Below are 72,089 nucleotides of genomic sequence, written 5' to 3' on the forward strand. Positions count from 1 at the left end.
TTAATGGTGTTCAATTCTATCACGAAGTTATTCTTTGACATGGGATTTTCTGCCAATCTATGTAACATGCTGTGGTAGGCTGCTAATTTATGTTGTGTAGGATGGTGTGATGAATTGTGTATGGTTATGTTTAGTATGGATAGGTTTATGAAATACGGAGAACTTATGTTATAATATGTTATATATGGTTGCTGATTAAAATTTTTGCAATAAATTATCAACACCTAGATCTCCTAACTAACTTTAATTAATTTAAATAGAAACAGGAAACTACCTTATCTACTGTGTTGTTTATTTGGCTATTAATATTCCAATTAGTGTACCACCAGATCAGTAAAGAGTGTAAGATTGTAAGATTAAGGTAAGAATAGCTTAAACAAAAGTTCTTTAAATGATTATCAAAATAAAATAAGTATTAACAAAATGACTGACATATTAATATATATGTTTTGCCTTTAATATAATTTAGTCTGATTAGTATCTAACATCCAAGAACTCATTTAGTAATTTTGAAGATAACAAAAAATTAAACAAAAATAAAATAATATATAGAAAAGCTTAACGGTTATTAATTTGATATTGCTTTACAAAGTTTTTTTTATCATATTTATCTATTTATCTATTTTTTTAAATCTAGAAAAAACATTTTTACTTTTGTGAGCAATTTTGTACAATTTTTCACTATTTTTGTATAATATCATTCCTTTGCTATATGCCTTTTATAATATTTTCACTTTAGATTACTAGATGACCCTCTTTATTTTTGTATTATGCCGTTGATTGGCAGCTCCCCTAAACGTTTGCAAATTTTGCTTGATTTAATTTTTTAATAATTTATTATTGTTAAATAGGAATATTTAATACTGATAAATTATTATATTAGTCTTGGATATTTTATATTTGTTTATATGCTTCATGAAATCGCTTACTTTTTTGCTTATGTTTTCATCTTCTACACTGCATTTCTTCAAAATGTTTTTCAACACTTTTGAAATTCAACCTCAGTTTGATTGTGTATTTGTTTCCTGATTTCTATTCAAGATTTCGTTGTTCTTATTTACTATTCGTCTTACAGTTCATTTTAAATTAAAATCATATACAATTAAGAAAAAAAGATAACAATATTTTATCTTCAGTATCTGACGAAAATTGTATCTGTCCAAAGATTTAGCATACTTAATGCAATGCACATACAACTGAAATTTAACATATTCCCAAAAGCTTAATTATAGTTTTAGATTTATTAATATATTCCTGAAGTTAAATAAAGAGAGGTCATACACTTTTGAAAGGATTAAATTTCCAGACACAAAAAACGCGACCCTTAAATGACGATAAGAATCATTAATGCAAATCAAAAGACAATTTTTTAAATATAATATATTACAGATATTCCATTTTTCTGTTCTTTTTAACATCTCATGAATAAACTGATCTTACGGAGTTTACTGATTCTCATTGCCGGTAAAAGATTTATATACAGGGTTTGTCAAAAGTAGCAGGATAAAAACGAACATCGCGAAAAAATGAAAAACATAATGTTCAACATTTTTCAAAAATCTATCGAATGCCACCAAACACGATCGACCCACTTCTATTCCTGGAAGTGGGGTGGCTGGCAACTTTGAAATCTTAAATAGGAACCTATATTTTTTATTGTAAACTTGGATTCCTTACACAAAAATAAGTAACGTTTATTCGATACATTTTTTCAAATAATCAACTATTTTCAATGGGAAATAAGCCACAAAAATGTATAATATACGTCTAAATTGCCAATATAAATGAATCAGATTAAATAAATTATTAGAAGAATTTTTTTACTTAGCAACAATATTTTTGTTTATTTTAGTAGTATGTTGTATTTTGACAACGAAACCCGATTTTGGCTTCGAAACGTTGTAAAATTGTGGCTTATTTCCCACTGAAAATAGTTGATTATAAAAATGCCACAAGGAAATAGCTTCAGAACAATATTTTTTCAAATAATTAATTATCATCATCAACAGCTGTCTATCATTCATACCTGTTTGCTGTTTTTTCAATCATTCGTGGCCAGCTTGATGTCATCGGTCCATCTTGTTTGAGATCTGCCTCTACTTCTTTTGATTGCCCTTGTCGCCATTCGAGAATTCGCTGGGTCCAGCGGTTGTCTTCCATTCTTCCTATGTATGTGTTCTGCCAGCTCCATTTTAACATGGCAATCTTCTGGATCACATCTGTTACTTTTGATCGTCTTCTTATCTCTTTATTGGATTTGCTATCACTGAGCTTAATATTGAGCATTCTCCGTTTCATAGCTATCTTAGGCACTTGAAGTTTGTGGAATACGCTGTTGTTAACCCTTTCAGTCACACACCTAGAAAGAGCTAACTAAAACAATACGTAACAAAAAAAACTGCCCCTCCATATGTTTTTTTTTGTTACGACTTGTACCTCACAAGGTACATGTTGCCTTTAAGGATGTTACAAAAATAAAACAAAATCAACTAATTAGTATTTAATTTATTCTAATACTAGAAGTAAATTTATTATTATCATCTAACAAAATACAAAAAAAGAATAGTTGTTTAGAAAATTACTTAAGAGCCTATCTATTATGAAAATCGGCAAAACAATTCCTGCCATTTACATTATTTTCTTTAACTTCTTGGTCGTTGTTTGGCTCTTGCTCCAAATCATCCTCTAGATCTTGAGAATTAGCTTCTTCTTTATCTGAACGAGCACTTTCATTCAAAAATTTAACTATTTCACCATTAGTTTCATGTTTTTTTATTTATTAGTTTATTCTTTTTTTTTAAATAATTTATTCTTTATTTAAAACTTTAAGAACTATGTGTGCCCGGTACTATAAAACTATTTGACATATCCTTATGGTACTTGGCAGAAAGTGTAGGCACTGTACGCCCTACTAAATTATGTTAAATTATCGTTTCTGGCTGCTACCAGAGGCGAACGACAAGGGAAAGTGAACAGTTGACCCTTCCCAAATTCTACGCCACTGATGAGACTGCTATTTTAGCATAATGTTTAGATTCTCCAATACTTTCTATGCAAATAATATACTCTTTATTCGTAACGATAAAGTCATTAGTTTTCGAGATATTTGAAGTTAAAAATGAAAAGGCACACTTATTCTTTATTAATGTGTTATGCTCCTTCGTTTTTAGCTTTAAATATCTCGAAAACTAATGGCTTTATCGTTACGAATGAAGAGTATATTTTTGGGAATTTGGGAAGGGTCAATCATACACGCTCCTCCGTCGTACGCCTCTGGTAATAGCCAGAAACATTTGTTTAACACAATTTAGTAAATTGTACAATACCAGCACCACTTACCAAATTTCGTATTGTTGTTCCATGGCTGTCAGGAAATATTCAAAAATAAATAAAATAAAAGTTTAACTTTGACACCCTGTACTTCTGTTATTATCAAATTTTGTACTAAGGTAAGTTAGCTTAAATCGACCTATTTTAAGCTCAGGTATCTAAGGTTAAGCTATGGCCCATTCTTTACCAAACACCCTGTCTTGAAGTACGCATTTTCAGATTTTAAATCCGATTATTTTGAGAGATATCCACTCTAAGTTTTGATAAGATATATCAACGTAAAACACCCTGTTTTAAATAAACTATACATGTACTAATGCAATTTTTTTTAGCAGACTGTTACCATGACGCGAAGGGTAATTGGATGTTACGGAGTAAGATCTGGGGAGACCCGCATTGTGCGAGAGAAAACGTCAGGAAGCCTCTTTCCAACCAAGTTCGACAACTACATTGTGTACAACGTAGGAAAGACTCCTGTAACAGCAGAGGGAATTTTCTCAACTAAATTAAGGTGGCATAAAGCTGTCACGAGCTATGTTCTACAACCAGGTGAATCACGTGTACTTGAAATGTCGGGAGTTTTGTTTTTTGGAATTGGAATTCGCCTTATTAACGAGTGAGTATTTCAATATTGTAATAATATGATTACGACAGCATAAAATGGTTAACAAATAGTATATTTAACAATATATACGACACATGCATAATTCCCTAAAAATGGCTAGAATCAACTTTTATAAATCTTTCAAAAAACCCAATGCGAGAAAGTACGAAGACTATAGAATTATAAGCCTTATGAGCCATTTACTTAAAACACTTCTAAAGGTCATTCACAAAAGAATATATACAAAGTGCGAGGAACAACCAACAAGAACACAATTCGGATTTCGTGATGCTCTGGGAACACGGGAGGCCCTTTTTGCTGTACAAGTGCTATTTCAGAGATGCAGGGATGTAAACTGTGATATATACGTATGCTTTATAGATTACCAGAAAGCATTTGACAGAGTAAAACATGACAAATTAATCACTCTAATGCAAGAAATTGGAATTAACAGCAAAGATCTGAGAATGATCAGAAACATTTATTACAATCAAACGGCCAAAATAAAAATAGAAGACCAGTTAACTGATAAAATTTCAATAGAACGAGGAGTACGACAGGGCTGTATTTTATCTCCACTACTATTCAATATTTACTCTGAATGGGTATTTAAGGAAGCTTTAGACGGTTATGCGAAAGGAGTATTAATAAATGGTGAATGGTTGAATAACATTAGATATGCAGATGGCACCATAGTTTTTGCCGATAATCTGAATGATTTACAGATATTAACAAATCGTATAACAGAAGTCAGCAACCGGTACGGACCAGCTCTTAACATAAAGAAGACCAAATTTATGACAATTAGTAAAAAACCAATACTAAACGCTCAACTTACAATCAACCAACAAAATATCGTTGAGCAATATACATATCTGGGCACGAATTTAAATAGCCAATGGGACCACAACAGAAATTAAACAGCGAATAATAAAACCGAAAGCAGCATACGTTAGAATGAGACCCATTTTCAACAGTCGGGACATATCATTAAAAACAAAATATCGTCTGTTGAAATGCTACATATTCACAGTTCTGCTCTACGGAATGGAAGCGTTGACACTAACTGCTGCATCTATAAATCGGCTTAAAGCTTTCGAAATGTGGTGTTATAGGCGCATCTTACGTGTATCCTGAGTTGACCGAATTACTAATGTGGAAGTACTGCATAAAATGGGAAAAGAGTGTGAAATTCTCATAACCATCAAAACAAAAAATTAGAATATCTAGGACATGTTATGAGAAATCAAGAACGTTACGGCCTTCTCCAACTGATTGTCCAAGGGAAGGTAAATGGTAAAAGAGGACCGGGAAGAAGACGCATTTCCTGGCTTCAAAATTTAGGAAAGTGGTATAACACGACTACCACTGAACTGTTTCGCGCTGCGGTAAACAAAGTCAAGATAGCCATGATGATCGCCAACATCCGGAACAGATAGGCACTTTAAGAAGAAAAATAATATGATTTTAAATATAAATTAAAAAAAAAAATAATACAATAAAAACCTGTCAATAACGGCCACTAAAGCTATTGACCGTCATAAAAAGGGGGCCGCTATTGCCAGGTTTTATTCCATAAATACGTAAAAAATAATTGGAACTTTTTTAGTTTATTTTATTTTATCTAATTAGCCTTTTTCAGTCCATCTTTGAACATAGGCAGAGCCGGATTTAAGGCAGTGGGGGCCCCTGGGCAAAATTGGTGTGGGGCCCCTGGGCAGAATTGGTGTGGGCCCTACCTCCTACCATTAAACAAATTGTTGTTATGACTATGGTATGGTTAAAGTCCGGGTATTTTTCGAGATTTTTTAACTGAAAATTCCTTGATAATGTCGGGCATGTCTAGTTGCTTTAAGGCATTGTGTTCAATGCTCATTATAAAGAGATGGTTCAAACGCTCCTGGCCTATCATAGACCGAAGTCGATTTTTAATTAACTTAAAGTTTTAGGGCCGGTTGTTCGAACGCTAATCAACAATAATCATTATCAAATATTTAATTACTGTCACCAAAACTGTCAATGTCAACTTTGTTTGGGTTGCTGAAAACATAATTAATTACAATTATGAGATTTATTATTAATTATGTTAATAATTATTGTTATATTAATTGATTATAGACTCCACAGACTTTTTAATAACCCAAACAAAGTTGACATTGACAGTAATTAATTATTTGATAATGATCATTGTTGATTAGCGTTCGAACAACCGGCCCTTAGAATGATCTCTCTCCACTGCAGGTAGTTACCATCAGAACTAATTATAAACGAAGTGTACAACGTTTGGAACCGCATGGTTAGTTACCATCAGAACTAAATACAAACGAAGTGTACAACGTTTGGAACCGCATCATTCACATTTTTCTCTTTTAACCGTCGGTACATTTGAAGTTCTTTACTTACATTTGATGAGCCGATTTCCTCTTTAAATAAATTGAAAAATTCTACAAATTGTACTAGTTCGACACCTAGTTTTTTATCTAAATCATTGCTATAATTGTCGTAAATTTTAGTGAGTGAGCTTCAATTTCATTGGGAGTTAAATTTTCCAAATAATGTAAAAATCTAAAATTGGAATGAATGGATTTATATGCCGAAAGCCTATGACTTGAAGAAGAAATGAAGTGTTCTATAATAGCTATAAAATTTTGAGTCCTAAATCTCTGATGTTGTCATTTCAGTCTCTGAAATATTCCTTAAAAGAATATAAATTTTTTAAATGATTTAAGTGCCGCCACTCCTGAATTAAGGTCAATATTTGGATCTTGGAGAATACGACTTTTTCTGTTTGTCCTCTCTAAGATTTCATTCCAAAATATTGCAAATATCCCTGTTTTCAATAAACACACTCGATTATACAAACCATTTGTATCGCTACGAGTTTCAAATTGTTGCCCATCGTCTTTTGTAATTTTGGATAATACTCCTTTAATCTGATTATAACCTTTAACTAGTTCTATTGAGGCATATCTTCTAGACGACCATCTAGTAGTATTTACTCTTTTTTAGGAACAATAATATTTCTGCCATGGTCGGCGTTGCTCTCGCTTAAAGACGTTTTTAAACATTCGATTAACAAGTTGTATCTATATGTAGAGGAAGTGAAAAATATATAGGGTTCATGCAGTCCTTCCAAGAAATCAAAGAATTCTATGGCAGCAGGACAACACTTAAAAACTAAATTTAGATAATGGGCGACACATATGGAATCTACAACGCCAAGATATTGTGTTATCTAAATTTTAGCTGAACATAATTGTATTTTCCACTCATAACTGACGCATTGTCGTAGGACTGTCCCCTGCAGCTTTTCAAATCGATATCATCTTCTTGCAAGAATGTCTTAAATATATCTTCTGCTTTATGACCGTAATTTGCCAAAAATACATTTTTAATAGGAGAGAAACCTTCCATATAACGAAATATTACAGTTAATTGATTGACAAAAATTGTTCTATCTGAATAATGTGCTGATTTTTTTAAGTTTGGGGCTTTGTGGGGGCCCCCAAAATGTGGGCGCCCCGGGCAGCTGCCCAGCCTGCCCCCCCCTTAATTCCGGCCCTGGACATAGGCCTCCCCAATCTTTTTCCATTCTTCTCTGTCTCTGTCTGAGCCCATGTGCTTCTTCAAGGTCTCTAATCTATAAGAATTTTGTCCTATCGGTCTTCTTTTTGTCTGATATTGTGTCCTGCAAATATCCATTTCAATTTTGCAACTTCTTGTCTAACATTCCTAACTTTTGTTTTCTCTCTTATCCACTCGTTTCCCTTTTTATCCATTAGTCTATGTGCAACATTTGTCTTTCCATTTGCGTTTTTATGATTTTGTCCATGTTTGCACGTCCACGTTTGGGAACTATAAGTGAGAACACGGAGTACGCATTGATTGTATAAATTGGACTTAAGATGTTGTGGATATCTTTTGTATTTAATAAGAATATTTATTAATAATATTTATCATAAGGATGTAGCTTAGTTTTCCAAATGCCGCCCATGCCAACCTAACTCATCTTTTGGTCTCTGCTGTTTGTTTTCCTTGTTAAGTTTTATAATATTTATTTTTTCTACGAGCGTGCAAAAATGTCTACTTTCGCGCACGCATTTTAGTTTAGAAAGTTTTACTTTTCCGCACGCTTGTTACTTTTCCGCACGCGGTTTACTTTTCTGCACGCGGTTTTTACTTTTCCGCACGCGTATCCACCGTCATGGAAACCAAGATCGTCGTCATGCTAACTAATTATATTGAAAATTTGGTTTTGACAACATTGTCAAAGAATTAAGTCAACTTTTTAACAATTTTATTATTATAAAATACAAAATATGTAATTTTAATTATATTTATTAATTATTTACAATGTTTATATTGAACGTACAACTGAATCCTACGCTTTTTTCTTCAAATATGCTGTTAACTTAAAATAATCGCCTATATTGACATTTTTTTCAATTTTTAATACTGACTTGAGCATGGAATAGCGGGACCACAAAGTATTTGGTTTGCAGATTTTGGATAGACTAATAAAATAAGCCAAAAACACTTCTTCTTTTAAGCTATTTACACTTTTTTCTTTACACCAACTCATAAAAATATATTCAAATGGGAAATAAGCAACAATTTTACCTAAAAATGATTTTATTAACTGTGTGTCTGATTTGCCGATATAAATGAGTCAGATTAAATAAATTATTAGAAGAATTTTTTACTAAGCAACAACATTTTTGTTTATTTAGTATTCATTTGTATTTTGACAACGACACCCGACTTGGGCGTCGAAACGTTAATAAAATCATTTTTAGGTAAAATTGTGGCTTATTTCCCATTTGAATATACTTGATTATAAAAATGCCACAAGAAAATAGCTTCAGAACAACATCATAAAAATATTGTATTCTTTCTTGTACCTGTTTGATGATTTTTCCGGTAACAAATTAAAATAATTGACAACGTCGAGGATAGATGATGGAGGTAGTTCTTCGTCACTTGATGCCATCTAAATCACTGAATTATTTTTTAATTCGTAAGTGAAGATAAATTCTAAAGTGTGTGACGTGCTTCTTGACAATAATTGCTTTATTTGACATCGTTGCTATGCCTTTAAAATATTAAAACCTGTACATAACAGGTATTTAGGCACCGCATTGAATTTAATTCGGTGTTATTAGATCGTCGTCATGCTAACCAATTATATAGAAAGTTTGGTTTTGACAACCTTGTCAAAGATTTAATTTGTGTATGTATCTTTATATTAATTCAATTAATTGATTAAGATTTGGTCATTTTTAAGTGCTCGTAGAAAAAATATTGTTCCTAACTCTTGCAGAAAGTCACTTCTCCGCACTTAACTGCTTGCCGAACTCCGCTTCGCTTCGTTCGGCAAACTGCAATCGTGTGCGGAAAAGTATGACTTTCTGCACTTGTTAGGAAAATAACTATATCATTATTATTATTTATTACTAAGTTATTAAAGTTTTACCAAACTTTATTTTATTAGTAAAAGCAGATATCTATAAATAAGCAGAAACTACTAAAACTACTTTCATATTTTACTCCCATTCATTTAGTTAATTCTTTTAGAGTTTCCTGGAGATATTTGCTATGAATATACTGTTATGCTCTGTATTTTTTCTCTGTTATGAGATTGATCAGCATATTCTTATTTTGACTAATTAATTAATTATTTTAATTACTACTTATAGAAAACAAAACCAAAATTAAATAAAACTTTCCAATAAATTTATTCTCAGGTCTAATTTATTTTAATGTATTACCTTTGGTTTGTGGCTGCTATAGTTTATTTTTTAACCAGGAGGAGTAAACTAAAAAGACAAATTCACACCCATGAAAGTCACTAGAATAATAACCAAATACATCTTCTTTTTTGGTTGATCTAGTCGGCCCTCAAGAGTAATCCATAAATATTATATTAAATTAATACGTCGCTAAAGAGTTCCAAAAACAACTGCTTTTTATATAAAAGTAGACTAACAATCTAAAAATTAAAGGAATAACACAGAAAACACAAAAATCGCAGATATAACTTAATTAACCTATGAAATGTCACTAGTGTCAAAATTTGATAAATGTCATTAGTGTCAAAATTTTATAACAGTGGAGTAAACTTGCCTGCGGTTGGACCAATTACAAACAAGCAATACAGCGCGGTAAATTTGAATCACTCCTCTTGGTTAAAAAACAAACTATAGTATCTCTAGATGCTTACTTCATCCAGGACAAAACAGGGAAAATAAATATACTCAATGTCATATAAATTCTATAAATATTATTTATTTATCCAATATACCATAAATATAAGATTTAAATGTATGCTAAAACTCCATTTTGTTGCAACTATTTCTTATCTAATAAATTAATCTTTAATTCTGCTATCTCCTTTTTTTACAAAATTTTCATTTAAATAATTCGTTAGACTGTTCTTACTATTATATAAAAAAAACCAAAATTTACTTTTCATCATTTGAATAGATTACTTATTTCTTCTTTTAATTTATGAATGACTAAATTATGCTATAGAACGGTGCAATCAATAATAAACAAATATGGTATGTGAAATAAAACAACTCTCTCCGTTTCACAAATAATCTGACTAACCTTTTTTCTCTTCTTTACTTCTTCTCATGGATTTTGTAGTCCTCGATTCTCCCACACGTGCTCCTCGGATGCTGCGAACGATCCTTCTCGTCCAAACTGCTTCACAAACAAACAACAGCACTCGCTCGAAATCTCTCCTCAGTTTTCTCTCTGCTCGATATCTTGTGCAAATTGATACCAATCGGCTATTCGTTCCAGACAGAAACAGGAATCTCTTCGCACACCAGGAGATTTAACTTTACAACTCGATCAACGATTTCGTTTCAACACGATTCTGCTTACACAGCCGCCAACTTCACCACTTTACACCGACTTATTACTTTTCAAAAAAACTGGACTGCTCTCTCCAGATAATAATAATAATAATAATAGCTTTATTGCCCAACAGTTTCCCATTTACAGGACAATGATAAAAATATTACATAATTTATAACACCTATGGGTAAGATTTAAGCAGTAGTACCAAAAAAAAATAACATTAATAATACAAGTTAGACTAAAATTAATATAAATTCAAACCGAAAAAGAAAATAAATTAATAAAAAAAATAAAATAAAGTAAAATAAAAAATTAGTGCTTATTTCAGACACTCAATAGCTACTTTTATAAAGTTCCTTTGAGAACATGAAAAATGTCACAATGCTTACCAATAACATTAAAATTTCTACACATTACATTAATAGGAGCCTTACATAGAATATTTGTACGAGCTCTTGTACACCTAAATAATAAATTTTTTCTTAAATTTGACCTTGTAATATTAAAATTAATGTTTTGTAATATTGAAATACAATCAATTGCATTATTAACAAGTTTGTACAAAAAAATGAAAGATGCAACTTTTCTTCTTAATTCTAAACTACACATACTAAAACGATCACACAAGTAATTATTATCTATACCTCTAGCCGGATAAAGACCATTTACTTTAAACATTAAAAATTTTAGAAATTTTCTCTGAACGCTTTCAATTGCAATGTTATGACAATCATAGAAAGGACTCCATACAATACTGGCATATTCAAGTTTAGAGCGGAAATAAGTATAATATAGCAATGTTAATGACTTTATATTATTAAATGACTTACAATTGCGAATTAAAAACCCATAAGCCTTCAACGCTTCAGAAACTTTAACACACATATGTTCCACAAAAGTGAGTTTTGTGTCAAAAATTACATCCAAATCCTTAACCGTGTTCTGCCTTTCTAATATTCTATCGTGACAACTATAGTTAAATACAAATAAACTTGATTTCCTAGAAAAAGTGACTACTTTACATTTTTTTGTGTTAAGTTGTAATTTGTTGCTGTTGCACCAATTTTCCAATATTTCTATATTCTGCTGAAGTTGGTTACAATCATCCAGCTCCCTAATAGTAGAAAATATTTTCAAATCGTCAGCAAAGCCCAATCTTTCGCATGAAATATTTTCAAGAAGGTCATTAATAAATAGTAGAAAGAGCAATGGACCGAGATTGGAACCTTGAGGCACACCAGACGCAGCAAGATATTTTTCTGAGACATAACCATTATATGCTACAAACTGCATCCTTCCCTGAAGATACGATTTTAACAATAAAAGAGCACTGTCAGTAAAACCAAATGTTGAAAGCTTGCTAAGTAATACTTCATGATCAATTCTGTCAAAAGCCTTCGAAAAATCGGTATATATAACATCAACTTGGCCATTATCGTCAATAACTTCAGAAAGATATTGGGTAAAATAAACCAAGTTGGTTACAGTTCAGATGTTCATTACACAGTGAAACTTTTTTTCTCCTCAAAACCAGACTCAAACACTCTATTCTCCCTCTCGCCAATCACAAAACATCCTCTCTACACATTACATCCGTACTTTCATTTCTTAAGAACAAATTAATTTTGTATACAACTTTTCCATTTTGTCAAATTCCAGGAGATACCAAAATTACTTTTGTGTTTCTACATGCTATAAAAAAAACCGATATCCGAAAACTCAACAATTGTGTTTACCGTCTTTCCTTCTAAGAAACATTTATAAATGTCCTGTTGGTCGCTTCAAAGCGAATACATACTAATCCGACCGTATTATTTGTATAAGTCCGTTTATAGAGTTATTAATATAGACTAAGAGCCGCTATAGGTGAAAATTCTTAATCATTTTAGGCACGACGGGACCCTATAACTTAAGGCCGGCCATTGGTAATGTTATAAGTATAGCCGATCCCATCACCTTTATAAAGTACACCACTCATAATCTAGAGCATATATGTATACCGAAAAATGCTTAACCTACTAACAATATATGTCGCTAGTTCCAGCCATATTTTTGTTATCCTACGTGTTGTGTATTGTTTATAAAAAAATGTGAAAGTTTTGCTTTTTTCTCAATAAATATAAGAGCGTTTATATCTAAATTACTTAAGTATTTAAATGAATTTCATGATAAAATTCCGTTTAGCACTACAGTAGAAGTAATGGAAGGATATAACGTTAAAAAAATGTGAATTAATAAAGTACTTTTTGCGTGGTGTACTTTTAAAATCAATTTCTGAAATTAATAGAAATTGGCATGTGAAACGTAAATATTCGACATATAATACGAATACAGTATAGGAATCTGTAAGAATCTAAGCTCTGTTAATGTAGCCATTATGTATAAGATGGCGCTACGAAAAATATTATATACATGTGCAAAATTCAGGAGCGGTATGGCCCGTTTGAAACTTTCCTTTGGAAATTTCGGTACTGTATAGAGAGTAATACCGTTTTGAGGGATGCGGGTGGTTCATTATTGCGTACTTGGAATAATATCAGGGCCCCGTAACCGGGCGTGCAACGCGTGCGGTGCACGCGTGCGTAACCCCAATGGGGCGCCAAACCGAAGGATTGGTAAATAAGAAATATTTATTTTAAATGAGATAATCATTTTTTATATACAATTTTATTTATTTCATGAACAGCTAGAGAAATCTCAAAAATCAAATATTGTGTTATTACTGAAAAAATTATTATTATTCCCGTCCTGAAATGTTGAACGTACTCCGTCTAAAATATATTACATTTTATTGTCCCTTCCTAATTTTTTTCTTTGAAGTATGTAGATAGATTGAATTACGCTTGCCATATGAAAATCAAACATCAAATCACACTCCTTGACGACTAGAAACATAAATTAGTACCCATAACGCAACTTAGCAGTTTTACTCCTATAAAGTGAATCTTTTACTCTAATGATAATTACCCTTAAGTAAACACATACTCTATGAATTATGATTATGTATTTAACTTGGGTATTACCTTTTCCCGTAAAATTAATAATGTATTAATAATAATTAAAATTAATAATTAATAAAATTAATATGAAACCATATGGTTGCTAGTTATGCAGACACCCTATATAAAATTTGTTTGAAAACTTTGATATAACAAAATATTATTGTTTATTTACTTGAATGTATATTTTTAATTTAATACACAGGGTGCTTCATTCATGTTGCAAAAAAATTTAAGGGGAAAGACGCAAAATGTCGCCTCTCAAAATTTTCCTGTGTTTTAAATGTGTTCATTTTTTTCGAATACTGAGAAAACTAATAAGTATTTTTAAAAAAAATAAACGCAGAATGAAAGAAAACGTTATTGCCGAGGGCCGACAGTCCCTTAGAATAAATAAAAAGTTTCTTTTGAATTAAATATTTGCAATTCACTAAATTTTCTCTGTTTTCACTAAGTTTTCAGGAGAAGTTTTTTCAGGAGAAGAATAGGAGAAGTTTTAATTGTAGAACAGTTTAAAAATTTGGAACGTCAGATTACGAAAACGCTCCATGTATTTTTTCGAACAGAACTTCCAATTGATTTGTTACTGTTTCATTAAACTCTCATGCAAAAATCATATTGCTATTTATCAAAAATATAATTCCTGCCATTTGACATGTTCTTCGTGTTAAACTTATTAAAATGCCCAGTTGGTGATAATACCAGTCTGATTTTTGCATAAGAGTTTAATGAAATCGTAACAAATCAGTTGGAAGTTCTGTCAGACAAAATACATGGAACGTTTTCGTAGTCTGATGTTCCAAATTTTTAACCTGTTCCACAATTAAAGCTTCGCCTGTTTCAGTGTTCCCGTACATCAAAGTTTGTCCGACTAGACACAGTTAAGTTAAAAATTTTCAGCTTGTTATTAATCAACTTCTTTTTTGTACGCGAGATCCAAGCCTATAATTCAAATTTAACTTATAAATAAGTGATTTTTACTCAGGTCAGCCGTTATGATGAAACATTTTATTTTAGGGAATATAGTATGGTATAGTTAGACCCATACCCAGACATCCAAAGTGAAAGTTATCCTCCAACACCAAATTGTTCTATATGGTCCACATAATGTTCAGAAAAAAGTCACACCATTTTGAGCGTCGGGTTTGGGGGGGAGAGGGGGGAGAAATCGGTAAATTCGTAGTTTTTTACGTTTTTCGTCAATATTTCTAAAACTATGCGATTTAGCATGAACAACCTTCTATACAAAATTGTTCTACATTAAATTTGAAACAAAAAAGGTCCTATGCATAACCCTTCTAAAATGAACGGTTCCAAAGTTACGGAGGTAGTATGTTATAATTGGTCCAAAAAAGGCCTAACCCAGACATCCGAAGTAAAAGTTTTCCTGCAACACCAAATTGTTCTATATGGTCCACATATGAGTGATCGCGTCTAACCTTAATTTATACCGTTTTTTTTTAGTTGTTATATGCATGTTTATCCGATTTTTTTGCCGGTACGGCGAGCTCTATTTCAAAAATCTTCTAGTTTCCTCCAAATAATATTTTTTCTAGATTTTTTGTGATATTCTAAATAAAATAAGTTTCTTGACATTTTTCTCCAAAGTTAATGGTTTTAAAGTTATAAGCGATTTAAATCCGAAAAATGCCAAAACGCATTTTTGGATTTTAAATCGCTTATAACTTTAAAACTGTTAACTTTCGAGAAAAATGTCAAGAAACTTATTTTATTTAAAATGTCCCAAAAAATCTAGAAAAAATATTTTTTGGAGGAAAACTGGAGATTTTTGAAATAGAGCGCGCCGCACCGACAAAAAAATCGGATGGACATGTATATTTAACAATTAAAACACGACGGTTTAAATTAGGGTTAGACACAATCACTCTTTAGAATCTTCAAGCTGAATGTTTAAACTTCAATTTAAGAATCTGGCAACCTCAAAAGTTCTAATTTAAATATGAGTTTTTAGGCCTCGTAAATGAGTATTTTCGCACTTTTCAGATTTTAAATCGCCTATAACTCGAAAACTATCAATTTTTGAAAAAAATTACAAGATACCTTTCTTGTTTAGAATGACCCACTAAACTTAAAAATATATGTTCCGGGGCAAAAAAACGTGATCTTTTCTATTTGTTTATAAAAATTGTTTAAACAGTTTCTGCCCAAAAATTCCGCCCGGCACCCTTCAGATTTGTTTAGAGGGGACATGTTTGAATAGGAATCCACAAAGAAACCGAATCAGAAATTTTCCCAGACGGGAGCGGTCTCACCACATGGACTAAAATAGATTTCTCCAATACTTTTGGTTTAGATTTTACCACGAGATACGAGCACAGTATTTATCCAAGTAAAATTTTCAGCGAGACCCCGTCCTTAAACCGCCTACTAAAAAATTAAAAGTTCGCACCTGATATATAAAACGATTTCGAGTCATCTTAGCGAGGCCGCACCTGCATACTCTCTGTACTTAACTAAACTATCGACTCACTAAAAATTCTGCCGTTTGCGGCCTCGCTTAGATATCTATTGCGTTATTTCTCCGATAGAGGCAGCATCTCTCGGGAAAGAATCTTTTCTCTCTGTTGCGCCGGCATTTGGGGACCTCTCTTTCATACAACGGCCGGCCTTAAATAGTAGAACCTAAAAGAAAACGTTTGAGCACTGTGCCGTCACTTTTCAGTGGCACATGCGTCTACAGTGGCGCATCAAACTTTCCACTTATGGACGGGATACATAAATTAAAAAATCCCCTTCCTCATTACCAGAATTAAATTTTTTTCATTTTTTTAAGTTTTATGTGATTAAGACATAAGATTCATCGTAATTTTAACCCACCACCCCCTTCTCCCTGCCCCCACCATAAAAAAATTTATTTTTCGATTTTATTTTTTTTTGGTGGGATGCAATCAATTTTAAAATTTCAAAAAATTTACACGCATAGTTAAGGCTTTTATAAAACACGTCTATTTTTTATAGACCCGTAGGTTGAATGTACATAACCTCAAAAAAATTTTAAAATTTTTTTTTTTTGAAAAAAAGTATATAACTTTTTTTTGGGGATAGCTGCAGATCTAATTCTTTCTTAGTCTTGTGTATTTTATCAAACACTATATTTCTAAAAGATAAAAAGGGTTCAAGGCAGGTTTTGTTTATATTCGATTCAGAGTTGGACTACCATCTCCATATAGTAACTATTTCAGCATCCTTATGCATCATCAGTGAAGATTATGCAGTCACAACTCTGAAGGGAATACATTCCTCGTAATACTATATTTCTAATTTTTTTCAGATTTTTCTGTAACGTTAGTCACCTTCAAAAATCCCAAAAACTGTTTTTTAAGGGGGTTTTGGGGGGTTTGAACGTGTTTTTCTGATTTTTAAATATTCTAAACAACTCAGTTACTTCAAGTTATATATAACCTATAAAAATAAAATTGATTTGATATATTATGAAGTCTATAAAATAGGGAAAATCCCCCAAAACCCCTCAAAAAACAGTTTTTCGGATTTTTGAAGGTGGGGAGGCTTACGGAAAAATCTGAAAAAAATTAAAAATATAGTGTTTCATAAAACACACAAGACTAAGAAAAAATTAGACCTGCAGCTATTCCTCAAAAAAAGTTATACGCTTTTTTGAAAAAAAAAATTTCTTTAAATTTTTTGAGGTTATGTACACTCTACCTATGGGTCTATAAAAAATAGGCATGTTTTATAAAAGCCTCAACTATGCGTGTGAATTTTTTGAAATTTTAAAATTGATTGCATCCCACCAAAAAAAATAAAAACGAAAAATGAAGTTTTTGACGGTGGGGGCAGGGGGAAGGGGGTGGTGGGTTAAAATCACGATAAATCCTATATGTTAATCACATAGAACTTAAAAAAGTAAAAAAAATTAATTCTGTTAGTAAGTTCTGTTAACTTTTAATTTATTTATCCCGTCCATAAGTGGAAAGTTTGATGCGCCACTGTCGACGCATGTGCCACTGAAAAGTGACGGCACAGTGTTCAAACGTTTTCTTTTAGGTTCTACTATTTAAGTTATAGGGTCTCATCGTGCCTAAAATGATTAAGAAATTTCACCTATAGCGGCTCTTAGTCTAATACTGATCGATTATTACTTTCAAAACACTGCTTGTGACTAACTAATACTATTTACAATTTTTGGCCATATACAGGGCGATGAAATCTATGATCTCGTGTTCTTTGACATAAATTAATTTTCTAAATTTTTTCCATAAAAATTATGTAACAATACATTGAACATAGCAAGAGACAGGACACAGCCCTGCCTGATACCCAACTCTCTCAGTCTTGTACTATTCTAAAGAGCAGTTCAACTCTACGTATACCCGTTCATTCGATACAAGCGGTATATTATTCGACGCGTTTAAGTAAGACGAGAATAAATATACACTTCCGGATTTTATGTAACTTCCGGTTAAAAAGTTATGACCGGAAGTATCACATTATAGTCGCCGCAAATCGACGCACATTGAAAAGTGGAGATCAAATATTTAGTTCCGGTTTTGATGTCACTTCCGGTTAAAACGTTATGACCTGAAGTGTTATCAAAATAACTCAAAATTGGTGAAATTTAGGTGAAAGGTATATTACCTAAAGAATGGCTTCTATCAACATTCGTGACTATACTGAAAAAGAGAAACGCCAGACAATGTTGCGAATACCGTACCATCAGTCTAATGTGCCACATACTCAAAGTATTTCTAAAGATTATTCATCGTAGAATATACAAAAAGTTAGACAAAAGACATTGGACAAACTCAGCCCGGATTTAGAAATGCTCAAGGAAACAGAGAAGCATTATTTACAGTAAATGTGCTAATACAGAGATGTTTAGATGTAAACCAGGACATCAATGTCTGCTTCCTAGACAGGGCCTATTTTGCCACTAGGCCCGTGAGGCACCTGCCTCGGGCCCGCATTTTAATGGGGCCGGAAAGATCACAAGAAATTTTTTATTTTTATTGCAATAACAAAATAATAATTCAAAATTCTTTCATTTTATGAACAGGAAATGATAAATGATGACTCCACTGTTGATTTTCAAGCGACTTCACCTGTCACAAGTACATTTCCGTCATCTCCTATAGAAAACGACAATGTCAATAACTCTTTTCCTAGCGATATAGGGTATTGACCAAAACATTTAGGTAAATCTGGAATTTCAACAATATCTTATAAATATAAATAATCGACCGAATCAATATATTGATAAAATTAGTGAATGTATTACACAACTGTATAATGTTGTTCTGAAGCTATTTTCTTGTGGCATTTTTACAATTTTAACTATTTATAATGGGAAATAAGCCACAATATTATCAAAAAATGATTTCTATTAACGTTTCGACGCCCAAATCGGGTGCCGTTGTCAAAATACAAAATATTATTATAAAATACCTTGTGAATGCGAACAGTTTTATATAGGTGAAACATCAAGACCATTAAACGTTAGAATAAGTGAACATCAATCTTATATTAAAAATAGAGAATTTGATAGATCTCAAATATGTCAACACGCATGGGATAATGAACATAGAGTTCAGTGGAGAGATTCAAGTATAGTCCTGAAAGAAACAGATAATAAAAAGAGAAAAATCAAAGAAGCGGCTCTAATTATGCTAAACGAAACCAATTGTGTCGCAAATTCCTCGGTGGAATGCAGTAGGATGTGGATACCCATACTGAAAGAGGAAGTCAATAGAAAGAAAATACCACAATTAGTAAGTCAATAGTCTAGTTGGTACATATTTTATATTTTAGTATTACTTATATATCCATGTATTATTGATATTATTTATAATTTAAACAAAATTATAGTAAAGTCAGAATTTGGTATTAATTTTGAGAGTAAATTAAATGTAAGACCAAATACTTACGATGTCGGGATAGTATCACGAGGTTTTTCCTGGTTTTCCCTCGTGATTTACTATGAGATCTCTAACGCGAGAATTTTAATGTCACCGTTGCATATGGTTGTCTTTTTAAAGACAGATCACATGCTATTATTTTTTTTGTGACGGATATTCTTGAGTTAGGGTTGATTTCATGTAATCGAATGAACTATCTTTCAGTAAAGTCGTCCCAGGAACGCAACTCATAAATATTGGCAATATCATTTTAAAGTCTTCTACTTTAAAATGTATCATATGTATCTGAATTGCCGATATAAATGAGTCAAATTAAATAAATTATTAGAAGAATTTTTTTACTAAGCAACAACATTTTTGTTTATGTTAGTAGTATTTTGTATTTTGACAACGGCACCCGATTTGGGCGTCGAAACGTTAATAAAAATAATTTTTTAATAATATTGTGGCTTATTTCCCATTATAAATAGTTAAAATTGTAAAAATGCCACAAGAAAATAGCTTCAGAACAACATTTTATTTATTGTCAATAAAAATTTAAATTTTTGGTGCAACTAGATTTCTATTAAATAATAATTGAAGACATAAGTGGATAAAGGTCATATGTCAAAAAATAATGTTTTTGAGTAATAAGCATTTTAGTGTCTTTCGTTCCAAGTTAATTATTTGTTTTATAAATTTGCATTGCTATACTTTTTTAAACAGGTATCTGAAGGTACTTTTTTACGCTTTAAATTAAATTTAAAAAAAGTTACCTTAAGCCAAATATTTCAAATTTTGTGGACATATTACCTTTATCCAAATAGTAAGTAGTAGAAAATTCTCCATATTTTCACATTTGACGTGGATAAAGGTATGATGTCCAAACGTAATTTTGGACATAATACCTTTATCCACCACAATTCGAAAACTATTGTGTGATATATTGCTTTTATACCTTCCTGTTATTTTTATTTTGCTAAAAATAGGTAATTTTAAAATTTTAACAGGTTAAACAGCATATGAGAAGAACAAAAAGCTAATAAAACAATTTTCTCAAAAAATGTGACATATGACCTTTATCCACTTATCTCTTCAATTATTTTATTTAAAAAAGTTATTATTATTAAATCATATTTAGGGGCCCGAAAATTGTGTAGTGCCTCGGGCCTGATTTGAAGTAAAATAGGCTCTGTTCCTAGATTATAACAATGCATTCGATACGGTGAAACATAATCCGTTAATAAAACTACTGAGGACAAAGAACATCGACACACAGGATATAAGAATAATAAATAATCTGTATTATGAACAAGAAGCTGTCATAAGAATAAATAATGTAAACATCAATAAAATAAAAATCAAAAGAGTCGTTAGACAGGGTTGTGTTTTGTCGCCATCACTGTTTAATGCATACTCAGAAGAAATATTCAAAAAAGCATTAGAAGATGAGGTAGCAGGCATAAAAATAAATGGCCTACTCATATGTGAAATTAGATACGCCGATGACACAAAACAGCAGAAACTATTACAGATCTACAAATAATTTTAGATAAGGTTGTTGCAACGAGTGAAGAATTTGGTCTGTCACTAAACATAAAGAAAACGAAATTCATGGTTATACCAAAGAAAAATATTAGAAACATAAATCTACACGTAAATAATAAGACGATAGAACGAGTTCAGAATTATAACTATTTTGGGCAAACATTAGTGAAACAAACGATTATACCAAAGAAATCCGAATTAGAATAGAAAAGGCTATAAGTGCATTCACTAATATGAAACAAATATTATGTAGTAGAGACCTCAGCCTAAATCTTAGAAAGCGAGTACTAAAATGTTATGTATTTTCTGTTCTTTTGTATGGCGTGGAGACATGGACTCTCAATAAACAATGCCTCAATAGATTGGAAGCATTTGAGATGTGGACGTATCGAAGAATGCTGAGAATCTCCTAGACAGACAGAATAACCAATGAGAAAGTACTAAGGAGAATACAGAACAGCAGGGAGATACTGGATTCCATCAAAATAAGAAAACTTCAATATTTGGGCCATATAACACGTGGTGACATATATGAACTCCTAAAATTAATTATGCAGGGAAAGCTTCAAAGAAGACGCAGCATAGGTAGGAGAAAAATGTCCTGGCTGAGAAATCTCAGAGGATGCTTTGGATGCAGCTCAACTGAACTCTTTCGGGCTGTAGTATTTTAGTACTTTTGATACAAGTGAGAATAGCAATGATGATTGCCAACCTTCGTCGCGGAGATGGTACGTAAAGAAGAAGGTGAAATTGTATATCAATCGACTCAAAGTTATTCGAAGAGTTCAAATATCGACTTTTGGAAAATCTAGGGCTTAGTCCTAGTGTTGTTCTGAAGCTATTTTCTTGTGGCATTTTTATAATCAAGTATATTCAAATGGGAAATAAGCCACAATTTTACCTAAAAATTATTTTATTAACGTTTCGACGCCCAAGTCGGGTGTCGTTGTCAAAATACAAAATAATACTAAATAAACAAAAATGGTGTTGCTTAGTAAAAAATTCTTCTAATAATTTATTTAATCTGACTCATTTATATCGGCAATTCAGACACGTATTATACATTTTAAAGTAGACGACTTTAAAATGATATTGCCAATATTGATGAGTTGCGTTCCTGGTACGACTTTACTAAAAGATAGTTCATTCGATTACATGAAATCAATCCCAACTCAAGAATATCCGCCACAAAAAATCATAGCATGTGATCTGTCTTTAAAAAGACAACCAAATGCAACGGTGGCACTGAAATTCTCGCGTTAGAGATTCCATAGTAAATCACGAGGGAAAACCAGGAAAAACCTCGTGATACTATCCCGACATCGTAAGTATTTGGGTTTACATTTAGTTTATTCTCAAAAATAATACCAAATTCTGACTTGATATTTTAAATTTTAAATAATACTAAAATACTAAATATGTACTAACTCGATATGTTACTGATTTACTAATTGTGGTATTTTCTTTCTATTGACTTCCTCCTTTAATATGGGTAACCACATCCTACTGCATTCTACCGAGGAATTTGCGATACAATTGGTTTCATTTAGCATAATTAGAGCCGCTTCTTTGATTTTTCTCTTTTTACTATCTGCTTCTTTCAGGACTATACTTGAATCTCTCCACTGAACTCTATGTTCATTATCCCATGCGTGTTGACATATTTGAGATCTATCAAATTCTCTATTTTTTATATAGGACTGATGTTCATTTACTCTAACGTCTAATGGTCTTGACGTTTCACCTATATAAAATTGTTCGCATTCATAAGGTATTTTATAAATACAATTCTTTGTTCTTTCTTGTTCACTGTTAGGTTTAGTTTTAGATAGAATAGATCTCAATGTGTTTGTTGTTTTGAATGTTGTTGATATGTTGAATTTATTTCCTATTGTTTTAAGTTTCTCGGATAGTCCTTTTATATATGCTATCGATATTTTCCTCGTATTATTTCTTGTGAATGTTGTAGGATCCCGTTCTAAGTTGTTCTGTTCCATTCGATCCAATCTTGATAATTCCTTATTTATAAACGATATGGGATAATCATTTTTTAATAAAACAGATGTTAACAATTGTTTTTCTTCTAAAAATGAATTTTCGTTAGAACAAGTAATTTTGGCTCTATCATATAAGGATTTAATGATTCCCTTTTTAACGTTGATGTTATGATTTGATTTGTAATTGAGATATCTGTTGGTGTGTATTGGTTTTCTATACACTTGAGTCTCATATCTAGTATCCTTCTTTGAGACCAAAACATCGAGGAAAGGTAGGGTGTTATTGTATTCCTTTTCCATTGTAAACTTTATTGTCTCTTCTTGATCGTTTATAATATTCAGGAACGTATCCAACAATTCCGATCTATGAGGCCATATGGAAAACACATCATCTACATATCTCCACCATACTGTGGGTTTTAAATTTTGTTTAGAAATGATATTAGTTTCGAAATCCTCCATAAATATATTAGCCAATAATGGAGATAAAGAAGAGCCCATTGCGAGACCAAAATTTTGTTTATAGAATTCATTATTTAGTTGAAAATAGGTATTATTAGTACATAATGTCAATAACTCCATTATAACTGATACATTTAGTCTTGTCCTAGTTGTTAATGTATTATCATTTTCTAATTTCGTTTTGATTATGTTTAAAGTTTTATCTAATGGCACATTTGTAAATAAACTGTTTATGTCAAAACTTACTAAAATATTATTTGGATTAAATTCAATATTTGATAATTTGTTTAAAAAATGTTGTGTATTTTTTTAAATGTGTCATTATTATTTGCAAATGGTTTTATAATATTTAATAAAAATTTTGATAGTTCACTACAAGGAGAATTGATGGTACTACAAATAGGTCTAAGTGGAATATTTGCTTTGTGAATTTTCGGTACTCCATAAAAATGTGGTGTCTTACTGTAATGAGGTGTCATTAATTTTCTTTGATAGTACGTTAGGTCATTTTTAAATTTGAATAAAGTTCTATAGATTTTGTTTTCCAGTGTCTTCGTTGGATCCTTCGTTAATTTGGTATAAGGTCCATTTGTAATTAGATCTGTAATTTTGTCCTCATATTGTACTTTATCCATTATTGCAGTTGCATTTCCTTTATTTTATTTTATATTTATTTTATACATTTACATACTTAGTCCTAGTATTTTGTTCTTAAAATATTTATAAGTAGAGTTTACAAATATTATACTATATATTTTATTTTTCCAGGTCAAATTCCAGGGCTATTGTCCACTGTGCTGATGAAACTGGTTATGTCATTTTAGAGGAAGGAACTGCCCAAAAGCCAAAAATCGATATTGATAGAGTAGAAATAACTAATAATCGCTACTGTATTGGCAAATTATCTTATATTGGCGATGACTTTTCCAAAATCATTAACATATTTTGGCCCAAACATGAAGCAAATATCTGGAGCAAGTTTCAGGATCTAGTAAATGATGAATTAGATACAACTGTAAGGGAACAAGTAAATAGCGTACTAAATAATGAGTTAAGGTAGGTATTGTCCTTTTCATGATCATTTTTCAGTGCGTCACAAATGATAGGAAAAAGGGTAAGTCCGTGATAATACACATTTATGACATTTATTCTAACATGACATTTTAGTTAGATCTGACAGTTGTCACATTTTATTTTCAATTTGGAATAAAAACAAATCAAATGTGTTTCTTGCATTTATAAAATGGTATTATCTTTGATTTGTATAGTCTTATAAATTATACAGATTATATTTGTAATATTATTATCTAATTAAAAAAAATTATTTTTTTATTATGGCGCCATCTATCGACAACTAGAATAACTAGAAGAAATGTTATAAAATTGTCACCGACGAAATGTAATCACCGACGTGCCTTTTTTTCTGTCACATACAATTTAATGCGTTAGAAAGAAATCGAAAAACTGTGACGCACTGAAAGATGATCATGAGAAATACTGTAGTCTTGATATTAACAACTATTCAAAATTTCTACGAACAAGTTTAAACAATGTTCTTTTTCTTCTGGTTCCTATCCGTTTCGGATGAAAGAAATCATATTGGCAATTATACTCCGCTGTGTCTAGGTACACGCTAACGTGTACGCAAATAAAAAAGTTAGGTACACGCTTAAACGTCATCAAATCAGTGACGTCACTATTTAGCGTGCACTCTGACTGGGTTTTTTTGGTACACGCTAATTTGAGCTGCGTGTATGCTGTGATATTTAAAAGTATCTGGTATGGTGAGTATCAGAGTGTGGTTAGAATTTGTCTAATCACTAATCACGTTGTGTTTACCCTTTAATATTGATTAATAGTAAAGAGTTTTCTTATTTTTTATTTGTTTAGTATTTTTTTAAATTAACTATGGAGTGTGGACAATTATTTAGTTCTATTAATGAGTTTAACAACATTCTAAAACAGTATGAAAAAGATAAAAGACAAAAATTCGTGATTAAGGGTAGCAGAAGTATTAAGATAAAATATACAGGACAATTGATTAGTGTGATAAAGCTCAGTAGATCCGCTACAGTAATAGATAGCAATAAAAGTTGGTAACAAAAATGGTTGCAAACTTTGAGCTTCATATTATAAAATTAGTTACAATGTTACAGCAGGGCGTTCGATACCATAGTGGCAGACCAAACTTATGTTTTTTAAATAGAACATCCTATATTTTATTTTATGTTCGAAATCGTCTTAAATAACTTCTCCATCACAAAAATATAAAGGTTTATTATGTTATACAGGGTATTCACAAAGTTAGAACCAATTATCTATGAAAATCGTAACAAGTTCAACTCCCTGTATAAATAAAAATAAACACAACAGCATTGATTTATAAACTGGTATAACTAACTTATGTATAAAAATTATTTTAACAGTGTTTTGTAGATGTCATGTCAACTAAATATTTATTTTGCCTACCTGAATACATACTTTTATATACACATTGATTTATTACAATAATTAAGTTTGAACATCTGAATAGTTCTGCTTCCCTTCCCGTAATAACAAATATTTTTCTATCAAACAAACACTAAACATATCACTAAACACATAATGACGTCACTTGCTTGATGAAGTTTAATTCGCGTGTACGCAACTTTTTTATTTGCGTACACGTTAACGTGTACCTAGACACAGCGATTATACTCGCTGCGGCTCGAAACAGTTCCATTGAGGTTTTCTTAAATAGGTACACGCTAACGTGTACGCAAATAAAAAAGTTAGGTACACGCGAAACGTCATCAAGTCAGTGACGTTACTATTTAGCGTGCACTGTTACTGTTTTTTTGCATACACGCTAACTTGAGCCGCGTGTATGCAGTGGTAAGATACCGCGAGTATCAGAGAGTCAGAGTGTTAGAATTTGTTTAATCGCGTTGTGTTTACACTTTAATATTGATTAGTAAAGAGATTTCTTATTCTTTATTTGTTTAGTGTTTGTTTTTAAATTAACTATGAAGTGGGACTAAGGACAACTATTTAGTTCTTTTAATGAGTTTAACATTTTAACAGCATGAAAAAGATAAGAGACTATAAATTAATATATATTTTTTTAAAAAAGACTAAGTTTTCACTCTAATGGCATATAAAACAACATAATGCTATTCTACATCCCACCAGAATGAAAACAATGGGAACCTTCTCTGGTTACACCTCCGAGGCTTCTACAATTTGCAAGCCATACGGATGCTGATACTAAGGAAGATGAGGGAATTATACAGTTTACAATTCACGTCCTATCTGCTCAGCGCGGTAAAGTTCCAACGAGAATGGTTCCCTTCATACTCCACACAGAGTAAATGTAAATCAAAAATGAATAACCATTTTCAATTTCGTTGCAAAACGAAAACACAGCCGAACCATATTCTAGTCCAATCAGAGAGTGCTGTAAGCACCCCTACCGGTTTCGAAACTTATTAGTCTCTCATCAGGAGGCACATATGCTGCTCTCCCTGATCCAACCAAAACAAACCCCAGCATGCAGTCCCGGATTGCAACGAACGAAATGGCATAGATGCCCCAGCGGCAACTGCTTGCAAAAAGACTAAGTTTTCACTCTAATGGCATATAAAACAACATAATGCTATTCTACATCCCACCAGAATGAAAACAATGGGAACCTTCTCTGGTTACACCTCCGAGGCTTCTACAATTTGCAAGCCATACGGATGCTGATACTAAGGAAGATGAGGGAATTATACAATTTACAATTCACGTCCCATATTTTTTTAGTTATAAATGAAATAGTATTAGCGTCCAAAATTAAAATAAAAGGAAGACCTAAAGCTTTTACAATAATAATTAACTTATTCTGAAGCTATTTACAACGTTGTTGTTAAATGTTAAAGTACCTAACTTTTTTATTATCCAACATAAGCGAATTAATCAAAAAACAGAATGTTAAGAAAACCTGCGGCTATAGTTGGGTTTTAATTTCAATATTTTATAAATGCTAGAATATTACACAGGGTGTGGTGAACTTTGAGAATAAAACACAGTTTGATTGGTACACCCAGTATACAATGATCATTTACCTGTCTAGCAATAATTTTATTACAGCGACATTGTTAAAGAATAAGGCTATAAAATGTTAAAAAAATCACTTAAATCGGACAACAGATTTAGAAAATTCACGACATCAAAAATTACCCATTTTGTGGGCTGGCCATTTTTTGTGTCGCTCAGTGTACATATTATATAGATATAAATTGCGCGTCATAGAAAACGGGCACGGGTAATTTTTGAGGTTGCGTATCTCCTAAACCTGGTGTCCGATTTAAGTGATTTTTTGAATATCTTATAGCCTTATTATTTGTCAATATCTCTGTAATAATATTTTTGCTAAACAGGTAAATTTTCATTGTATACCGAGTGTACGAATCATACTATGTTTTTTCTCAAAGTTCGCAACACCCTGTGGAATATCATAGCATTTATAAAATACTGAAATTAAAACCCAACTATAGCCTCAGGTTTTCTCAATATTCTCCTTTTTGATTCATTAGCTTATGTTGGATAATACAAAAGTTAGGTACTTTAACAATTAGCCATGTTCTTTTTCAGTACAGGGTGTTTCTAAACAAGTGCGACAAACTTTAAGGGGTAATTGTAAGTTAAAAAATAATGACAGTTAGCTTTATAATCGTATGTCCGCAAATGCTTCGTTTGCGAGATACGGGATGTTGAATTTTTTCTTACAAACTGACGATTTATTTATTGTTTTAAAACCGGTTAAGATATGTAAATTAAATTTGGTGGACTTTAAGACGTAGTTATTGCAAATTTTTTAACATACAATTAAGAATTTTATATTCACCATTGGCGTGCATACGGGTAATATGATCGGTCATATTACCCGTATGCATGCCAATAGTGAATATAAAATTCTTGATTGCAAGTCAAAAAATTCGCAATAACTATCTCTTAGAACCTACCAAATTTCATTTGCATGTCTTAACCGGTTTGAGGGCAATAAAATAAATCGTCAGTTTGTAAAAAAATTCAACATCCCGTATCTCGTAAACGAAGCATTTGCGGACATAAGTTTATAAAGCAAACGGTCATTATTTTTTCATGCAGAATTTCCCCTTACAGTTTGTCGCACTTATTTACCAACAACCTATACTGATGAAGAACATGACTAGTTGTTAAAGTACATAACTTTTGCATTATCCAACATAAGAGAATGAATCAAAAACAGAATGTTTAGAAAACCTGAGGCTATAGTAGGGATGTAATTTCAGTATTTTATAAAAGCTAGAATATTCCACAGGGTGCTGCGAACTTTGAGAAAAAAAACACAGTTTGATTCGTACACCCTGTATACAATGAAAATTTACCTGTTTAGCAAAAATATTACTACAGGAATATTGACACAGAATAAGGCTATAACATATGCAAAGAATCACGTAAATCGGACAACAGGTTAAGGAGATACGCGACATAAAAAATGACCCATTTTTTAGGGTGCCCGTTTTCTATGACGCGCAGTGTATAATAATGCTCTTAAATATATATATATATATATATATATATATATATATATATATATATATATATATATATATATATATGGATTCCGACTTTAGGAAGCCAAAAACGCTATATCGCACCGGTCATACGAAGCCCGACACCTCCTTACGAAGCCCGGATTCGGGCTTCGTAATTCTTTAATGTTATTTCCCCAAAAAACGTACTTTACACCATCTCTCGATATTTTAACCAAGCTCAGAACATGTAAATACGCTTGGGCTTCATATATATTCGGACAAATTTTAGAAATGTACCATAGGTAGCTCTGAAATCATGATTAACAATACGAAGCCCGGGCTTCTTATGCCTGGAATTATTATCAAAACATACACTCGTAGTTCATGGTATCTACCACCAGTTTGCGCTGCGAAAAAAAGTATATACTCTGTAGAAGTTCAGCAGCGTTAGGAAGCCCACATTGAGCTACCGATTATAAGAAGCCCTGAAGTTTGGCAACGTTTTTGCGTATGCCTCAAAGTATTATAAGGTTGTAAACATTTTTAATATTACCTGGCAATGCACATTTTTCGTATTTTTGGGTCGTTCATCGTCATTTATCTTGTGTACTAAGACTCCCGAGAACAGATTATGGTAATTCTTAGCCTGTACACAGTAAGATACCGACAGAAAAAAGATTTAAAAATTGAATCGCAAAAGAATTATTTATTTTAATTGATACAATTAATACAAATTAATAGTTTGTATTACTAATTTACTACTTTAGTTTGTAATAAGCCACAAAATTTGCCACCAAATAGGAAATTAATATGACAAATTAAATTATTGTTTTTTTTTTAAAGGTTAATGCCTCGACAACTAATGGCCATTGGCATGGTAGGTATGGTAATTTTTAACAGTTAGGTACCTAGTGTAATGTGTAGTGTGTGTGTGTTGAGTAAGTGTCTTGTTACTTTGCAAAGTTGACGTCATTGTCTTTGCAAAGAGACGCTAACTGTATCTGAACGTCTGCGGTCCCTCCGGTGAGTACCGATCCCACAAGGGCAGAAACTATTTTCGTTTATTAATTTATAATAAATGAAACATTTCTGACCCTGGTGAGATTCGAACTCACAACCATTAGGATTTTTCGATCCAAAGGTAGGCGCTCTTACCACTCAGCCAAGGACGGGGTTAAAGTTATTATTATTAAATATTACTTTATAAAATTAAAAATAGTCATTCTTACGAATTATGCGTATTATTCTGATTCTGATACGATGAACACTTGTTTGTTGGGTCTGAGCCACACAATTGAGGGTTAGGCCACTGTTTCATTCGTATTTTTAGTATTTGTCAAGGCAACAATACATTATGTAGTGCCATCTTGCCAAATATAGAGCTAGATTGTGTAGACCACTGTTGAACCATATATCCAATTTTTCTGCTTTTATTGATGTATTAATCTAAAAATGCTCAATTTGTGGACTGTGCCACTGTTGCTCTGAGCGCCTCATTTAATACAAATACAAAATATTTAATACAAATGCATATAGATTTTCCCTTCGGAAAAAATCAAACAATATAGATCTTTTTTAATTTCATTAAGGGGATGGGTACGTAGTTTCTGCTGAAATGCTACTCAAATGGAATTCATTTTTTTTTTCGAATTCTGAGAAAACTAATAAGTATTTTTGAAAATTTTAAACTCAGAATAAGAGATTACGTTATTAGCGAGGGCCGAAAGTCCCTGAGAACTTCTATAATGTTTATTTTAATAAGTTACAGGGCTAAAAAAACTAAAAAAAAATTTAGTGTGACTTTTAATTTCAAAATATCTCATTCAAAATAAACTTTTTTTTATTGTAAGAGACTTTCGGCCCTCGGTAATAATTTAGTCTTTCATTTTGCGTTTAAATTTTTCAAAAATATTTATTGTTTTTTTTTCAGGATTTGAAAAAAAAATGAACACAATGTCCGTGGTAATATTTTCCAAATCTTTGTCAGTAGTAAATAGAATATTGCCAGCATATTGTCAGTCAGACAGTGACAATTTTAAATATTTGACCTGGCATCGGGAATATTTTCAGTTGTTGATTAAATAATATTGATAGTGTGAGTGTGTTTGATAAACAATTGATTTAAGACGTGAACTGTTGTTACAGATGTTCAAAATTGTAAGCGTTTCATAGTAACAATATATTATTAAAAAATCACTTTATCACTTTTCCTCTTTTCTCGATTGATTATTAGCTTTTGTTGTACAGTAGATAAATTATTACTGAATACATAGGTAGTGAAAAAATTATCAGTAGTAATTGCACAAGAGCTCTGAAATTATCGAATTTTTCCCGAGTGACACTTTGACAGTATTAATTTCACGACCCGAAGGGGAGTGAAATTACGTCAAGTGGCACGAGGGAAACAATTCGATAATAATTTCAGAGATGGAGCTGCAATTTGCTGCGATTATTTCATGAATAAAACTGTTTAAAACCAAAATTTTATTGTAATTTATTTATGTAAGTACAAATTAGTACAATTAAACACACAGTTGTTATAAATATTTGACGATTGAAAGTCATCACTTTTATAAGTTTTAAAACAGTAATTTTCATTAATGTCACTGAATGTATTTTTTCCTAGCAATGAAGGGCATCTGAAGTAATATACTTGACGATGGGATATTATTAAAAATGATCAATTTAATTTGTATTTCTGTAGCTTTCTATTGGTCGGAAATATGAAATAATCATATTAATTAACTGAATTAACAATTAAGGTAATTAATTATACTAGTAAAAGTTATCCAAGAACATTCAAGAGCCATCTTTACAGTTAATGATGAAATTGTCAAGTAAAGTTTACATATCCATACCAGTGACAATTTTACTACAAGTAATTTGCCGTGTAAAGACAGAAAAAGTAGGGATAGCCTTAAAATATTTGCGAATTATGTACCGATGGCCCTAAGAAATGTTTAATAAACAACATATTAAAAAGTTCTACTCTAGAAGTGGGCACTTAATTTTTTATTAAACAAATGAACTGCGAAATTAGATGTTTCTTTAAATAACCCCGAAAATATAAATTTTAGAAAAAAACTGACTTGACTATTGAAAAATTCAGACTATTGAAAAAAACCTTATAATATAAGATTAAAATTTTTATAAAATTAAATCTGTAGCTTCTATAATTTTTTATTTATAACGCTAAAGTCACCCTTCTCACAAACATTGGCGCACTGTAAACTAGCGAAGTGCACGGCTGAGTTATTTCAGTGTATTTATCTAATTAATGGATCAAATAAAAGTTTACAAATTGGACAAGAAAGAAGGAAATTAAGAGAAGGAACAAGAAAGGATAGATTAATTGGAAAGAAGAACAATTAAGCTATCTTATGGTTATAATAAAAAGAAATAAAATGTATGGGCATAAGTACGGTGTGGGTTGAATTTTGTTTAAACATTATTTAAAATTGTGTAACTAATAAAATTTTTCTTATAAAGCTCTCAAATTTGTACAACTTACCTTTCAAACATCTTACTAAACAATGTTTCATTCAAAAAAATGCCAAAAATTTAATTCAAATGATATGACGCAAAAAATGCAATTTTTGAAAACTTTTACGTAAGTTTTAAGTAAAAACGTAGTTTACAGAATTACCAGCACTTTAAAACGGTATTACTCAAGTTTGAAAAAAATTTTACAATTTTATAGGTGATTTTTTAAAGCATTTGATGTATTTTTTAAAATGTACTCAATAATTTTATTTTAGAAATGAAATAAACTATTCCTTTTTGACAAAAATTAAGAAAGATAACAAAAATGTAATACAAAAACCGAAAATTACCAACTAAAAAATTGTTTATAAAAAGTGATCAAAAATGTTTTCTCTAAAATTTAATAATAAGCTTGAACAATAATACATTTGTAATATTTATACATTACCAGACGTCTTTCATTTGATAAAAAATAAAATAAGATTAAAATGGGAACGACAGTGGGAAAATACTGTAGAAAACTCACAAAATACCTACTTTAAAATACATCCTACCCTACCATCCCCACCTCTATATATTTTCAACTACCCTACTTCAAAATTCTTTTCGGCAAGTGTTTTTCGACTTAAAACAAATCATGGGCGATTTCCATCGCACCTTGCTAAGCTGGGCATTATACAGTCCTCGGCCTGTAGTTGTGATCAGAACTCTTACGGAGATCTAAATCATATATTTTTCGGTTGCAAAAAACATTTTAAAAAATCCAATGATTTAATTCGTACACTTATTGAAATGAAATATTTTCTTCCATTAAATCTCACACACATTTTGTTAGCTGCCAATAAAAACACCTTGGAACTTTTAGTAAATTTTATTAAAGAAAATAAAATACAAATTTTAAACGGCATAACCCACATCTCTGTAGTTATACTATAAGAAAATTCCTTTTACAACTTTCTGTGGCAAATGGACTTGATTCCTTGCCATTATCTTTCCACACACACAATAATACATTTTCAACAAAAAAATATTTTTAGCTCTTAAACATTATGTCTGCGTAACTTCGAACCTATTAATAACTTTTTTATTACCAGTTTTACGAAAAAAGTTATTCTTTATAAAATACTCTGCATCGTATATGATCTCAGATGCAACCATCAAATATAAAATTTTAGTAATTTTACATACGAGGTTTTACATACGATTTTACATTTTGACATACGAGGTATGTAAAAAAATATGAATTTCACTCAAGAGTAAAGTACCTTTAGATTTCACAATATCGAAAATTGCTATTAAAAAAAGTTGTTTGGAATTACAAAATATGTTTCACTGTTCAATTACATTCTTCTAAATGAGATATTGTGAACTATAAAGGTATGGTATGTTTAACAGTAAATGGTCGAGTTCAATTAGTTACCACTATAAACATCCTGGAATAACCGATAATAGTATAAAAGGTCCGGTTTCAGGTAAAATTTAAATATGTTTTCTGGTAAAATTTCTTTGCTTTATTATGGGATTACCCATACCGTCTTCTTCTTCTTCTTCTTCAAGTGCCGTCTCCTAATCGGAGGTTGGATATCATCATCACTATCTTTACTATATCCACCGCTGCTCTAAAGAGTTCTATAGAACTTCATCTAAACCAGTCCCTTAAATTCTTACCGTCTAGTAAGTGTTAATTGTCAAAAGACCAACTCTGTCTACCTCGGTTGCTTATCGCTCCGGGTGGGTCTTAACAATGGGCCAGGTCAGATAAATTTAATAATATTTACGACCGCACTAATTGAACTCTACCATTTACTGTTGAACAAACCATACTGAACTGTTAAGCAAAAGTCATATTTTTTACATACCTCGTATAAAATTGAAAAAGTTTGATATCCGTAATTTGAGAAAACATTGAATTTTTTTTCAATTAGAATGATGTAAGTATAATAAAACATAGTTTTTAATTCCCAACAACTTTTTATAATACCCATATGTTGATATTCTGGAATATAAAGGTACTTTACTCTTTAACAAAATTCGAATTTTTGACATACCTCGTATAAAATTGATAAAACTTGATATCTGATGATTGGGTTTTAGATTTTAGACTATGCAGAGCAATTTATGAAGAATAAACTTTTTTTCGTAAAATTTGTAATAAAAATGTTTTAAATACGGTTCCTTGCTACGCAGACATAGTGTAGAAGAGCTTCTTTATAAGCATTTTCAAATTGTAATGCCATATTCGGATTCAGCATAATCAAAAACAAAATAGAAACAAAATTCAACGATATTTTTAAAATTATTTTAAATTATATAATTTAACATGATTGTTTGGAATTAAGAACTATATTCTGATATGCAATTTCATCCTTCTAATACAAAAAAAATTTTGAAAATTTTTCTAATCAATATTATTTTTAGTTGTTTATTTCAATTATGATACATATAGCTATTTGTATAACAAGGGAGGAAAGTGCTACTTTTCCTCCCGAGAATGAAGTTTCGTTACAGCGGAGGGCAGTAATCATTCAAGGGAGGAACAGGCACTTTACTCCCATGTTATACATATGGTTTTTCCACCTTCCTCAAATAACAAGTCATTTTTTCATTTTTACTTAATTTATTTATGTAACTAACCAACAGAATTTATTCGAACTAAAACTAATAAGTACGTACAATATAACTGTCAATTGTCAAATATAAGTCAAAATAAAAATGTAAACATTGTTAAATCAAAATAACAATTTACAGTTTTTTACCATTCTGTGAAATACAGAGTGTTTTATAAATAAACGTTAAAATGTATACAAACTTACGTAATAGAAAATAGATATTGTACGTCAATAGGGCGTCAATAAGTTATATTTTTATGAATGAAATACCATGATGTCACTTTTACTTTTCCTCCCTAGGGAGGAAAAGTACAACTTTGCTCCCTACAATCAGGTCCGGAAAAGTATACTTTCGGTAGAGCTAGGTGGAAAACTCTTTTATTATTCACTTTACGACAAACAGTTATTCTTTATAAAATGTTCTACAGGGTCTAAAACCTAAAATACAACCGTCTTATATCAAATTTTGTCAATTTTATACGAGGTATATAAAAAAAATATGAATTTGCTCAAGAGTACTTAAATAATATACCCTTATTTTTCACAATATTGAAAATTGTGCTTATGTAAAGTTGTTTAGAACTAAAAACCATAATTAACCAGCCAGTGGTGGCTATATGAGATTTTCTCTCACGGTTTCAGAAAATTGCACAGAATTTTTTTTCTGGGAAATTATACGATCTGTAGTTCCTTCTAGTCTCCTAACTATCCTCCCTCGACAATCTAATAGAATCGTCCGCTTAGATAGTGACTCAGTTGACCTAATATCACCCAATTGTTGAGTCAGCGCGCTTCAAGTGAGACATTCTCTCATCAAGCGACCACCCGCGTTACGAACTGTACATAAAAATTAATTTTATTTTGGCACTTAAAACCTGAAATAATGTAAAAAAAAATTGTAATTGTCATCAATCAATTTTTGCAGAGCATTTTTGTTGTGCTGTGCTGTAAATAATCAAGATACGGAGATTGATTAATATTGGTTTAATTCCGATTATTTCTTTTTATTTTATTATATTATTATCTATATTATGTTATATTCTTTTTTTCTTATTATTAATTAATAAAAAAATTTTAAAAGCTGTTTTAAAAACTTTATTTTGTAAAAAAGGTAAAATTTGGATATGTGAGAGAAAATCTCACGCGCGACCACTCGCGTAACAATCTACCTAGCGACCAATGCCGGGTCGCTAGGTTGGGAATCTATCTTTGGTTGGGAAATAAGCCACAATTAAATTGAAAAAATAATTTTATTCGCGTTTCGACGCCCAAATCGGATGTCGTTGTCAAAATATAAAATATTACTAATATTTACTAGGTAATATTTTGTATTTTGAAAAGGACATCCGATTTGGGCGTCGAAACGTTAATAAAATTATTTTTTCAATTTAATTGTGGCTTATTTCCCAATCAAAATAATTATAAAAATGCCACAAGAAAATAGCTTCAGAACAACACTAAAAACCACCTTCCAATATTCCATCCTTCTCATTGAAATATTCTGAACTATAAAGGTACTTTATTCTTGATCGAAATTAATCTTTTTTGACATACCTCGTATAAAATTAATCAAAATTGATATAAGATGGTTGTATTTAAGATCTTTGGCCATGCAGAACTTTTTACAGAGGATATCTTTTTTTCGTATGATTAATAATAAAAGAGTTATCATAATTGAAATAACTGAAAATAATGTTGTATATCCATAATTAAAAAAAATTCAACTTTTTTTTAATTAGAAAGATGAAATGGCATATTAGAATATAGTTCTTAATTCCAAACAACTTTTCATTATAACAATTTTTAATATTTTGAATAATAAAGCTACTTTACTCTTGAGTAAAATTCATATTTTTTGACATAATATCTCGTATACGGCTTAAAAAAAATGAACTGATGCACAACATACACAACTTTTCACGTTGACGAACAGAACGTCTATAGTCGTCTAATTTCCATTGATGTAATGTGACACTACGTCTATATACGCTGAATTTTTCCCTATTCTACTTTGCAAAATACATATAGTGTCACAACACTTGCTTATACATTTGACGCAGTGTCCGTCAACGTGTTAATTGGACACACTGTACAAAACAATTATTGTTATTGTTTAAACAAATAATAAACAATTAGCGGCAAAATCTGTGAGTAGAACTTTTTACTTTAACATGTATATAAACTAACAAAAAAAGTTTTAGAAAAAGATAATCTTGTTTGAATTGCTCCGAAACAATGCATCTTTTCGTTCTATCTTGACTCTTCTAAAATGCTTCGTATAGATTGCTGAATAGAATTGGGCTTCTTATAACAGGCAATATGACGACTTATATACACATATAAGGATCTCGTAGAACAGTCGTATTATTCAAACGTAAATTAAAACATGGCAACATCGTCGGGCTTCGTATAATGCGTAATCCATATACACTGTGAACGAGTTTATACGAGTGGGCTTCGTAAGACTGTAGGAATAAGACAGTGCTACAATCGACTTACCCCGTAAACCGCGGGCTTCCATTCATCTGCAGGTTGTAGCGGGCTTCCTATCATTTGTGAGCCATATATATATATATATATATATATATATATATATATATATATATATATATATATATATATATATATATATAAAACAAACAAATGAAATAGAGAATGCGGAAAAATCCCCTTACGAACAATTCACACATCCACTACTTCGGGTTGGGAAAAATTTTTTGAATAGAATCGAAGATCCAAACACCAGCTCTTAGAAATGTGTTTCGCCCTCTTCAACCTCTATGGGCTCATCGGTGAAGATGAGAGGTTGAATATCTTCAGACACATTCCAATAAAAAAACAACATTCGAGACCTAGACATAGCAGGAACGTAAATCTACGCCCAACCTGACAATGCCATTCTCAAGTTTTAATTCCCTAATTACTTTAGAGTAAGTAAGATAATGTTTATGAAAAAACAAAAGATGTAGATCTTTGAAACACACTCAGTGATCAAAAGATCCACAGGTACTGGTTTGGACGACCACTCGTACGAAAACAAACAAATGAAATAGAGAATGCGGAAAAATCCCCTTACGAACAATTCACACATCCACTACTTCGGGTTGGGAAAAATTTTTTGAATAGAATCGAAGATCCAAACACCAGCTCTTAGAAATGTGTTTCGCCCTCTTCAACCTCTATGGGCTCATCGGTGAAGATGAGAGGTTGAATATCTTCAGACACATTCCAATCAAAAAACAACATTCGAGACCTAGACATAGCAGGAACGTAAATCTACGCCCAACCTGACAATGCCATTCTCAAGTTTTAATTCCCTAATTACTTTAGAGTAAGTAAGATAATGTTTATGAAAAAACAAAAGATGTAGATCTTTGAAACACACTCAGTGATCAAAAGATCCACAGGTACTGGTTTGGACGACCACTCGTACGAAAACAAACAAATGAAATAGAGAATGCGGAAAAATCCCCTTACGAACAATTCACACATCCACTACTTCGGGTTGGGAAAAATTTTTTGAATAGAATCGAAGATCCAAACACCAGCTCTTAGAAATGTGTTTCGCCCTCTTCAACCTCTATGGGCTCATCGGTGAAGATGAGAGGTTGAATATCTTCAGACACATTCCAATCAAAAAACAACATTCGAGACCTAGACATAGCAGGAACGTAAATCTACGCCCAACCTGACAATGCCATTCTCAAGTTTTAATTCCCTAATTACTTTAGAGTAAGTAAGATAATGTTTATGAAAAAACAAAAGATGTAGATCTTTGAAACATACTATATATATATATATATATATATATATATATATATATATATATATATATATATATATATATATATATATATATATATATATAAAAAACAAACAAAAAAGAAGTCAATCTTTGAACACACTCAGTGATCAAAAGATACAAAGTTGGTTCACCGACCAATCGTAACAAAATCAACAAATGAAAAAGAGAATGTGGAAAAATCCCCTTACGAATAACTCACACATCCACTATTTCGGGCTGGGAAAAATTTTCTGAATAGAATCAAAGCATCAAACACCAGTTCTCAGAAATGTGTTTCGCCCTCTTCAACCTCCCTGGGCTCATCGGTAAAGATGAGAGGTTGAATATCTTTAGACACATTCCATCAAAAAACAACATCCGAGACATAGAACATAACATAACATAAGCCCGAAATAGTGGATGTGTGAGTTATTCGTAAGGGGATTTTTCCACATTCTCTATTTCATTTGTTGATATATATATATATATATATATATATATATATATATATATATATATATATATATATATATATATATATATATATATATATATATATATGCTTTCTGTTGTTTTCCGGGTTTGACTCCGCGTTGAATAATTTTGGTTTTGAGAAAAACCATTATTTTGACGACGTTTCGGCAAGATCTCACTTGCCATTGTCAAGTCAGGAGTCAAACCCGGAAAACAACAGAAAGCACATATAGCTCCCGCGGAAACTTCAAGTGTAACATATATATATATATATATATATATATATATATATATATATATATATATAAGACATTATATTCTATGTAATAATGTTATCTATATTTTATTTTTTTAGGATAATCAAAGACCACCTAGATGATCTTAACAAAAATATCGAAAATTCCGCTGACCTTTACAAAAACACATCAGACTTAATATTTGGTCTCGAAAAGGAATTTACATTTGCAGACTATAAGAATCATGAAATGAGTTTCTATTGTCTTCCATATTATTCAGCTCTGGTTACTTTGCAAGTACTTTATTACCAATTCGGGATTGTTAACCAAAAGAAGATCAATCTTCGGGACGAATATATCACGAAAATAAAAAATGATTCTAAAATTCTTGTTGATTTTGCAGTAACGTGGGTACAAAAAGTATTCACTGAGGAGTTGAATCATGTTTATGAAACGTGTGATGCTAATGAAATTTACAATTCTTTGCTTGCTGTTCGTTATTTATGCAACTCGCATGGATTACAGTTTATGGAGTATTGGCAAGCCATTGTGGCAGACCCCTTTCGTAAAACAAGACCAGATATAACTGCCATAGTTTATACAAAAGCATTTGGTACCCCCACTCCTACTTTAGCTAGACAAATGGTGCTTCTCTCCAATCCTCAGCCACTCACACCTGCTCTCATCGATGGTAAACGAAATAGAATCATTGAAATTGAGGTATACGAGACTAGTGATAAACAAGGCATCAGTGGTTTAGCAATAACCTATGAAAACGGAGATTACATTGTTCAAGGTGATGATACAGGTCTGGAAGGGGGTAAAATTGATCTAAGGAACAATTATCTTATTCGAGTTACAGCTGCTGGTCCAAATAGGTTGGACGCTCTATCTTTCCTTTTGGATGATGGTAGTACCCAATGTTTTGGCGTCGTGAATGGAGACAAGATGATCTATGAAATGTTGGACCATCATATAGCTGGAATTTTTATAGCTAATGATTGTTCCAAGTCAGAAAATCATCGAATGTTATCAAGGGTGGCTTGTATTACAGTATCTTATCAATTAATACCACAAGTTTAATTGTACAATGAACAAGAATTAAAAAAAAAGGTTGTGAATGGCTAAATGATACCCTGTCTATGCCATAAAAACAAAAAAATATTTCTGCACTGCATATACATAGTAATTCTTACTGTACTGTAATGTTCAAATACATTTAAAAATATGTAAAGTTATAAATAAAATGTTACTACTTAAAATTTCATACTATTTCTACAATTTGTAGTTCTGGTTGCTTATCATTAATTTGGTGTTCAAAAGATACGAGTATTTAGGTTTCATAGAATCAAACAAAGGAACAACTAAAGAAGATATAAAAAATAGACTAGAACAAACTAGAGACTGCATACGAAAATTGAACCCGGTTCTGTGGGATAAGAACATCAGTATAAAAACAAAGACAAGAATCTTCAATTTTGGTATCTACCGTAAACCTACACAGACTGATCACGTTATCCATTCCACTTCTAACCATCCTCTCTCACATAAACTTTCTGCATTTCATAGTTTTATACATAGATTAAACTCTATTCCTCTATCTACAACTGAATTTAACAAAGAATTGAACATCATCAAATAAATTGCAGTTAACAATAGGTATGACCCAGACATCATCCATAAACTTCAACAGAAAAGAGAACTTAAGTTACTTCAACAATCCGCTTTCTCATCATCTTCCACAACTACTCCAATTTATGCCTCCTTACCGTTTAATAACTCCAAATTATCTGAAAGAGTCAAACAAATCATTTCTAATTCTTGTGACAACATCAAAATCTCATTTAAAGTCAATAACACCCTCAATAAAAGCTTAACTAACACCAAAGACCCTATCCATTACATGAGCCGTAGTGGGGTATACAGACTCTCTTGATCAGACTGTGATGCTACCTACATTGGTAGAACTTACAGATCTCTTTCCACCCGATCGGCAGAACACAGTAAGAGAGATACCACTTCAGCCTTTTCACACCATTTAAAAGTCAATAAACATGAACTTAAGATTCCTGATGGGGTCCAGTTAATACACAACATCCAACAACAAAATACACTCCGTTTAGACTTATACGAGGATTTGGAAATTGTCAAGGACCTTAAGAAAAGTCCCAATTGTGTCAATCGACAAACATCCCTTAACCGCAATTTTGTCCCCATTCACCGTCAATTATTCTCATAATTCCTATTACTTTGTTATACCTTCCCTTTTCCTATCCTATCTGCTATCTTCTTTATCCTATTTACCCACTGTCAACTATCTTCTTCGTTCCCTTACTGGCTCCAAACTCCTTTACACACACTAATCATTATCATTACTAACCACATGAACCCTTCTTAATCAAAACCCAATTAATTTACCGTATTTTTTTCTCACTTCTTTCATTTCTTTTCTTCATTCAGTTCAACCCTCATACCCAACTTCTCCAATCTTTCTCTTTCACTCATTTCACCTATGCTTTGACCCTACATCACACTCCTTTGCTTTTTGTCTTTGACCTTTTCCAAATATATTTTACCTCCACACGTAACATTCCATCACTTTATTTCAGTTATCACATTTATACTCAGTCATTCTTGCAATCCAATTATAACAATATTCATTCTCCTAATTTTGTTTTATTAATTCTATTTTATTCATTACACCTATTGTTTTCTATACTAATTAAATTTTTAATTTTAGTTTTTATCAATTGGGCCACCTATTATCCTACAATTATTTATTTTCAATTTTACATATTCACCAGTTTGTCACAAGAATTTTCTCAATTTTATAAAAATTGTTCCATAATAATTGCATTCCTGAATCATACTTTCTACTATCAGATTGACTATATCTTAACTCTAATCTATTTTTTTAATTTTCTAAGTTTTTAATTTTCACCTACATTCAAATAAAAATTTCCCTTCTACCTATACAACCATCAATACACATACTGTGGACATATAAATTTCTTGATATAATAATATCCCTTTTCAAAATTTAAAACTTCTATATCACCACCTACTTATTTTTATTTCTGTCATTACTACTAATTAGTACTAATCAGCCCACTTTTTCATTTTGAATTTTTGATCAGGTTAATTTTATTTGATACAGTCAATTTGTGATACCTACAGTTAAAATAATTTTTATTTTGTAAAACACATTTTCTTTTAATTTTAAAAAATAATAGATTTAATTAACAGACATCTTTCAGATATTAAAATCTTTACCATATCTTCGTCTTGGATCATGACTTTGTTTTTTAAATTTCCTTGAAAATCGACTACCTTCTTCCTCAACTGTCAATGTCACATCAAGCATTTCCTTACACAGCTTTGACACTTAGTAGTCATCGTTGACCGAAGATGGTTGATTGGGTCCTCGGGTAGAGTTTCACCATGTTCCCAGAGGTTTAATCCCTGAACATCGGCGTTTAGCCATTTTAAATTTATTTTAACATAATGTAGATTTATTTATAATCACAACCATTCTTTGGTTCTGGGGCTATTTTGCAAGTATTCAAGTAAGTAATCATAACCACATTTTTTTAACTTTCACAATTTCAACCATATTTTCAATTTTAATAGTGGGATTACTTATTTGATTTTAGATTCACTGATGATGGACCGATAGGTTTGAAAACGTTCTGATGAACTCATTTTATTGAATCCATTGGGATTCTAAAATTTTTTAGTAAATATACCTTTTACATAGAAGTGGTTTTTACTTCATGTTCCAGTTTGTTTAACTATAAGGTATACAGCCAACCCAGGGAACTACCCCTTTTTAGTTTAAAGAGAAGAATATAAACGCCATGACAAGAAGTATCCTTACTTATGGGTGTAAAAATTGGATAATAAATAAGAAATCCAAAGAAAAGTTAAAAGTACCTAACAGAGACGGAATTCATAAGGATACGCTGTAGAGCAGGGGTGGCCAACCTTTTCGGCAGACGGGCCAAAATTCGGAAACACAATTTCGCACCGGGCCGCACTACTAAATAATCTTATGTAGCTAACTAACGAACAAAAAAACATTATTTTTGAAGATATTTTTAAAAATAAAACAAACTTCTTGGCAAGACAATATAATGAAAAAATTAAGGCACTAATTTTTTGTTTTATGTATCATTCTGCTAACTGAACAAATTTGTAAATTAATGAGATATCTGACTTTCTTTAGCAGAACTACATAAGCTCATCAATCTCGCTCGACTAAAGTCGTTGCTACACGCAGACAGTTTTTTCTAGATGAACATCGGTAATCCGTGTTCTGATATGGGATTTAATATGCCTCATCCTACTAAAAAGTTGTTCAAGTGTAAGTGTTTCCAAATAATGAAATCATGGACAGAGCATGTTTGTAAAATGTAGGATATTTCTCTTTGTCAAAATAGTTTTTATAGAATTCTTCCACGCCAACCTGATTAAATTTTTCTTTCAGCTGTGCATCAAAATCGGAAACCCACTCGTCGTCTTGAAAGTCTGAAATGTCCTTTGATTTGCTTTCAAAAAATGATTGTATTTCTTGCCTCAAATCAAAAACTCTTTAACATTTTTGCACAGGTTAGCCCTCTTAATTCTGCATAAAATATAACATCATCATATTCTGATTCGTAGGACTTGAGAAATTCTTGAAATTGACGGTGATTCAAACCTTGTGACTTAAAGTTCACTATTTTGATAGCTACCTTCATAACATGGTCCATTTTGAGAGATTTGGCACACAAATTCTCTTGATGAATAATGCAATGAAAGCATCGACGTATTGCCTACCCTACAGGCCTCGTTTTCAATCAGTTTTACCAAACCTACGTGTGTCCCAACCATTGCTGGAGCACCATTAGTTGTTAAGCCCGACAAGTTGTTTAGTTGTAATGAAAAGCGACTGAGTGTTGTTTGACCGGCCTCTAATAAATCTCGTGACTTAGGTCCGGTTTCACCACCAACAAATAAATCAATGAATAGCTATTCGTCGAATAAAATTTATTAGACGTTTAAATTTATATTTTGTTTCAATATAATTTTGATAATTTAAAGTTAAACTCGTGAATTTACTTTCTTCTAAATATTTACAGCCAGATTAACTTGCCAATTTACTCGAAGAGTAAGTATTTTTTGATAAATAAATAAAATAAGTCTTATTTGACGTTAGTAAAATGGAGAAATGTCAGTTTAATGGTCCAATAACTTTAATCGTAGAATAAACTACTATTTGTCGTTGGTGAAACCGGCCCTTAGTGGTACCCTTAAGTGGAAATAATGCTGCTAGTTCTTCGGTTTTATTAAAATAGGCATCAACACCTCTGATAAAGATCACCACTTGTGCGGTATCCGTCATATCGGTGCTTTCATCCAATGCCAGAGAAGAGAATAATACCGGGTGTCCACTTATATTTTCCCCCATTTTAACTACCTATAACTTCTAAACGGCTCAAGATAGAAATATGCGGTTTTCGCTGAAATGTTTTATTTTAGTAAAAGTTTTGTCTGAATGGATTGAATCTTTTATATCGCTTTCAAATACGAAAAAAAAAAATGGCGGATTTTTGAAAAAAACGTTGTTGACTTTTTTTAAATGGAACACCCAGTATATTTTTTTGTAAATTGAAAGAAAGGTCATTCACCTATCCAGCCATATAAAGTTTTTCAAAATCGGTTATCAAATCACTGAGTAATTAATTTTTAAAATGAGAGGTGCAACGTGGATATCACATACCTAAATAACATAAGTAAGCAAATTGATATTATGTTATGTGATTTCCACATTGCATCTCTCATTTTAAAAATTAATTGCTCACTCATTTGACAACCGATTTTAAAAAATTTTATATCTATGGATAGGTAAATGACCATTTTTTCAAGTTACAAAAAATATACTGGGTGTTTTAATAAAAAAAGACAACAACGTTTTTTTTTTTCAAAAATCCGCCATTTTTTATTTAAAAGCGACATAAAAATGGTCATTTACCCAAAAACTTGAAAAAACGGTCATTTACCTATCCAGCGATATAAAATTTTTTATAATTGGTTGTCAAATGACTGAACAATTAATTTTTAAAATGAGAGATGCAATATGGAAATCACATAACATAATATCAATTTGCTTAGTTATGTTATTTAGGTATGTGATATCCATGTTGCACCGCTTCATTTAAAAATTAATTACTCAGTGATTTGACAACCGATTTTAAAAAACTTTATAGCGCTGGATAGTTAAATGACCTTTCTTTCAATTTATAAAAAAATATACTGGGTGTTACATTAAAAAAAAGTCAACAACGTTTTTTTCAAAAATCCGCCATTTTTGTTTTCGTACTTGAAAGCGATATAAAAAATTCAATCCATTCAGACAAAACTTTTACTAAAACAATACATTTCAGCGAAAACCGCATATTTCTATCTTAAGCCGTTTAGAAGTTATAGGTAGTTAAAATGGGGAAAATATAAGTGAACACCCGGTATATTATGAACTCAGATGCTCGATTTTTTAACTTACCTTCGACATGTTTTCCAATATCATCCACACGCCTTGTAATAGTTTGACGATATAGGCTTATTTTTGAGAATTCCGTTTTCTGTTCTGGACATATTTCAGCGACACTGTCCAAACACTCCTTAACAATTTCACCGTCTGAAAAAGGCTTTGATTTTTTTTGCTAGGATTGCAGCTACTGCATAACTCTTTATGTATGTTTGGTATTTGTTCAGATTAAACATAAGAGAGGAAATTAAAAATATTTTTGGTAAATATTGTGATCTCAATATCGTAATTATTTTTTTAATCTTAGCTTAAATTGACTTAGTCCTAAAATTGACTTAGCTTCGCGGGCCACAAGCTGACAGTTAACGGGCCGCATGCGGCCCGTGGGCATAGAGGTATATATTGACATAGAGGGAGCCTACCTTCCGCGCTTCCTGACGACAATATCTCATGGACTGGTTTGCTGCATCTCTTTCTAACACATTGTATCGAAAATCTATGATGACATTGAGTGTGAATATAGGCACGGAAGAGGAGGACAACTGTAGCAGCTTTACTATGCGTAAGAGTGAAACAGCACTAATCCAAATAAAAAAGATGGTGTCGTCACTTCGCTCTGAATGACACTCTCTCTATGCTAATATATAACTCTATGCCCGTGGGCCGCTGGTTGGCCACCCTTGCTGTAGAGTAACAAGAACAGATAGAATAAATAAAAAACAGATTAAGAAAAAATGATAAAGCAGAAGAGATTAACCTGGTACGGACATCTCAAAAGGGTAGACAGAAAACGTTGGATAAAGAGAATAACAGAGTGGAGCCCAATAGGAAGAAGGAGAAGACGAAGTGAAAGAATCAATGGAAAGAAGAAATATGCGCGAAGGAACTGACAAAACAGAAATAACTGGAGAGAACGGTTTGAGTGAAGCGCTACAGTGAAAACTGTGGAAATTCTTATTATATATTATACGATACAACAATATTGGCAAGACATTGTAACAGACCCCTTTCATACATCACGATCAGATATAACTGCCATAGTTTATACAAAAGCTACAAAAGCATTTGGAACCTCCAGTCTGACTTTAGCTAGAAAAATGGTGCTTCTTTCGATTCCTCAACCACTTAATCCTGCTCTTGATGGTAAACGAAATAGAATCATTGAAATTGAGGTATACGAGACAAGTGATAAACAATGCATCAGTGGTTTAGCAATAACCTATGAAAACAGAGATTACATTGTCCAAGGTGATGATACAGGTCCGGAAGGGGGTAAAATTGATCTAAGGAACAATGATCTCATTCGAGTTACAGTTGCAGGTCCAAATAGATTGGAAGCTCTATCTTTCCTTTTGGATGATGGTAGTACACAAAATTTTGGTGTCGTAAATGGAGACAAGATGATATATGAAACGTTGGACCATCACATCGCTGGAATTTTTATAGCTAATGATTGTTCCAAGTCAGAAAATCATCGAATGTTATCAAGGGCGACATGTGTCACAGTATCGTATCAACTAATACCACAAGTTTAATTTGTACACCGTTATATTTCTGCAACTACCGTAGGTATATAATTGTCCTTACTGTACTGTTTCACATTTTTTAAGATTGATAAAGTTACAAATAAAGTGTGTCTACTTAAAATTTAAGACTTGTAGTTTTGGTTGCGTATAATTTGGCATTCAAGAGATATGTTCAATATATTTGAACACTATTAAAAAGGAAAAGAAATATTTCAACGAATAGAAATGAGCTAAGGCTAATTAACAAAAAGAGATTAACAAAAGAGATAAGGCTAATAACCAAAAAAGGGAACACATGCATACCTAGTAGATAACCTAAATGATTTTTCTTGATGGCTGAAATAGTATATTAAGTATGGAGAACGGTAAGGGTTTTATACCGATCGAAGACAATCGACTCCAATTATTGTCTGAGATCAGTTACCCTTAACGTTCGACATGCTTATAACGTTTTTTGCACGATTGATACCATTATAAATTATAAAATTAAACATTTTCGTCATATTGACTATAGTCCTGTCGCCAGGGGGGGTACAACGGCCTCCTTAATTCAGATGGACTTACCCAAGTTTTTTTTTATATATTTTGACCCGTAGAATACGAATTTTTTGGGTAACAGTTGATACGGATCTCGATAAAATTGTTATAGACAAAGAACTTGAGGAATTATATAACAGCGATTTCTCGCAAAACAAAACATATTTTTGTATTTTTTGGGTCATTTTAAGCAAAAAATCTTCCTACAAGTCTTTTCGTAGAATGCATAGTTTTCGAGATAACCGCGGTTGAACCGGCTTTCAAAAAATCGAAAAATGGCAATTTTTGAACCCGAATAACTTTTGATTACAAAATAAAGTAGCAATTCTGCTTACCGCATTTGAAAGTTTTAGTCAAATTATATCTGTTTTGATTATTTGCATTGCTAAAAATTAATTGTTTTACTGCTGAACAAAGCTATAAACACATAGTGTTTCCCGTGCCTAATACATGCGTTTTAACGCATGCTAGAAATTGCCTCGCTTGCACTTGTAACTACTCTACCTAATCGTTAGATTTTAAATAAGAAATAATTGAAAACGTCACTCACGCACTAGGTGTTTATAGCTTTGTTTACCAATAAAATAATAAATTTTTAGCAATGCAAATAATCAAAACCGATATAATTTGACTTAAACTTTCAAATGCGGTAAGCAGAATTGCTACTTTATTTTTTAATCAAAAGTTATTCGGGTTCAAAAATTGCAATTTTTCGATTTTTTGAAAGTTCAACCGCGGTTATCTCGAAAACTATGCATCCTACGAAAAAACTTGTCAGATCATTTTTTGCCTACAATGACCCAAAAAATACAAAAAGATGTTTTGTTTTGCGAGAAATCACTGTTATGTAATTCCTCAAGTTCTTTGTCTATAACAATCTTATTGACATCCGGATCAACTATTACCCAAAAAATTCGTATTCTACGGGTCAAAATAAATAAAAAAAACTTGGGTAACTCCATCTGAATTAAGGAGGCCGTTGTACCCCCCCTGGCGACAGGACTACTAGTTTCATTCATTTTATCAAGATAGATACTTTGGTTGTAAGCCCGACCGCACATCAAAGAAACATGAAACGTAAATTACGTTTCATGGAAATAAACCACTGCTAAACAAATATACGTCCGGCCATTTATGAAACTCTCCGAAAATAAAAATGTGTCATGAGCATGAATCACACTCGTTTCATTGGTAGGCGGACTTTGAGATTTGTTTAGCAGTGTTTTAGTTTCATCAAACATGTTTTTCGTTTCATGTTTCATGTTTTTCGTTTCATGTTTCTTTGGTGTGCGGCTTGGCTTAGGTAGTAACTAGGGTGCATAACAACAATGGAGAATTGAGTTTTTATTTAGTTGTTAATAATTTTAAGTACAATTTTGATTATTATAAATTAAAATATGAGCGAAAGTGAATTTGAAGAAATTGAACGGGCTTGGGAAGAAGGGTGTTCCGCAATTATTCCCGAAAAATCCAAAATCCGTTATCAAAATACCTACCAAAGTTTTAAAAAATGGTGCGAAGGCAAGAATTTAAGAATCGAAGAAAAGACTCTATTGGCATATTTCGTTCAAAGACATATGCAGTTGAAAGCCCCTGGAAGCCCCTGGGCAGAATATTCAATGATTAAATCCACCGTTTTTCTTTATGATGGCATTGATATTTCCAAGTTTTCAACTTTGATCGCGTATTTGAAGAGAAAAAATGTTGGATATTACTAATGTATGCGATTCTGCAGGAGTTTCTGTTAGAAGTGAAACCACAGCCCAAACAAGTGGGATTTCATTAAATAATTTAACAAATTGTACCATAAGTTTCAATATTAATAAATAATTCGTTAGTTTTCTTTATTCTTTAAAAAAATAAATTAAAATTAAGAGATTTTTTAACTCGACGGTAAGTGAATTACTTACCGTCGAGTTGGAGTATTTACCGTCGAGTTGGATTACTTACCGTCGAGGTAAATGTCACCTACTGACGTAAAATCTGTCACGGTAAACAGTCAAAAATGATCAATCGTGCAAAAAAAATTTTTAAAGATAAATTTTCATGGCCAAAAACACTGATAATATTTTTCAGATTCTTTAGATTAAAATTGAACTCAGGAAAAATATTTGAATTTTAAAAATTTGTTTTAAGTTAGGTATGTAGCCAATTTTTGGCACATTTTTAAATGATTATTTATCGTGTATTTGTTTCGTTCTTGTGAATGACTGGGTTAGATTTGTCATTTTCTCTTCGGAACATTGTCAAAAATTCGAAAAAAGCCATTTTATTTTTGGTGTTTATTTCTATTTATGGATTGCAAAATTCACGATTAAATAATAAACGGGTAGGTACACCTGAATTAGATAATTTGTAATATTTTTGAAAGTGGTGAAGTTTACAAATAATTATATAATTAATCCCTCAGAGGACTGAGATAATTAATGCCATTACTGTTGTCATTACCATTATGCCCGATAAGGAAGAAGAAAAAACAAAAATTATGTTTGTAATGCATCTCTTAAGAGGAAACAGTAGCGATCAACAGGTAGCGAAAACGCGTTCCAAGATTGCGGCTGTAATTTTGAATATTTTTTCGAGATACTTGGCACACGTATTCGTAATATAATAAATAATGGCGGTACAGAGCCCAATTTGAAAAATATATTAATATGTGGAAATTACTCTGTAATTAAATACAATATTAAAAAACGAGCCTGTACCGCCATTAAGAAGAACAAAAAAATACACTTTCTTCAAATAAACTTTTTTATCCGATGCCTAGATTTTGTGTCATTTTGGAACTACTAATGAAATAAAAAATTTTAGTAGTTCCAAAATGACACAAAATCTAGGCGTCGGATAAAAAAGTTTATTTGAAGAAAGTATATTTTTTTGTTCTTATTAATGGCGGTACAGGCTCGTTTTTTTAATATTGTATTTAGTTACAGAGTAATTTCTACATATTTATAAATATTTTTCAAATTGGGCTATGTACTGCCATTCTTTATTATATTACGAATACGTGTGCCAAATATCGAAAAAATATTCAAAATTACAGCCGCAATCTTGGAACGCGTTTTTGCTACCCGTTGATCGCTACTGTTTCCTCTTAAGTTGCTCGTTTTCGAGTAACAAACAATTTAAATTTGAAAAAAGAACAAAAAATGACCATTTTCAAGGCTCGATTGGCATTCTCGGCCAGATTTGTCTCTCTTGTTTTTTTTTAAGGACCCGTATCTTTAGAAGATTTATATCAACGAATAGACTGTAAATGCCTACGGAACTTGGAAGAATATTTCAAACACACACTGTATAATATGTACAAAATGAAAAGTGATATTCAATACTACGAGTATACGAATCGAAGGGTCCTGTCTGATATCCTCGAGACATCTGATGTTGACATAGGCCCCTGCTTCGTCCTTCCATGTTTTTCTATATCAAATCGTGTGCATTCATCTTTAACTGACATCGATTTTAAGGTCATCTACCCATCTCATATGTCTCTCTTTTTTACTGATATTCCATTACATTTTTTTCTGTCTGTTGCTTATAACATTTTAAACGCGTGACGCTCAGATTGAAGATTGACGATACTTATGGATGTGAAACATGAATTATATACACAAGATTTCAGAAGTTATTCATCACCCAAAATTTTCGCTATTATTAACTATTTTTAGAAACTACTACTATAAAAGAGGTATTTTTTTTGTTTAATAAATAAAAAATTAAAACCTACATAAAAAATTATTTCTAACTAAAATATATTTGACAATAATTATTTGAATATCGTGTATTTCCACCACAGAAATCGATTCAAGCCTGGATCTGAGGTATAATAGTTTTTCTGTGGCAGATCTCCCATTCTTCTTTACATGCAATTCTAAGTTCATGATGGGTTCTCGGTTCTCGTAGGATTCCCTCGGGCATGACCTTCTGCTAAATCGAATTTTGCATACTTGGTCTTGTTGAAACAGCTCTTTTTCGTCAATGTAAGAGTCTTATTTTCGAGATAGCCTAATAAGGAATATGCTAGCTAGTAGGCGTTATTTAATTTTTTTCGGAAATCTAGTTTTTTTTTGGAGAATATTAAATACAACTATGCATTTTTAATTCTGAATTACAAAATTAGACCAAATTACCAACATAATACCGAAAACCGCATGTCGATACCTTTTTTTTTATCTCGAGATATCTTAAGAAACTTGTAAATTTTAAACAACTGTAAATGTCACCGGTAAACGAAGTTAAGGAAAAGTAGTGTGCTATGGAAAAAACAAAGAAACATGTTCCAGATGTAAACGTATATATTTAATTGAAACAGCAATAAGACAAACAACACTATAAAATATAACAAAGAAATAAAAGCAACTACTTATACTTAGTGACGACCTAAATGTTCAAATTGTTGCCCATCATTTTCGATGCAAGCATTTACTCGTTCAAGAGTAGATTGAGCAGCAGTCTCAATTTCTGCTTTCGCAATGCTTTGAATGGCGTTTCGTATTCTGTAGATTCTAGTCTAGATCATGTCTTCTCAAGTAGTGGGCCTAGTGGCAAAAACAAGGTCTTTAATCCGTCGAAATATCCGTTAATAAAAGTCGAAAACAGTTAAATCTGTTGCTATTCAATCTACTCTTGACGAAAATGATGGGCAACAATTTGAACATTTAGGCAGTCACCAAGACTAAGTAAGTAGTTGCTTTTATTTCTTTGTTATATTTTATAGTGTTGTTTGTCTTATTGTTGTTTTAATTAATTATATACGTTTACATCTGGAAAATGTTTATTTGTTTTTTCCATAGCACACTACTTTTTCTTAACCGCGTTTACCGGTGACAGGAACAGTTATGTTAAAAATTGACACATTTCTTAAGATATCTCGAGATAGAAAAAAGGTATCGACATGCGGTTTTCGGTATTATGTTGCTAATTTGGTCTAATTTTGTAATACAGGATTAAAAATGCATACTTGTATTTAATATTTTCCAAAGAAAACTAGAGTTCTGAAAATAATTAAATAACGCCTCCTAGCTTGCATATTACATATTAGGCTATTTCGAAAATAAGACACTTACATTGACGAAAAAGAGCTGTTTTCAACAAGACCAAGTATGCAAAATTCAATTTAGCAGAACCAGACTTATAGCCATTTTTTCATAAGAAGGTTCCCACTCACCCCCACCTATTATTTGCAAAGGTAGACTTAAACTTGTGAAATAAAATATGCGCAGAATTTTATGAAGAATACGATGATTGAATTTTCAGTGCCCTTTCATTAGGTAAATTTTGTAAAATTTTGATTTTTTTAATTTTTGATATTCAATTACACCCTCTAGCGGTGGACCTACAATTATGAAATTAATTTCCAGGCTTTTCTCGAGGCAACTTCTGTTATAAATATTTTTTCTCAAATCTGTACTATAAACGGTTCCTGAGATATGGCCGAGAGCCATTCTTATTGAGACACCCGGTACATTTATCCTGTTACTGAGAGGCCCACGAATTCCGTGCGTCCACCTGCCTTAACCTTTGGATAACCAAGGGGAGTATATTTTGACCCCAATGCATGTTTTTGTTTAATAAATTCAGAAATATTTTCATTTTGAAATTCATTATTTTTTTTATTTGACTTTAATATCATTCTAGATACCCTCATATTTTGTAATAAAAAAAATTCCCTATATTTTACGAAAAAAAAAATTTTTTTTTTCTGAATTTGGGGTCAAATACGAACTCCCTTGGCCTTCCATGTTCCAATTTTATATTAAGTAAATATCGTCTATGTGGCATTGTCTGTAAAAAAACATTACAATATTAAAAAAATTGTTTGTTAAATCTATGGCGACCGACGTAAATTAGTAAATATTTTAAAATTCCTTTAGTTCTATGTTCAGAATGATGATTCCTGTTTTTGTTCAGTTGTAATTAAAATAAATATTATTATGTTTTACGAATATTTATTTATCATTTATTGATACAATACTAACATTAAAATTACTAATACATTATTTTATTTCTTAAAACAACTTAATTTTTTTTGTCAATTGTCATTTTTGACTGGGGGTCATTTTTGACCCCCGTTGGTCATCCGTGCAACACAAAAAGGTTGGTCATCGGAAGGTTAATACCTACACAAAACAACACTGTCACCAGCGAAAGGAAGAATGGAAGAGCATATGCTAGATGTGCAGCTTTTGTCGGCTCTCACCAAATACGATTTCAGCTGTCATCACTATTGAAACAGATTCTGGTCTCTCGTCTGAAAAAAGTACAACATTCCAAAATTATTGAGGGAAGTGTATGTGATTTTGAGCTCAACGGAGGCGGTGCAAATCATTTCTAGGTTGTAGCCATGGAACTCTTATTGGTCGACGACTCCTCATACCTGACTCCATAATTCTTCTTCGAATATTCCAAAAGAGATAATACGTCAGCTTTCTCCCATCACCTTAAAGTTAACAACAAACACCATCTTACCATCCCTCATGGTGTCAAATTAATTTACAACATCCAGGATAAGAACTCTTTACGGTTGGATTTGTACGAGGACCTTGAAATTTCTAGAGACATGAGGACTAGCCCCAATTGCGTTAACCGCCAAACTACTTTAAATCGACCTTTTACTCCTATCCACCGACAATTATTCCCTTAACAAAAATTTGACCTATTTTATAATTTCTCCGTTCTTTTCTTTCTTTTTCTTTTAATCATTTTCTTTCTGTGTTTCCTCTCTCCATTCACCCCACTAGCATCTAACATTTATTATTTCCTTACTAATCACCCACTAACACTTATTTCAATATGCCCTTGGTTTGTTTTCTTTCTCTTCCCCTTTTTACTATCCCATCCTTAACACAGTTTACCTTCTTTCATTTCTAATCTTCCTTCATACATTTTTCCAAACACAAAGTTATATTGCCGTCTCTAACACAGTTTACCTTCTTTCATTTCCAATCCTCCTTCATAAAATGTTCCCAATTACATAGTTATATTGCCATGCCTCGTGTTTCTAATGTTTTCGGATCTCCTTGCATTTCTTGCTCTGGTTGTTCTGTTCGTTTTTTCAACACTATTCATTAATTTCCTTCGACAATATATCAATCTGTTTACTCCATTACTAACTATAAAATTTCATTTTTTCAGTTTATCAATTCAGTGAATTAGTTCTTCTAGATTTTTGCTTCATATTTACAATAACCCCAACTTTCAACCTGGATTATAATATAACTATTATTCCAATGTACACTCACACGCTAACTATTTTGTTTGGTTGCCTCCTATGTCATAACTCATTAACTTGTACTAAGTATTCTTTCAGTGATTTAATTAAAATTATATTTTTTCAACCTATCATATCAGGCAACCACCATTATTTTTTCAACTTTCTTCTACTAAACACTCTTCTCTCGTTAAAAACTTTTACAATAATATACAGGGTGTAACAAAAATACAGGTCATAAATTTAATCACATATTCTGGGACCAAAAATAGTTCGATTGAACCTAACTTACCTTAGTACAAATATGCACATAAAAAAAGTTATAGCCCTTTGAAGTTACAAAATGAAAATCGATTTTTTCCAATATATCGAAAACTATTAGAGATCTTTTATTGAAAATAGACATGTGGCATTCTTATGGTAGTAGTATCTTAAGAAAAAATTATAGTGAAATTTGGACAGCCCATAAAAATTTTATGGGGGTTTTGTTCCTTTAAATCCCCCAAACTTTTGTGTACGTTCCAATTTAACTATTATTGTAGTACCATTAGTTAAACACAATATTTTGAAAACTTTTTTGCCTCTTAGTACTTTTTCGAAAAGTCAGTTTTTATCGAGATATTTTGAATATTTGTCAAATCCACCACATATTTGTATATGGCTAAGTACGATTATGGAGACTTCGTAATAATATGAAAATTTATTTATGAGTTACATTTTTTGGTCTATTTTGAACCATATTAAAAAAGAAGTAATATCTCGATAAAAATGCCTTCTCGAAAAAATACAAAGAGGCAAAAAAGTTTTAAAATCACTGTGTTTAACTAATGGTACCGCAGTAAAAGTTTAATTGGAACATACACAAACATTTGGGGGGTTTTAAGGAACAAAACCCCCATAAAATTTTTATGTAAACATATTAAAAAAGAAGCCGCAACTCGATAAAAACTGCCTTATCGAAAAAATACTAAGAGGCAAAAAAGTTTTAGAAATATTAAATTTAACTAATGGTACCACAATAATAATTTAATTGGAACGTACACAAAAGTTTGGGGGGGGGGGTTTAAGGGAACAAAACTCCCATCAAATTTTTATGGGGTGCACCAATTTCACTATAATTATTTTTTAAAATGTTCCTGCCATAAGAATGCCACATGTCCATTTTCAATAAAAAATCTCTAATAGTTTTCGATATATTCGAAAAAATCGATTTTCATTTTGTAACTTCAAAGGGCTGTAACTTTTTTTATGTGCATATTTGTACTAAGGTAAATTAGGTTCATTCGAACTATTTTTGGTCTCAGAATATGTGATTTAATTTATGACCTGTATTTTCGTTACACCCTGTATATTTCTTCCATTTCAGTCTGTTTACTCCATTACCTACTATAGATTTCAAATTATTAGTTTACTAATTAAGACAATAAATTAAATTAAAATATTTTTCAATTTGTTAATAACCATTAAAACCACAACAATATGCAACCAACATTAATCTTTTTATTTTTTACAACATTAAGATGTATCTTATCTTTGTATGTCTATAAGTTGTTCACATTTAATTATTTTTCTTTCTCCTTCTATTTTAAACTAAATTATGTTTTCGTCTTCTTTTAAAAAATGTCATCAATGACGTCATTGACTCCATTATGAGGAATATTTTTATTTTTATCAACTTAATATTAACAACAGTTCTTTCTGTAACAGAGAGTTGCCTTTTAGACTTTTTCAATAAAATCTAATTTATTATAATTTAAATTTCACTTTAATATAGTTATTAATATACATTCAGCTTAACTAATAATCTAAATTCTAAACAACACTATTTTTAAATCCCTAACCAAAAATTGACTACCTGTCTTGTCATGTCGCTTCTGTCTGATAATTAGATTGTCATCTCCTTCACTTTTGTTGGTCTGTGTCCATTGAACTGGCAAGAACCACAAGTTCTTATCTTAACCATGTTGCCCTTTGAGCACTCCTAACACATTCAACCTTTTAACATCGACTTGGAGTCGCTATAAATATCATATAAGTATCATATAACATATAACCTTTTGCATTCATTCTAACGTGGAAATACTTCGTTCTAAGCACTGAAAATTATCTGATCCAGATCGAAAACGTTTTGCGAATCCTTTTGGATGAATTTTAATGGTTTTTAATAAACTTTTTTATACCATTGTACAAACGAAGTCTTAACTTCTGTATGATAATTCTTCTTCTTGTTGTAGCCAACGATCTTCTGGCGCCTGAAGTCTCTTGGGAGGGCTGGTACAGACATAAAGAATTTCTGAGAATTGAAATTCTGCTATATCTATTCTATTGCTCATTGGTAATTCGGGGCCTACCAGAGCGAGCTTTATCAGAAATTAAATTAAGATTCATAAAAAATGACGTTTTCACAACTTTTACCACCATAAATTTTTCAGATGTTTACTATCCGACAAGTGAGTGCTGGAGGGTTGCTTGCGCATAGAACAAATTGAAAAGTGGAATAGATTGCCCATTTCTATTGCTGTCAGCTAGGAGTTCACACCGTAGTGAATAATATCTACTAACGTAATTTTCAGATCCCAACTAAATTTTTGATACGGCAACCGCGCATTTGTGACACCCGCGATTAAGATCAGCTGCCAGCTCTCGCTTGTCCGATTGCACACCTTGGCAAAACTATATCAATTAAATGGGTAAACAAATAACCAAAAAAGGTGTATTAAATATGTGATAAGAATACGGATTTATAAAAGTGTACATTCAATGAGTTATACATAACTTTTGAAACTAAATGTATTATTTTACGTGCGGGTAAAGCACAACCTATCAATTAATTGTAAAATGTAATAAGAACACTATACATTTGCTTTGACGTTTCGATTTTCAACCCGAAATACGTTTTTTAGTCAAAGGAAGTGGAAAATTTCTCATAATATATTCTTAATCGAGCATAATTAGACTTCGTTTGATAAAGGTAAATGACAGCAGTAATCGTATTAATTATCCCTCTCCTTTAAGGGACTGTTTATATAATTATTTGTAAACTGCGTCACTCTTTAATAATAAGAATTATCGAATCCAGATGTTCTCGTTTATTTAATCGAGAATTTTATATCTATACAGTGCGTCCATAAAGTAACGCATAAATTCATTATTTCGTAAACCGGCGACTTTAGGGAAAAATTCCGACACAGGTCGATTTTTATTTTTAATTTCCGATTTTTTGGCATATATATCATACTAGTGACGCCATCCATCTGGATGTGATGACGTAATCGATGATTTTTTTTAAATCAGAATAGGGTTCATGTGCTAGCTGATTTGAAAGGGTATTCAATTCTCTATTCCATAATATAAACATTAACATAATTATTTATACAAGGTGTTCAAAAAAACATTTTTTTTAATTAAAATAGTTGAGACAAAAAGAAGAATGTATGTAATTTATATAATTCAAAATACGTTTTAATGTTGTCAGAAAACAGGAAAAAAATGTTTATTTGACAAATAAATATTGTTTTTCGCTTAAATTCAATGTTCAAGCTGCCATCCACCTGTCTCTTGCCAGTTTGAACATTTCGTTTAAGTGAAGATCAATGTTTATTTGTTAAATAATTTTTTTTCTGTTTTCTGACAGTAGTAAAACGCATTTTGAATTAAATAAATTCTTCTTTTTGTCTCAATTATTTTAATTTTAAAAAATATTTTTTTGAGCACCCTGTATAAATAATTATGTTAATGTTTACATTAGTGAATAGATAATTCAATACCCTTTCAAATGAGCTATCACATGACCCCTATTCTCATTTAAAAAAATCATCGATTACGTCATCACGCCTAGACGGATGACGTCACTAGTATGATATATATTCCAAACAGTCGTATTTTAAAAATAAAAATCGACCTGTTTCGGGATTTTTCCTTAAGTCGACAGTTTACGAAATAACGAATTTATGCGTTACTTTATGGACGCACTGTATGTTCTTTAGAAAACTCATTGATTTAAATACTATAGAAAAATATGTTTTTTTAATGTATTTTATTGCCTATTTATTCAATTTTTAACGTATTCAGCAAATCCAAAATTCTGCTACATAAAATTCAGATGCGTGAAACGCAAGTGAAAACCATAAATATATGAGCTGACATCTCACAATACACTCGCGAAAGCGAAGCCAAATAAGCCAAATAAGCATAATACGAGATTTTCTTAAAACCCAGGAATTTATAACCAACCAACAATTCATCATTTAAATATAAAGAGATTACCACAGAGAAGTTAAAAATTACATGAGGTACAGGAGATACGTATAAGGATATAAAAACAGCGTCGCTCACTAGCACAAGCAAATTTTCGCCTCTAGCAGTCTCACCCTACCTCTCAAAATCAGACTTCTGAATGTAGAGTAGGTGAAATTGAGTAGGTATTTAGCACAGTAGTAAATGTAGAGTAGGGGAGGACGTGGTAATGCCGTCATACGGGGCAATTCCGTCACCAAGTATTTTTCACAAAATATTTATACCGCACGCACCTGACTAACGCTGAGACATAGCTTCCGATTGAGCGCGCTTTGACAAGTATGTACAGCTATTATTGCCGCCGTCTAGGTTAGTTCATGCGAATATCAGTAAAACCGTTATTGTTGCTTATTTCTACTTATTTCTGCCGTATTTTATAACTCTAGGTAAGTGTGATAATAAGGTTCTTAACTGGTTACAGGGCCCCCGCTACCATATGTGCAAAGTGTGCAATGCACACGGGAGCCATCCTTTAGGGGCGCCAAAACCCGGGGTCAAAAATTGCAAAAAAAAACAAACAAACAAAATTATCCAGTTACTGCTGATTCCCATTTGCGAGAACATGTCAGAAGTCAGGCATTTTAATTTATTTTGTTATAATTTTATTCTGTTTGTTTCATATTGATATTTTAGTCTACAAATAATAGTCCATTTACTCACGGTTTTGCTGTTAATTTTAAAGAACCGCTTATATTGACATGAAATTTGTCACACACATAAATAACAAGAAAAGAAGTGATATTGTGCCGATGTGTGCTTTTGCCCTGGTGGTAAAAGGGGTATTCTTCTCAGTGGAATACGCCCGAGAATACCTGGGAGTATTCTTGGCGGTGAGAAAACATACGTTCAAAATAAGTCCGGAATTGGATAAACTGTATAATTCTAAGCAACTTTTGTTCTATAGAGATTTAGTCAATACTTTTCGAGATATTTGCAAGTGAATAATACGTTAATTTTTCAACAAAAAGCCGCGTTTTTAGAAGGTTTTTTGCAAATAACTCAAAAACTAATTATTTTATCGAAAAAATACACTTAGCAAAAATATAGCTTACAAAAAAGTGAAAAAAATAATTTATATATGAAGTCTGCAAAACCCAGAGGAAGCAGAGTTGTAGCTAATGAAAAGTAGGTTCTTATTCGTCAAATTCTAAATCGAATATTTCAACGTGAAATAACCAAAGAATTAAGCACTTTTCGGGGAAAACTCATAACAACTTCTTTAAAGTGTTTAAAAAATTTCTAGCAACAAGAACAAGCAGCAAGCATCCTTTTTTGGAAGAAAAAAATCGTAAAAATCACACTCTAATTAGCATTCTAAATTAAATTAATCGTTACCGCTTTACCATTTACTTTCTATGTATTGTTTATATGATCTATAAGTTTCATCGGTTTAAAGTGCTCATTTTTGAAAAAATTTGGTTTTAAGATGATTTTTTTTAATTATGAAAAAATTCCTTTTTTCTAAATAACTTAAAAATTAATACCAAAAATCTCAATCAGTAAAAAAATTTAGGTTTTGTTTGTCTCAATTTTTTTGATTTTTTTGTTTTTCTGTAAGACGAAAATTGGTAAAGATATGTGAATTTGCATACACTCGTGATTAGTGACTCGTTCAAGCCCTTTTAACTACAGCATTTTCAAAAATAAGCACTTTGAATCGATGACACTTCAGATCATATAAATAATACATATTGCAAGTAAAGTATCTTGTGGTAAAGCGGTAACGACTAATTTCATTTGGGATGCTAATTAGGGGCAATTTTCACGATTTTTTTTACCAAAAAGAGTACCAACGTTATTCTGAGCGTAATTTACTTATTTTTGATCTTACAAAAACTAAAAAAAAAACAAAAATATATGTAGGTTCTTTTAACACATTGCTTGCAGATGTCTGATCCTAAGACTGATACTCTTAGCGGACAAAAAAAGCACATATTAAAAATGTGTATGATCAATGGCATACATGCGCGCCGTCCGCCCAGTGGTGAAGGCATCATGTGGCTCACATGTATGCCATCCACACGGAACGTGAAACACTCTAAAAAAGTTATAATGAGTTTTCCCTCATAAGTGCTTGGTTTTTTGGTTATTTCACGTTGAAATATTCGATTTGGAATTTGAAGAATAAGGACATCCTTTTCATTAGCTACAACTCTGCTTCTACTGGGTCTGCAGTCTTCATATATAGGTACTTACACCATTTTTTCACTTCTTTATAAGCTATTTTTTTTCGATCAAATACTTTTTGATTTACTTGCAAAAATCCGTCTAAAAACGTGTTTTTTTTTGTTGAAAAATGAACATATTTACTCGCAAATAACTTAAAAAGTATTGACTAAGTGAAAAACTTTATAGAACAAAAGTTGTTTAGTCATTTTATCCAATTCCGGACTTTTTTGAACGTATGTTTTTCCACCCCCGAGAAGGCGTAAAACTCACATTCGGGCAAAAGCACACATCGGCACAATATCACTTTATTCTTTGACATGTTAGCTATGTGTATGCCAAACGTTATATCAATCCAACCGGTTCTTTAAAATTCGGAGGTTTTACAATATTTTATCTTGAGGAATGGACTATAAATATGACTTCTAAAGTTCAGTTTTTTGGTTTGTTTCAAGATACCTTAAAAAAAATAAAAAACATGATCCAAAATTCCTTAAGGGGTGCCAAAATCCTTTTTTGCACACAGGCGCCAGTAACCCTTACGGGGGCCTGCTGGTTTATTGAATATGTGCTTTAATAATATGATACGTAATTTAGGATTGGGAAAACCTACCGGTTATAACCTAAAACCGGTTTTTTCCTCTGCAATAATCGGTTTTTCCGTTTGTTTTCTTGTCTTGGTTATAACCGGTTTTTTCTTTATAAAATAATAACCGGTGAAAAACCGGATAAGTTGAAAAAATACTGAATTCAGAGAAAACAATGGGAAAATTTTTTGCTCCCTCGACTAAACGAGAAATTTTAAGCTGACTGAAAAAAATTTCACAATACTGATGACTGCTTTCTATACTGATATGGATTCGAATGAAGTGTCGCAAACTAAAGCGCAATGTAAATGTAACCTATTGGGTATTGGCTATGACTAAAAAAACCGAACACCGGTTTTTGGAATACCCGGTTTTTTTGACCGGTTATAACCGACAGGTTAAACCGTAGGTAAAAAAAACCGGTATAACCGAAAACCGGTGTTTTGTCAACAACCGCCATCGCTTACCTAAGATACTTTTCGGTGAGATTGCTTTTAAATGTTTGGTTATTGTATGTAGTATGTAGTGGTACCTATATACGCCATGTTATTCCGAGGGGTAAATCCGTCACTTTACTTCGGGGTAATGCCGCCATGACGGTATTGCCCCGTATTTTCTTATTGAAATGATAGGTTACCAACGCATTTTTTTTTATTTTCAGATCGTACGATGACGAAAAAGAACAACAGAAAAGGCTATGTGGAAGAAGGAAAACCTCAAAAATGCTATTGAAGCAATTAACCAAAAAGGTGTCTCACAAAAAAAGCAGCTACAATGTTTGGCATACCCCTATCAACATTAAGGGATAGGCTAAAGGCAAACGATGTTACTAAGCCGAGACTGGATCGGAAATGCGTCTTTTCTGCAGAGCAAGAACAAAAGTTAGCAGAACATATGATCAGCTTATCAAAATTATTTTATGGCATCACTACAAACGAACTAAGGCGACTGGCTTTCGATTTGGCTGAAAAACATGAAATAAAACACAACTTCAGCAAAGAGACCAAGTTGGTAGGGATAGGTTGCTTAAATGGGTTTATCAGCAGACATAAAATTAGTTTAAGAAGCATTTAACAAAGACGAAGTTGATTTGTTCTACAAAAATTTAGATACTGTGATGACATAGTATAACTTTCTACCGAACTGTATCCATAATATGGACGAAACTGGAATTTCCACAGTACAAAAACCGGGAAAAATTCTCGCACCACGAGGACAGAAGCAAGTGGGAGGAGTTACGAGTTGGGAGCGAGTCAAAAATATCACTGTAGTGTGTGCCATGAGCGCTTCAGACGCCCCCAATGTTTATATATCAAAGAAAACGAATGTCGCCTTTGTTACAGCGAGGAGGGCCTCCTGGTGCCATTTTAGATTGGCTGAAACATTTCCAAAGAACTACTAAGTAAAGTGAAGAGGACCCTGTCTTTCTGTTAATGGATAATCAAGGAAGCCATATTTTTTTGCCATGTTATGACTTTTGCCGTTTTACCACTTCCACCCCATTCCTCGCACAGACTTCTACCCTTAGATGTATCTTTCTCGGGCCTCTTAAGAATGCGTTCAATAGGGAGTGCGATAATATCATGAAAACAAATTTTCATCAAAAAATCACTCCATACGATATTGCTCCGATATTCAGCAAAGCTTACTTGAAGATTGCTACCCTTGAAAAGGCAGTGGCTGGATTCAAAGCATGTGTAATTTTTCCGTTTCAACCAGATAAATTCAGTGAAGATGATTTTGCGCCTGCTCATTCAATCATAGAGCAAATAATTGTTGAAGACAAGGAGGAAAATTCTGAAAAACTCAATAATACCGCTACTAATGAGGCACCTATTGATGAAAATCCAGCTGACAGTCCTGCTAGTGCTACTGCTGTCGATCCCGATCCTGTTGGTTATGTCAAGATTATTAATTAATCGAAGTCAACCGAGGAGGTCGTCAGAAAAAGTAGATTTTTCAAAAAGCATTCTCGAGATTTCACCAATGCCAACTAACAGGACTGATCCTTAACAAAAAGTTCAGCATAGAAAGCAACATTCTATTATCCTGACTTCGACACCAATGAAAGATATCCTTCAAGGTGCAAGTTGAAGCAAAAAGCGAAAGCAGTAAAACGAAATTTTACAGATTGCGAAAACAACAAAAATATTGAAAAAAAAATCAAAAACATTGAAACAAAACAGAAGGACGTTTACAACTCAAGACGAGCTTTCTAAGAATAAAAGAACAAAGAGGACCAAGAAAACTATCAGACCAAAAAAGTGATTTTGATGAAACATCGTCAGAAGATTTTGATGATGAAAAACTGTGTGATAATGATTCAAATGATGATGTCTCCCAGTGGCGGCTCGTGATTTTTTCAATAGGGGAGGCTATACCTAACTGTAAATTATCTAGACAAATTTGCACTAGCAAAAAAATCCGCCAAAAAAAATGTAATTTAAGGCCCCATTTTTTTGACCACTTTTTATTTACATTTTATAATATCACCATAATTCATAATTATTTCATAATATCATATCATTTTAAAAATAGTTATTATAATTGTAAAAGTGGATTACCAAAGTTTGTGTTGTTTATTTGTTAACAATTCTATCTCTGTAAGTAGATACGCATATCAAAATAAATACAGATTTGAAGTTTTGCAGTCCATACAGGTTGAAGGTTTACATTGTTTAAGATACTCAACTGAATTTTTTTAATTCTAAAAGCGGCTTACTCTGCGAATGCAAAAACACGGTACATTACCGATATTTTGCTTTGCATTACAGATATCGAAAAAAGTTATTTAAACAAGTTGTTCCAAATATTATTCTAATCCCACATATCAAATTTCATCACAAAATTCGCACTTTTAGTTTTTTCATTATTTGTAGTCAGGATCCTAAAATCCGCAGAGGAGGCTGCTGGCCGAAAAATCTCACTTGCCCGATCTCCGGGCAGCGTGTGCGTTAAGCCGATGCCGCACTGCAGGATGCTAGATGGTGGCTTGGAGGGTGGATTTTAAAGGTGGATGGTGGAGGGTCGCTGCATCCTGGACGCAGTGAAAGAGTGAAATGAAGTTAGAAGTCAGTATCCAACTGACTGCTGAGGAATCGTTTGTTTCATTTGTTACGTTACATTTGGTTTGTTTTTTAGCTTATCGTCATATTAGAGGTAAAACTCACTCACTAAACTTTTCAGAAAGTGGAGAAAAATCGACTTAAAGTCAAAAATTGTTTTTTAAATTCACCTGACTTGAATATTGGATTTTTTTTAATGCAACTGCAAAGAATAAATAAAACAGATATTTTAAGCCATGTTTCGTCACAAAGTGGGTCTTCTGGCTCCCAAATTGCCCTCCTTTTATACACAGCACGTATTACGCTTTCATCCATAGCGAGGCTACCCGGATGGATTATCAAACACGACTGATATGGGTGGATAGACGCCTGGCGGACCACCGGGTGGGTAGATGGTAGTGGGAGGCCACTGCGGCTACCGTCGTTGTATTATTCGTGGTATAAGTATCTGGATGGTCGCCAGGTGGGTATCTACCATCCACCATCCTAGCAAACTTCCTGCACTGCGGCATCGGCCTAAGGAGACCGGGTCTTCTTAAACCATCCTTAAACGCTGCTGGGCTACGCGGAGCATTAGCAAGTGAGATTTTCCGGCCAGCAGCCTCCTCTGCAATTTTAGGATCCCGACTACAAATAATGAATAAACTAAAAGTGCGAATTTTGTGCTGAAATTTGGTATGTGGGGTTAGAATATTATTTGGAACAACTTGTTCAAATAACTTTTTGCGATATCTCTAACGCGAAGCAAAATAGCAAAGTAAACAAAACAGTGTAGCGTGTGTAAAAAATTTATGGGGAGGCTAAGCCTCCCTTGCCTCCTCTGACCAGCCGTCACTGATGTCTCCCTACCCACTGTATTTGCTGATGAGAAGAAATGTTTAATTTGTGGAGAGTTTGGGGGCACTGAACTTTGGTACTGCTGTATACTTTGCTCAAAATGGGCTCATTCTCAATGCAGTGGAAAAGACAGTGCTAAAAACTATGTTTATGACTTCTGTGAATAGAATAGTAGGTTGTTCTTAGCTTATGTTTTCATTTATTTTTCATTATCCTATTATATTTTTATATTCCCAAATCAAATTTCAATAAAGATATTTTACAGATCATGTTTTATATCCATCATTTTTGTTCAGTAGGTGACGCCATTACCCCCTAGGGCACAAAAAATGATGATGTCTTAAAGTGACGTTATTACCCCGCCCACCCCTACTACAGCTAATTATTCAAGAGAAAATAGACAGCAGAAGGGGTCCAGGGAGGAGGAAACACTTGTGGCTTCAAAATTTGCGGTAATGGTTCGGATTGTCTCTCCTTCTTGCTATACTCCTTCCGCCTCTTATCTTTCCCTATATTATCAGTCTTAGCATTTCATATCGCTGTCCCCTCATTACATCCCAGATATTGTAACTTTCTTATTTTTATTGTGTTTATTATTTCGCATTCTTTGCTCTTTTCTCGCAATACTTCCGTGTTCGTTTTCTTTTGTGTCCATGCTATTCTAAGCATCCTTCTGTAACATCACATTTCAAATGATTGTAGTTTATTTATCTGTACTTGTTTCAATGTCCAGCTTTCAAATCCATATTGCAGTATCTAAAACACGTAGTATCTCAAAGCTCTTAATCTCAGTTCAAATCTAAGGTCTTTGTTGCAGAAAATTGTTGTAATTTTTACAAACGCATTTTCTTGCTATTTCTTCCCTCGTCCTTATTAATGTTGTTTGATCATTTTTCTCTGAAATCCAGTTTCCTAGGTATTTGTATTTATCAACCCTTTCTATCGGTACATTTCCCAAAAGAATGCTGGTTTGTATGTTTGTTTTCTTAGTTATTATCATGTATTTGGTCTCTTTATGTTCATTTTCAGTCCATATTGTACACAAAAACTATGTGTCTTGTTTGGTAATTGGAGTTATTCAACAGAGCTTGCCATAATCACGGTGTCATCTGCATATCTTATGTTGTTAATAGATCTTCCGTTAATTATTTTTCCTTCACTTTAAGATAGCAATGCTTCTTCAAAAATGGCTTCACTATATAGGTACATTAAAGAGCAATGGAGACATAATACATCCCTGCCTAACTCCTCTCCTGCTTTGAATTTCTTGACTGGGTCCGTTATTTAATACAATTTGTGCTCTTTGGTTATTTTTTGTTTAGAATGATCCAAAAAACCTGAAATATTATCTGCCCAGGTTGATTTTTTTTTTAATTTATAAAAAACAGTAATTTTTTAATTATTAATCAATTATATTCAGAATGAAACTAGATCGGACACCCCTTGTTTTTTATAATTGTTAACATACTAATTACATAATATCCAACAACAGATCGACCGATCGACATTATATCGGATCTTCTACTATAGGGCTTTTCATCGATTGTCATTTGTTTCGAGCTTCTGTCAGGTGTCACATAACATTAATATATCTACGTCATACGTCTTTGTTTTGTGTCAAGGTATATACCAATAACGTATGACGTAGATATATTAATATTATGTGACACATGACAGAAGCTCGAAACAAATGACTGTGAATGAAAAGCCCTATACCTGGGCTCCGTTTACCGGGACAGAATTAACACATGGACTAATAATAAATAAATCTTTGATATTTTATTTTAGCTATTAATGTCTGTGAATAAAAAAAATCTTGAAACAAAATCTAGTGTTTATTGTTAGTGTAGATAAGTGACATGGTTTATACAGTGGGGCACAATTTTATTGTATTATTATTTATTTAATTTTTAGTTATATCCCTAACTTATGCCTCGCAGTTTATATTTTGACAGTACTATTATACTAATTCTTGACTTCATACATAAAAACTTTTTTACATAAAATGTTCAACATCTTCCAAGAATAGCTTTAAATTATCACATGGTGATAATTATAACATGGTTTATACAGTGGGGCACAATTTTATTGTATTATTATTTATTTAATTTTTAGTTATATCCCTAACTTATGCCTCGCAGTTTATATTTTGACAGTACTATTATACTAATTCTTGACTTCAGACATAAAAACTTTTTTACATAAAATGTTCAACATCTTCCAAGAATAGCTTTAAATTATCACGAAAAGTACTATTAAAATTACATCTTTACATGCAATTAAACAAAAAAATAAATAATTTAACCAACCGGTTTAAAAGGAAGTCGTGTCTGGAAGATATTTAATTTTTTATGACTATGAATTAAATGATTAAAAGTGTTAACTGGCAATATCATTTTAAATAAATTAAAAAATAGCAAACTAAATTTCATAATAAATTTAGTACGAAATAAAAACTTTAATTAAATATTTGAGCGAGTAAACTATGCAACAAATTTTTGAAAATTGCTGTTGTTTATTTGGATTTATATGACTGCGGGCCGTAAATCCATTTGCCAATTTTACAATTTTTTAGTATTAATTAGTAATTTTTCGTATACAATCTTTCGTATACAATCCTAAACCTAAGACTAATATTAAAGCAAATAATATAGTGCTGTCGCAAGGGGGGTACATCGGCCTCCTTTATTCAGATGGACTTACCCAAGTTTTTTATGTATTTTGACCCGTAGAATACGAATTTTTTGGATAACAGTTGATCCGGACGTCGATAAGATTGTTATAAACAAAGAACTTGAGGAATTACATAACAGCGTTTTGTACAGCAAAACATTTTTTTGTATTTTTTGGGTCATTCTAAGCAAAATGTTTTTACAAGGTTTTTCGTAGGACGCCTAGTTTTTGAGATAAACGCGGTTAAACTTTCAAAAAATCGAAAAATTGCAATTTTTGAACCCGAATAACTTTTGACTAAAAAATAAAATAACAATTCTGCTTACAGCATTTGTAGGTTATTGATTATGTACTATAACTATAGAAAGGAACTACAACGTTAACGGGGTTTTATGATTTCATATGGTCAATGAATCTCTATATATGAAAAAACCGAGGTGTGCTACCATTTAAAGGGGTGCGTTTTTGAGAAATGGGTGAATTAGTCCCTGGGCACAGGTTATATTAGGGTGAGTTCTATGCACTTTTGGTACAAACACGTCTACATAAAAATTGTTCCTGGTTAAATTTCCTATCTAAATATAACTTTTTAAAGTCAAAGATACTTTTTTTTACAAAAACATATTCAAAAGAAAAAGCACAAAGGAACCCAAAAGAAAGAAATTTTGTTTTTTGTCCCATAACTTTTGTCCACGGGGATATAGGTATAGATATTGCTTCACAGAAAAAAAAACTTAACTAAAAGCTAAACTAAAAACTTCACTATTTTGTCTTTAAAATGATGTTTGGTAGAGGTCATTAGGATTTACAGTTTTCGAAATATGATTTTTCAAAGTTCGCCACTCACAGCAATTTTGGGCAATTTTCCTTGTTATTTCGCAAATATTGTTCTGTAACTTTTTTCTACGTAACTTTAGGCATATGCAATGGTACATGTTAGAGGAATAGAAATCAATTACCTTTAAAATGTTCTACTGTATAATGATGTACGACTTCTTTTAAACAGGTTATCTTTTTCAAGACTTTATACTTTTAACGAGTTTTTCTATTTTTTACGATTATTTTTTAAATTTCCCATTATTACTGTTTTTTTCTAAATTTAGGTATATATTATATAATAAAAAAGAAAGCTTATTCTGTTTACTTTAAAATGGTGTATTATAAAAAATTCTAGGATTATTTTTGAATAAGATATGCTTTTTCAAAAAGTACTTGCAACGATTTTTGATTTTAGGATTATTTTTTAAATTTTATTTTTTATAGGTAATACTTTGGATCCACTTGACTCGGCCGGGCAAAATTCAAAATTTGGATTAATTCCAATATTTACTGTCAAAGCTCCTGCACCACAAGCTTTGCTTGAACAAATAGCATGTAAATGTACCAAAGGATGTACAAAAAACTGCGGTTGCAGTGCATGGGTACTAATTGTGGGAACTCTAAGATAACTGAGGTGCCAGAGGAAGATATTGAAGCTTATGAAGAGAAGCTAACGAAGAGATGGAATTTGATTTTGAAAATTTTTTTAAATGTCAACGTTTAAATAATTTTAACTAAAGTGATGTTTTCTAAAACTACTGTTTATGTAATTTTTGTAAAAGAAATAATTTTAAATAATACAGGTAAAAAATATCAATGAATCACTCGGTTTCCATTACATATTTAAATATAGATGATACACCATTTTAAAGAACAGAAAGTAAGCCCTCTTTATTGAGCAATATATAATATATTCATGTACAAGAAAAAAAATTATAATGAGAAATTTCAAAAATAATCGTAAAAAATGTAAAAAATAATATTTGTTTTATATTAGGTATTATATAATATATAATATATAATATAAAATAAATAATATATAATATAATATTATATAATAATATATATTATTTTATTTTTATATTATATTATAAAAAATCGTTAAAAGTATAAAACCTTGAAAAACTATAATCTTTTTAAAAAAAGTCGTACAACGTTATACAGTACACCATTTTAAAAGTAATTGATTTCTATTCCTATTACGTGTACCATTGCATATACCTAAAGTTACGTAGAAAAAAGTTACGGAACAATATTTACGAAATAACAAGGAAAATTGCCCAAAATTGCTGTGAGTGGCGAACTTTGAAAAATCATATTTCGAAAACTATAAATCCTAATTACCTCTACTAAACAACATTTTAAAGAAGAAATATGTAGATTTTTTTTCTGTAAAGCAATGTCTATACCTATATCCTCGTGGACAAAAGTTATGGGACAAAGACAAAATTTCATTTCTTTAGGTTTCTTTGTGCTTTTTCTTTTGAATATATTTTTGTAAGAAAAAGTATCATTGACTTTAAAAAGTGATATTTAGATAGGAAATTTAACCAGGAACAATTTTTATGCAGATATATTTGCACCAAAAGTGCATATAACTCATATTCTACCTAATATATTCATAGTATTCATAATATATTCATGTACATAATATATTCATGAACATAGAACAATTCTACCTAAAAATATTCCCAGTATAATAATCTAGATAGAATATTCCCGGTATAATAAGAATCTGATTGGACAAAATTAAACATGTGATGAAAAATCTTACCACACGATTGGAAATTAAAATCATTAAAAATTAATCACTTTAATTCATCTCAGTTCATCAATAAATTATATCGTGATTCTATTCTGTTGCAGCACGTGAACAAATAATACATTCCTAGTTATTTACTATACCAGGACATAGGTCAGATTTTATTTAGGGTTTGTGATGTCTCTTAACCCAAAGCGGAGAAATACAAAAAATCGAGAGCTAAATTCTAGTATTTTTCCCGGGCATAATACACAATTTTTTTCTGTGACGGAAAAAACG

At 31.8% G+C, this 72,089-nt stretch overlaps 1 protein-coding gene across 2 annotated transcripts; it reads left to right on the forward strand.

Moving 5' to 3' along the window:
* Positions 1–274: 274 nt before the first annotated feature.
* Positions 275–41,071, forward strand: LOC126887359 (uncharacterized). 2 transcript variants are annotated; one of them, XM_050654817.1, is made up of 4 exons: positions 275–361; positions 3,666–3,946; positions 24,449–24,736; positions 39,926–41,071. In XM_050654817.1, exons 2-4 carry the CDS (start codon positions 3,675–3,677, stop codon positions 40,887–40,889), a joined length of 1,524 nt encoding a protein of 507 aa, XP_050510774.1. In that variant the 5' UTR covers positions 275–361; positions 3,666–3,674; the 3' UTR covers positions 40,890–41,071. The 2 variants fall into 2 exon arrangements, with proteins under 2 accessions (XP_050510774.1, XP_050510775.1); XM_050654818.1 differs by having other exon boundaries at positions 282–361; positions 3,663–3,946.
* Positions 41,072–72,089: the final 31,018 nt, after the last annotated feature.

Source organism: Diabrotica virgifera, chromosome 6 (assembly GCF_917563875.1).
Source record: "Diabrotica virgifera virgifera chromosome 6, PGI_DIABVI_V3a".
NCBI classification, from domain to species: domain Eukaryota; kingdom Metazoa; phylum Arthropoda; class Insecta; order Coleoptera; family Chrysomelidae; genus Diabrotica; species Diabrotica virgifera.

Excerpts from the sequence above, each read along its gene's own strand:
- LOC126887359 (XM_050654817.1), top strand. The coding sequence starts at position 3,675 with ATGACGCGAAGGGTAATTGGATGTTACGGAGTAAGATCTGGGGAGACC. Across the intron at positions 3,947-24,448 it reads GGAATTCGCCTTATTAACGA|GTCAAATTCCAGGGCTATTG; the intron begins GTGAGTATTTCA and ends TTATTTTTCCAG. Across the intron at positions 24,737-39,925 it reads GTACTAAATAATGAGTTAAG|GATAATCAAAGACCACCTAG; the intron begins GTAGGTATTGTC and ends TTATTTTTTTAG.